The following is a 72,089-nucleotide window of genomic DNA, read 5'->3' as shown; positions in this document are numbered from 1 at the left end:
CAAGTTGTAGAAACATCTCAGGGATGATCAATGGAAACAGGATGCACCTGAGCTCAATTTCGAGTCTCATAGCAAAGGGTCTGAATACTTATGTAAATAAGGTATTTTTGTTTTTTATTTTTAATACATTTGCAAAAATGTCTAAAAACCTGTTTTCACTTTGTTATTATGGGCTATTGTGTTTAGATTGATGAGGGGGACAAATTACTTAATCAATCTTAGAATAAGCCTGTAACATAATAAAATGTGGAAAAAGTCAAGGGGTCTGAATCCTTTCCGAATGCACTGTATGCTCCCTACACCCGTATTATCAAACAACAGATGCGTTGTACCCTAAAAGCATGGAATGAGATATTCCAAATTTCCAATTCAAATGGATCCATCAAGTTACCTAATGTTCTTAATATGCCATTCCTAATAACCACAACTGTAACAGTCAAACCTCATTCGTGACTTGTTTGATATACAGGCAGTAACAGGATGTTGTTGTTGTTACCTACCTGTCTCTTAGTGTGCTCACTGATCTCCCCAGGCATGTCGTGAGCACTCTTGACCAGCGTCCTGGCGATGTGGTAGTAGTACACAGAGATGATCCACAGGGGAATCAGGAAGTACACCAGGAATATGAGGACAGAGTGGATCTTGGGATGCATCTCGTTGGAGAGGGGATAGGGCACACAGGCGGTGAAGGTCACGTTCTTGTCCTGGATGTGTACTACCTGGGAGAAGATGGCCTCGGGCACCGCCAGCAGGACAGAGATCACCCAGATGGACACGGCTTTCAGACACGTCCAGAACACAGCACTGGATGTCTGGATGTCCATAGGATTCACTATGGCTTTGTACCTGAAACCACAACAACACAAGACCAAAAATGGAATGCTGCTTCATCAAAGGCTACAGCAAAACTCCAGGATCAGGACAGACCTGACACTCAGAGGCAGTGATAGACAGATATGATTGAACCTGTGATCATTAATTATTTGATGGTTCGCTGCAACTCACACACTGATAATAGATTCACAAAACCTTTTTCAGACTCTCCAAACCTTTTTCAACCTCAGTGAAGCATTATTGTAGATAGAACAAATTAACGTTAATGGAAAGCCTTTACTGACATTTTCATATTAATAACGAAATTAGATTCAAAGCAGTCTTTTCCATGCAAATGGGATTAAATGGCCAGCTGTCCTTACTGTTCTAATTTCCTTGTCTAAAATCAAATGTCAATTATGTGATTATATTTAATTAATCTAATTAACGTTAGGAGGCTTTGACAAAGACAAGGCATTTCTGAGTCCATGAGTACCGAATAGAAGCTTTATGGAGTGTTAGAGGGGATATTTTACATACACATGAAAGATCTATGGAGTGCATGATGATTGCACTAGCTAACGAATGAATGTCCTGACCGTAACACACCCACAATAATGATATCCTTGAATTGAGATCAAGGGTTCCAAAAATTGCCAGTAAATTCAATTATAAAGATTTAACTGAAACAACAATGTGTTTCTGCAGCGCTGCCAAAGTGCATCTTAATATTGATATAAACCTAAATGTTTACAAGCTGATCAATAGACTTTGGCCTGATCTCCCGTGTAAATCAACACTCAGTGTTATGTGTAGAGGATAGCAGAAGTTCTGCTAAGTCAAACAATGGGGAAAAATATAGGAAAGGCGGGTGCAACAGAGGATGTTCGCTCCATTGGGCATAAAGAGATTTGTTGTTCCAATGATAGAAGATTTTCCACATCCTGACTGTTTTCTAACGATATTTCTGCTGTTGAAATGTTTGGTCTGGAGGAGAATCTCAATTGGCAGTTGGAGGTTTGTACACTGCCCTTGACTGTGCTGTTCCAGCAGCCTCCGATGCCCTCTGCCCGTGTAGAAATCCCCCATAGTCATAGACCACGCTGCCTCAGGCAGCAACAGACAAGCACAGAAAATGGACACATTGATACCGCACCAGAGAGAAACAAGGATGGGTTTATTGTCTGAATTGACATGAACAAACCACTGTAATCCCACTTTATTGTGTTATCATGCTTGGGAGCACTGCCCAGGTGAGTGCTAATAAGATAAAATGATTTAAAGCCCTCACATCGAGTAAGCATACAAATATTTTCATTGCTCTTCACCACAAAATGACATGCTGAATTGGACTAGGGAAACCATGGAGAGAACAACTGTAGACTGCAATCTCACCATATGGCCCCTAGTGACAGGGATGGCCAAAAGTCATGGTCATCTCCAGTGACGATTGACATAGCCAAACTTTTCCGCCAACTGATAGAGCTAAATATTACGTTCTGTGTCATAGAAAGGGTCATTACAAAGCACTGTACCATTTTTGGACTGCTATAATGGCATGCACAATGGGTATTATTTATATCAGAGAATCCCATGGACTTTAATATGATAATAAAACATTTATACTTTCATATTGATGTCCAGACCAGAGTCAGACCAGGTATTTTCATATAGAATGGTAACTTGAGAAGGTCACTGTCTCCAAGCATCAGTGGTCTTGGTGAGGGTATGTGGGGGGGAGGAAATGGTCTGCTAGGTCAAGTGAAGGTCCCAAACAAAGATTCAGGCATGGTTGCCCTTTTAATCATACACACTGAGACAGTAAATTATGCACTGTGCAGATTATTCTGTATGACTCCTCCTGAATGCCTGATGATAACTGAATACAACTGAACTGGGCTTGCCACCCTCATTCTTTATGGAATACAACATGAAGAGCTTATTTTCAAAACACTATATAAACACTACCAGTCAAAGGTTTTAAAACACCTACACATGCAAGGGTTTTTCTTTATTTTTACTATTTTCTACATTGACGACATCAAAACTATGAAATTACACATATGGAATCATGTAGTAACCCAAAAAAAGTGTTCAACAAATCAAAATACTGTATATTTTATATTTGAGATTCTTCAAATAGTCACCCTTTGCCTTGATGAAAGCTTTGCACACTCTTGGCATTCTCTCAACCAGCTTCACCTGGAATGCTTTTCCAACAGTCTTGAAGGAGTTCCCATATATGCTGAGCACTTGTTGGCTGCTTTTCCTTCACTCTGCAGTCCGACTCATCCCAAACCATCTCAATTTGTTTGACGTCAGGGGATTGTGGAGGCCAGGTCATCTGATGCAGCACTCCATCAAACTCCTTCTTGGTAAAATAGCCCATACACATCGTGGAGGTGTGTTGGGTCATTGTCCTATTGAAAACAAATTATAGTCCCACTAAGCCCAAACCAGATGGGATGGCATATCGCTGCAGAATGCTGTGGTAGCCATACTGGTTAAGTGTGCCTTGAATTCTAAATAAATCACAAAAAGTGTCACCAGCAAAACACACCATAACACCTCCTCCTCCATGCATTACGGTGGGAAATACACATGCGGAGATCATCCGTTCACCCACACCGCATCTCACAAAGACCCGGCGGTTGGAACCAAAAATCTCCAATTTGGACTCCAGACCACAGGACAAATGTCCACCGCCTAATGTCCATTGCTCGTGTTTCTTGGACCAAGCAAGTCTCTTCTTATTATTGGTGTCCTTTAGTAGTGGTTTCTTTGCAGCAATTCGACCATGAAGGCCTGATTCACACAGTCTCCTCTGAACAGTTGATGTTGAGGTGTGTCTGTTACTTGAACTCTGTGAAGCATTTATTTGGACTGCAATTTCTGAGGCTGGTAACTCTAATGAACGTATCCTCTGCAGCAGAGGTAACTCTGGGTCTTCCATTCCTGTGGCAGGCCTCATGAGAGCCAGTTTCATCATAGCGTTTGATGGTTTTTGCGACTGCTCTTGAAGAAACTTAAAAAGTTCTTGAAATGTTCCATATTGACCGATCTTTATGTCTTAAAGTAATGATGGACTGTCGTTTCTCTTTGCTTATTTGAGCTGTTCTTGCCATAATATGGACTTGGTATTAGGGCTATCTTTTGTATACCCCCTCTACCTTGTCACAACACAACTGATTAGCTCAAATGCATTAAGAAGGAAAGAAATTTCACAAATTAACTTTTAAGAAGGCACACATGTTAATTGAAATGCATTCCAGGTGACTACCTCATGAAGCTGGTTGAGAGAATTCCAAGAATGTGCAAAGCTGTCATCAAGTCAAAGGGTGGCTATTTGAAGAATGTCAAATATAAAATAGATTTTGATTTGTTTAACACTTTTTTGGTTACTACATGATTAGATATGTGTTATTTCATAGTTTTGATGTATCACTCTTATTCTACAATGTAGAAAATAGTTTAAAAAAAAAAAAACTTGAATGAGTAGGTGTTCTAAAACTTTTAACCGGTAGTGTACATTTTCTGAAATGTTTAAAGAACTTCTGAAAGAGATTTGTGTGTTTTTCATATATATAAAATATAAAAAATCATAAATACAGTAATATGAGATATGTATGTAAAACATTAACATTTGACATTTTAGTAATTTAGCAGACACAGAATGACTTAGAGTTAGTGCATTCATCTTAAGATAGCTAGTTGAGACAACCACATATCACAGATACATATTCAGCATATTAACATTCCATTCCAGCTAAAATATAGCGTTTGTTAGAAGAAAAAAAAAACATTTTAATACACACCTAAAATCTATAAAGTAATATTTTGCACACACATGAAGGTACTCATAAGCAATCATTTCTGTTGAAAAAACACAACAGTGAAAAATGTGTGGATATAGTGTTTTGGAAATAAACTCAAAATACTCTTATTCTTGTGATTTGACAAATGTACAGTGCCATTTTTTTCTAATCTCAGCATTCATGCTGCTACTTCCAGGGAAGATAAATTGCCATTCTAACCGTGTCTCTCCAGAATAAAACAATATAACCCAAATCAGGCTTATTGAAGTCAATACAACCAGCAGGTGTACACTATTTGATTCCTTTTAAACATTTCTGAGGCCACACTTGATTTGTCAATCAAAATATCCACAGATTTGTCAGTGACATTTACACAGCATTGAATTATGATAAAACTTGTGTTGTCAATAAAAATAATCATAACAATTGATGAATCATCATGAATTACATAAGTTAATTATTCTTAACATTTGCAATTAGGTATACATAAAAATAATATTGGCAATAAGAATACTTCCCATTCATCTACTCTTGATCTTACCTGTCAGCGCTGAGAGCCGTGAGAGTGAACACTGAGACTCCGACTGAGGTGAGTTGAATGACCGGTATTAGTTTACAAGCCACAACACCGAAGATCCACTCCTCAAAGAAGTATCTGAACGCGTCCACTGGAACACAAGTCACCAAAAGCAAAAGATCCCCAGCTGCCAAACTCGAAATAAATATGTTGGGGACGCTCCTCATTGCACTGTTGGTGATAAAAATCTTAACCAAGGTAATGTTCCCCAACAACCCAATCGTTATGATCAGAATATACACAGTCGGTATGACACATCGTATAATAAAATCAATAGTTTCCCTTCCATCAGGTATCCAATCATCAGTAAAGTTATAAAAGACAGAATGTCCAGTAAAAGATAAGTTATCTAAAATGTCGTCCATTGCTACTCGGGGATTTGTACAATGATCACTTTGCTGAAATGGCACGGAAGATGTTGACCATCTGCCAAAGCAGGTCTGAGGCGCGGGAGCTGTCCCTCCAACAAAGTGCTGAAACGGCCGGGGTGCTAAAACGCATGACTGAAGCCACACTGACTGGCGCGCAAAAGAAGGAGGCACTTTTCAACACGCATACAGCACCGATGACGGAATATAATTCACACCAGTTTTGCATATGATGTGTACCATTGTCAAGGCTACTTACATACTATTTCATAGTGGTAATTTGATTGACTATAAACGGAATAAACTAATAGGCTATACTGGATTTCATTAAACAAGCACCAAATACCCATTTCACGTTCAGGATCAGAAAGCTGTGCTTGTAAACATTTGTGAAGTAGGATGAGCTGTTCTTTGAGTCTACTAAGGAAAATCCAATGTCATTTTTCGAAACGCAAACTGAGCGGGATTTTGATCTCCTGCACAGGTATTTCATTGTCAGCCAGCCCTTATCTGTAGGAGCTGTATGATGTCGTTATTTGAGTCACCAGCCACCAGGGGAAGTGAGTGGAGGTAGGGAGAAATCAAATAAATACGTAATCAGGAAAGCAGTGAGAGTGGGAAAGTTACACAGACCAGAAGAGGCTATTGGGGCGAGTGACATAAATCAGAACATAAACGAACCTGTTGCCCACACAGCCGTTAAATAAAAGCCCGAAAGAAAGGCGAATGTCAATGCTGAATGTCAATTTGAAGTGATAAGACAGAGATAGATAGAGAGAGAGAGAGAGAGAGAGAGAGAGAGAGAGAGAGAGAGAGAGAGAGAGAGAGAGAGAGAGAGAGAGAGAGAGAGAGGCACATTGAGTATTTCCAAGTTAATACAATCGAAAAATCTCATTTGTAATTATGAAATATTCACAGTACTTTGCCATGACTGATTAATATGAATGAAGTCATTCAATGCTAGCTCTATCTATCCGTCACTGTCCATCTACGCAGAGCAGTCTACAGTGCCAATGGAAATGGGTATGGCTGTGAGTTGCATTTTAAAGTGTTTTTAATGACATGGCAAGGACTAGAAATCCCGTAGGTGTAATCCTATCACAGAAAAACCTGCCTTAAATGCCAATGTGCCATTGAGAATGTCCATAATCAATGTGGTCTAGGCTACTGTTATTCTCAGTTTGTGCGTACAACCGATTCAAATTCAAACCACTCATCTAGTTAATGTAGTTGTAGGCTATTCTAGTTATAGCATATGTGCTTGGTCCTTATGTTTGAATTTACTAAAAACGAGTCTATTATGAAATCGTATCGTTTTATTATCCCATATGATAAACTCCATAGCGCGCTTGTTTAGGGTATATCCCTCCGGTAGGCTGTGTGGCTTTACGCTGACGGAAGAGGACAGCGACAGCTAAGCGCTTGCGTCGTCGTGTGGACCACTTGCCCTCTGACTGGATGTTTGCGAGACAGTGTTAGCTTTATTTAGGTAATTAGTGCCTCTGTCCGTTGTGCTCTCTATTAACTGCCTCACTGATGCTTTGTTTTTTGGTTTGTTGTTTGATCTCTGACACAAGAACACCTTAAGTTAAAAAAACGCATCCATCATGGTACTCTTCCAGCAGGTATCTCCCAGGGAGCGCAAGAGTGGCATGAGTTTAGGACCCAAGCTCTGATTGAGAGGGGGAATGAACAGCACTCCGCCTGGATTATGGTTGGTGTGTGGACTTTATTTTATTACCTGATTTGTTTATTATGTCGTTTTTTGTCTGCTGTGTCTTTGCTCTAGCTCGCCGAGGCTGGGACAATTTGGTGAATGATCTTCCAGAAGTACTTACAGTGCAGGGTGTGTACCGCGATGTTGCAACAGGGAGAAATTGCGTAAAGTTATTTTCATAACTTTTCCGTGTGCCTCAAGTCAGATAAAATATGTCACAGTATTCTGAGTTAATATATTTCAAGATGATAAAAATGATATAACATTAGCTTAAATATTTCGTTTTTGACTCTTATTTTGTCAGAAGTTGTTTACTAGGTCCTAAATCACTTCTTTACAATTGTCATTTCAAATGTCATCCATGAAATTATGTGGAAATTGACATTACAATTCTTTAGATGTAGTGCTAAAACTAACTTTCGAACACCATTTTCATCTCAAATTGTTCATTTGGAAGCTCAAAATAACGTGCCCTCAGGTGCCACTATTGTATTGTACTATTTTGTTTTCTCTCCCCCATTGTGTTTTACAAAAGTTTTTTCGCTGACTTAGTTCAATGGGGATTATGAGCCGACCACATGCCCCGTGCCTTTGTTTTCCCTTTCCTGTTGTGTTTTTTTTCTACTGAGTGAGTAAATTGATGAAGGCACCGCGGATAAAAGACAAATATGCATTGACAAGGGCTTTCAGCGGCAAAAGGTCATTAGGAGCTTCAGAATTATAGTGGGCTTTGCCTGATGCCAGCATATTGGCAATGAGGGCCACGGTTTACAATATAATTTAACTGGGAGAATAGCAGCAAAGTCATGTCTTTAAACTACATTAAGAACTTTTACGAAGGATGTGTAAGTATGGTGATACCAAGAATATATAGAATATTGGACGATGGTCGTGGTCACTTTGAGCCCAGTGAGTTCTCTGAATTATTTATCTCTCTGACTGTAGCATAATAAAGTGGATAGACTTGTATTTGTTGCAGAATTAAATAAGAGTGTAAATATAGTAAATGTCCTACTCTCTGAATATATGTGTGTTGTTGAAATATAACCCTATTACTGCCATTCTCCATGCATTACTGAGTTATAAGCATGTTTGTAGTTGTTCCATTTAAATCTGATAATATTTGGTCCATCTGCTATTGTCAATGAGGATGCATTCCAAACGTTTCATCTGTTCATTACTCCCTTTCCAAGCTGTTTTGATAGTTTGTGTAATTCATTAAATTACAATCATACTCATGCTTCCTCAATCAGTTTTCACACATTCATTTTTTAATATATTTTTTTACAAACAAATGCTGTTTTAAAGCCTTTTTCTGTGTTTGTGTGTTGTTTGTGTTTTAGCTCAGGCCTCCGACGGTGATAGGCCAGTTCCACACCCTGTTCTTTGGCTCTGTTCGGATGTTCTTTCTGGGCGTCTTGGGCTTTGCAGTCTATGGCAATGAAGCTCTCCATTTCAGCTGCGATCCAGACAGGAGGGAGTTAAACCTATACTGTTACAACCAATTTAGGCCTATAACACCTCAGGTAAGAGTGCTTCCTGCATTAAATGATTTCACATGAGAAAGTCCATCTCTTCCAACTATTCAGAAACCTTTTATAATCTGTCAGAATCAGCAAACAGTGCTCATTTGAGAGCTAATCCCATAAATGGTACTGGTAAAGAATCAGAGATCACCCATTTGCACACTATGCCATGGTGATATGGGAACAAAGGATTTTCGTGCACTTTTCACATCATCCAGTCAAATGACAAAACATCTTATTCCTGTCATGAAAAGACAGACTCGAAGATGTGCTTTTATTCAATGTGAATAACAAAGTAATGAACAGACAGGACTCAAAGATTAGCTGTTATTGAATGTGAACTTGTGAATAGGTTGTTTTACCACTCATCTGACCATAACCATAATGTTCTTCTGCTTGCAGGTATTCTGGGCATTGCAGCTGGTAACTGTTTTAGTCCCTGGAGCTGTATTTCATCTCTATGCTGCCTGTAAAAACATTGACCAGGAGGAAATCCTTCAGAGACCTATATACACTGTCTTCTACATAATCTCTGTCCTACTAAGAATTATTCTGGAAGTCATCGCTTTTTGGCTACAGAGCCATCTCTTTGGTTTCCAGGTTCACCCACTCTACATGTGTGATGCCAGTGCCCTAGAAAAGACGTTCAACATCACCAAATGCATGGTGCCGGAACACTTTGAAAAGACCATATTTTTAAGTGCAATGTACACTTTCACTGTGATCACGTTGCTGCTGTGTGTTGCTGAGATATTTGAGATACTCTGTAGGAGATTAGGTTATTTGACCAATCAATGACCTGTGTGTTATTTGCTACAGAGTTCTAGGTCATATTTAAAATTTCTGTTTGTCTTATCCAGGTCTGACATGGACACAAAGGCCGAAAACGACATACCTCTGCTTTTTTTGTTGGGAGTTGACAAGCAAAGACACTTCTTTCCATAATCCCATTGTTAAAATCAAGTAACACAGATTTAAATCTACTTTTGTCAGTAGGCTAAGGATATAGTTGTTTCGTATGCAGCTTTCAATCATTGGCCCAAGTAAGAAAGAAACCTGTTATGAAAGATTATAGTACTTGTACCCAGTGAAAAGTATTATAGCATTGTTGTAGTCTTCTTAGGGGCCTATAGACATATAATGTTGTCTAATTGTCCAGTTTAACATATGGCCAATGTCATGTCATCAAGGTTAACATCTTAATACCCTATGACACAAGCTAAAAATGGATTCATTTTAAGGCATTGAACTAGGCCTACAGATGAAAAAAGGCAGGCAAAAATGTATCCTAATGAAGCTTAGATTTGATTATAATAGTTGGTCTTTAATATGTTCAGGTCATAATAAATTATTAAAGGGATACTTTGGGATTTTGACAATGAGGCTCTTTATGTAGATCCCCAGAGCCAGATGAACTTGTAGATACCATTTTTATGTCTCTGTATCCAGTATGAAGAAAGTTAGAGGTAGTTTTGCGAGCCATTGCTAACTAGCGTCAGCTCAGTAACTGGAAGTCTATGGGTTTCTACTAGCATGCTAGCAGACTTCCAGTCATTGCACTAACACTAGTTAGCACTGACTCACAAAACTACCCTAACCTCTGTCATACTGGCCTCAAAGACATACAAATTGTATCCACGAGTTCATTGGATTCTGGGGAAGTGGATAAAGGTCCTAATTGTCAAAATCCTGAAGTATTCCATTAATAGAAAATGTGTATTCATTGAAGAACTGGAGTATATAAAGGTGCTCAAGTTAGTTTGAATTTGAAAGATTTTGGAACATCTCCTTTGACGATTACTAAATTAAGGTTTTGAAATACTGTAAATAGGAATGATATCATTAACAGTTAAAAAAAATGGGTTTCCATTCTCCCAGATTTATCATGCAGTTCTACAAACCATTGTAGGTTTAAGTGTAATTGCTGATAAGTGCGCTGGTCACAGTGTGTATGGATAACCCATATTTGACTGATTTAAGACCCTTTTCATAGCATGTAGTGTAATGCTTTTGATTTAACCCTGTGTTGTAGCTGTACTGAAAATGATTACCTCTTTTGTTTTGTATCTGTATGTTATTATCAGGCATCCATCCAACTTTTGTTATTATTTTCAGCTAAATGTATCATCTCAGGTACAATATGGCACACTGCTTTCTGGTATTTGTGACAGATGGATGGTTTTAATGTTTGCCTCTTACATTTTGTACAATAAGCTGAGGTAACTGTTAAAAGAAGCAATGACATTCATTTGGTTGTCAGTAAATCTGAGGAGTATTTTTGGGAAGTGGGATCAATGTGGGAGTGGGAGCAAGCTAATTCCGATATACACTCAGTCTGAAATTCTGCGGATTGTATGCTTAAAAAAGATGTTAACTTGATTTGAGCTAATTTCAGGTTCATCTTTATTAATCAGAAACTCCAGGTTTCAATAAAACTATGAATATCTAGCTGACAAAGTAATTAATCCTACATCATGAAATACACCACAAGGACATATTATTTGTTTTGTATGTTTTTGATTTAATTAATGTTTAGTTGCATTGTTTAGTTTTCTTAGGGTAATTGAAATGCATTTAATTACATCTAGTTTGTCTGTTTTGACTTTCCGATATGTACTTCATAAAAATGCATACAACTTTTCACATTTGTTTAATAAAAGGGGCACATTTTATGACCCTCTTATGTTCAGACAATATTGTTCTGCAATGTGCTGTTTCTGAAAAATCTGTCTGTGCTGCTTTTTAGGTAAAGCTCGAACACTTTCTTACGTCTCAAAAGTATCAGTGAGATGATAGATTTTTTTATTTTATTAGAGGTGCTGCTACTTTTTTGTACTGAAAAACTGTATTGACAAAGCAATCCTACAATAAGAGGTATGCTGTGTAACCGATGTGAAATGGCTAGCTAGTTAGAGGTGGTGCGCGTTAATAGTGTTTCAATCGGTGACGTCACTCGCTCTGAGACCTGAAGTAGTTGTTCCCCTTACCCTGCAAGGGCCACGGCTTTTGTGGCGCGATGGGTAACGATGCTTCGAGGGTGGCTGTTGTTGATGTGTGCAGAGGGTCCCTGGTTTGAGCCCAGGTAGGGGCGAGCAGAGGGACGGAAGCTATACTGTTACATTGGTGCCGTGACCCGGATCACTGGTTGCTGCGGAAAAGGAGGAGGTCAAAAGGGGGGTGAGTGTAACCGATGTGAAATGGCTCGCTAGTTAGCGGTGGTGTGCGCTAATAGTGTTTCAATTGGTGACGTCACTCGCTCTGAGACCTGAAGTAGTTGTTCCCCTTGCTCTGCAAGGGCCGTGGCTTTTGTGGCACGATGCTTTGAGGGTGGCTGTTGTTGATGTGTGCAGAGGGTCCCTGGTTCGAGCCCAGGTAGGGGTGAGGAGAGGGACGGAAGCTATACTGTTACAGCTGCATGCCCTGTTTCAGTTTTTTTCTATACCCTATGTTCATGATAGCCCCATGCATTTGCTTGGGGAAAAGTTGTCCTAATGTAGTAGGCATAGAACGACGCTTGAGCAGAGGTCCCACTTTGAATATTAAGGGGAACGAAAGTTAGGTTGAAGATAATGTATCCCTGAAAAACAGATGTTAGCGTTTTCCTTTTCCCAGATCCTTGATGACAATTTACTACAGATATGCAAGAATTCTCGTTGAATCCGCTTCCATTCATATCGTAATAAGATTGTTGGCTCCTCACAACCCGTAAGATCACCATGGAACGCATTGCAATAGGCTCACACAGTAATCAAAATGTTGTCAATGTCAATATGATGCCGTTTTGCTTTGACAGTCCTCCTTTCCTGCAGATGGCGCTAAACGTATTGAACAAGAAAGCGGAAGAATTCTGCGCAAGGAGGAGCATTGTTGTTGAGACCCAGCTATTTAGCAAGCCACATTTCCATTAATGTTTGACTAATCTGCCATAGTTAGCTAGTGTATTTACATTATTAGAGATGGCGCTCCCACCACAGCTAAAAGCCATTCAACACTATCTAAGAACCGCACAGGAACATGAGAAGAGGGATCCTGTCGTGGCTTACTACTGTGAGTTTGTACTTGCTAGCCAACTCGGATAGCTTGCCATTGTTGTCCGTTTATGTTCAGCTGTCAACTCCATTAAGGGGACATGAACCGGCAAATCGCTAGTTAGCTAACTGTTCTGTGAATATAACGTGTGAGGTCGATAGCTAGCCAGCCATGTCATTTATCTAACTATAGCTAGTTAACGTTAGTTATGGAATCATAACAACAATAACACCAGATGTACAGTAGCTAACGTCAGATGCTAACGAATGACCGCTTGCTAGCTACAACTTCGACACAATTTTTTTTTTGTTGCTGCCAGTCTTACTAATGTTAGTGGTTACTTAACAAATGTTTACTTCTTAACTTTGCTGACTTCTCAGTCGACTTTATCAAAAGTAGTCTAGGTTCATAGTATTCATAACTAACTAATTGTTAGCTAGCTAGTGTATTGCAAACAGTACTATAAGAGTACTCTATCTAACTATGTCACATTCTGTGAAAAAGGCTATGCCAGTTAACTATATGGTAAGCTTTGTGGTATGGCATGACTCATTTGTAAAAATAAAGGTGAAAAAATGTTGTAAGGCGTTGCCAGCTGCCTATGGTAGGGACACAGTTCATGTGACCAGTGTCTGGCCCCAGAGCCTGGCTTGATATCTAGCTTGCCAGACAGGAAAATAAAAAATAGGTATATTTTCTCAAGTCTAGAAACGTCTACAAATGACTTACTTTACTTGACCCTTTCTTAGCAAGCACATTTTATTCAGTGCCACTACATGGTCTATGACTAGGCTATGTTGTTATCAAGCACAGCCTAATTGCTTTCTGGTGGATTGTGGCTAGCTAACGTTAGCTAGCTAGTTATTTTACACAAAGGACGTTTTCTTTCAAAATAGTGTGACCGACAGGGAACTGTACTGTCTCTGGGTCATCTGGGTAATTTAAGACTTTGTTAGCCTATTGAGCTTAAGCCTTGTTTTTAGCCTACTGAGCTTAAGCCTTGTTTTAGGCTAGCTCTGGGAGCTGACAGGAGTCCTAAACTCTCTGACAAAATCATGAAAACATTACAGTTTAGTGAACTACTAGGCTGCAGTACCTCTGCAGTGTCTAACACATAAGGCTAGCTGCCATCCAATGAAATGTTATCACAAGAATCCTTTTGTGATAGGGTCAATCTTTCCTGCCATTCTCATTGATTGTATTTGGTTATTCTACAATGTGCTTTGGAGACTTCTGTAAAATAAGGCTTAAGAATTGTTAGACTCTTAGATGGAATGTTTCAAAACAAGTGTTTGAAAAACATTTTTATTCATGTACTGTAAGGTTGAGAAAAAAGTTTTTATTAAAGATTATAAACTGGGTGCTGATGCTGATTGGCAGACAGCTGTGGTATATCAGCCCATATACCACGGATATGACAAAACATACATTTTTATTGCTCTAATTACATTGGTAACCCGTTTATAATAGCAATAAGGCATCTCAGGGGTTTGTGGTATATGGCCAGTATACCACGGCTAAAGGCCGGACAAGTAGGCGAGCAAAGGATTATGGTCAGTGTAGTTAATTACCATGTTTTCTGCACTAAGTTGTCGAATATTGGCTTGTTGGAAACAACAACTCCCTACTACATCATACAGTTCGGGTTTGATCTGATTTTTCTCTAGAGAAACTGCTCAATGTGCATTGAGCAACAGAAACAAATGAAATGGAATTCAAATAATTGAAACAACAGGTCAAATGGTTGTTTAAAAACCGTAAAATAACAAATGTTGGTTAATTGCTTAGCACTACTAAGCTACAACATATGTGAATATGAAACCAATGGGAGTTTGTGTTTTTAGATAATTGAGGTTAGTTTTTAAAATTTTTACACAATATTTTAAAAAATTCCAGAAATTATAAAATAGTTTGACAACCCTGTTTGTAAGCTTTTAAATTATATAATTCTCAATCGTTTATCTTTTCCAGTGACGAAGACATGGATCAACTCTGAGCACCTTTTATCTCTTGAATGTTTTGGCATTGAGGTCCAAAAAGTCACCTTCTGAGCACTTCTACAATGGGCAAATATGTATAGAAGGTTTCATTCAAATCAAAACAGCTGTTGTCAAAAGTGATTGAATTTAAATATATTTACCATGGCTCATTACAAGATACTGACGACTGACAATGGCTGCTTTTGGCTGAATGGGATGTGCAGAACATGCTGTGAGGTGGATTAGCCAAATATGCTGAGGAACATGTTTTTCCAGTTTGGCATCACTGCGCAGTTTCACTGCCCGCCTGGATCTTTTATTTTAATTGCAATGGTGGGTGTGTTGGTAGAATTGAAAGGACATGAGTAGAGAAATTAGTGTCCTTTGGATGAAGTCTGTTCTGTTTTTGTGTGCCTTATTGGATAAGCCCTATTGATATTTTTCTTGTGTATATAATTATAGCTGGGGATTGTCAGTTGATGGGCTTAGACAGAAAGTCTGGTAGCTTTGGTGTTTCTTGAGTTCTCCAATTGTGTCTGATTTTATTTAGGCTGGTTTGGGGTTTGGACTGAAGCAGAGATGGTTGAAGGTTTTTCAGCGCAAGTTCCTTGTTTCACGGCCCATGAGCATCAGAGTGGACCAGTAATTCAACATGCCACTGGAGGTCAGCATCGACATATCTCTGAATGACTCAACCCCATTGTCTTTGGAAGAAGGTTGTAGAGCTGATGGCCATAGGGACGCTTTTCTCTCAAACTGATTTTGCCTTTGTTTTGAAGGTTATGGTTAAGAGAACCTTCATTGCTCTAAATCTAATTGTCAAGAATCAAAACGATGTAGTACCTCTACTTGATTGCAGAGTATCCTATATCCCAGGCTATTCTAGCTTCAAAGGTCCAATATAAATCAGACTCGCAAGAGGAAAATGGCTACCATTATTTGAATCAGACTGAATAGGATCAACTTGACTAGTCTACCTAATGTAATGAGGATTTTCTCACAGTTATTAGCCTAACATTTTGATGGTCTGGATGAACCCATCTGAATAGCAAATGAGCTTCCTCTTTTGTCAAGCATTCAGCACATGACAATGGTTAGAGGACTCAAGACCTATAGGTTAGTGTATTGATTTAGCGGATTAGTGGAAGCAGGCATTACAAAAGAGTGGTGCAACAATCATTATTTTTCTTTATCGGCGAGCCATTATATTACATTGACCAAAATACGCCAAGCCTATTTGTGCAATGTTCAATCTAGGCTATAGCTTACTTGATCCATTCCATACAACTAGGGAAATTCATGGTTTAAACAAAAGCACTGATTTGTTTCCCTATAATTACCCACCATTATTGAACCCAAGCACCCCCAGGCCAAACAATGACTACAAACAAACTTCCACTTAATGGATTGCATTTTCCCTAATATGAATGTCCAAGCTAGCAGCAGGATACCACAGTGATTTAATATCCCGCCTCAGCAGCACATAGTAACCCTAACCAACACAGAGGCTTTCATTTCAAATAGAACATTGTGTTCTCCTGCTGCTTTGTATTGTATAAAACGTGGCCAACTTGAAGCACAGAAGTAAAAATTGCTGAACCTCCGGTTCGACTGCAGCACCATGGGCCTGTATTCTGCCTCCTAGTGTAGGCCCCTGCGTCCTGGCATTGTGCTATAGTATTAACCTATGGAAAAGGCTCTCTTTGAGTTGTTTTCCCTCCCGCTTCCGGGACTTGATCTAGTCTTCCGATTGAGCTGCAGCTATAGTACATAATAACATCCTTGTAGTGAGGAGAGCTGAGTGCGCGGGCTAGCATCCCAGAATACACAATTCTGTTCTCATTGCAAATGTCAGTGAAGACTTGGTCACTCCCAAACTGAGGACTCAGCTCACACTCTTTTTATGACTAATGTCAAGCTTGCGTTGGGATGCATGCCAGGACAGGCATGTATTCCTCCCATTTATTTCCATTTGACAAGGATTTTAGTCAAATTCTACCATATCTGAAACCCGAAAGATTGACTGAAAGTTATAGGCCGATTTGTTACTTCAACATACATTAACAGGGATGTCATGGATTAGGCCTACGTAGTGGAGGTTCAACTAACACACTGTCTATTTCTGTGGAAGAACATCTGCAGGGGGAAAAGTTGACTCACTTTTTCTTAACATTCAGTGTATTAAATGAACGACACTAATCCCTGTGAATCAAGCTACATTGGACAGAGTCAACCATCCCCTTTAGCTGTATTCCACATTTCTGAAATTAAAGTAAATACAATTTTATTCGTCACGCGCTTCGTAAACAACAGGTATAGACTATTTTTTTAAAGTATTTTTTATTTATTTCACCTTTATTTAACCAGGTAGGCAAGTTGAGAACAAGTTCTCATTTACAATTGCGACCTGGCCAAGATAAAGCAAAGCAGTTCGACACATACAACAACACAGAGTTACACATGGAGTAAAACAAACATACAGTCAATAATACAGTAGAAAAATAAGTCTATATGCAATGTGAGCAAATGAGGTGAGATAAGGGAGATAAATACAATATAGCAAGTAAAACACTAGAATGGTAGATTTGCAGTGGAAGAATGTGCAAAGTAGAGATATAAATAATGGGGAGCAAAATAAATAAATACAGTAGGGGGAGAGGTAGATGTTTGGGCTAAATTATAGATGGGCTATGTACAGGTGCAGTAATCTGTGAGCTGCTCTGACAGCTGGTGCTTAAACAACAGGTATAGACTAACAGTGGAATGCTTACTTACTGGTCCTTCCCAACAATACAGAGAGAAAGAAAATAGAGAAATAATAGAAAAGTAAAATAAATAATAATAAATAGAAAATATGTAACATTAACTTTGCTATATACACAGGGTACTGAGTAGATGTGCAGGGGTAAGAGGTAATTGAGGTAGATATGTACATATAACTAGGAATAAAGTGACTGATATTTAACCGTAGCAGCAGCAGCGTATGTGATGAGTCAAAGTTAGTGCAAAAAGGGTCAATGCAGATAGTCCAGGTAGCAATTTGGCTACCTATTTAACTTTCTATCAGGAATGGCTTGGGGGTAGAAGCTGTTCAGGGTCCTGTTGGCTCTAGACATGGTGCATCGGCACCGCCGCCGTTCGGTAGCAGAGAGAACAGTCCATGACTTGGGTGGCTGGAGTCCTCAAATTTTTGGGACCTTCCTCTGACCTTCCTGTGATATAGGTCCTGGATGGCAGGGAGCTCGGCCCCAGTGATGTACTGGGCTGCACACACTACCATCTGTGGAGCCTTGCAGAGGAATGAATGCTGCTGACTGTCTCTTTTTGTGTCATTGGACACTGTAGTTTGTCATTCTCCTACATCTCTGTCTGGGGGAGAGAATACTGTAACCCCCCTGGCCATCCATGAAGTTCCCTTACTCACCAACCCCCTTCCACACTCACACACAAAGTTCTGCCCATGGCAAAATCATTTCCCCCTCTGAAGTACAGTGGATTATGGATTTTATTCTCATGGCCTTGCGTCTGTCGTGAATGGTCTCAGTGTTGCATTGTTTCAGAAGAGGAGAATTGGATGTTAAGCTGTATGGGCGTAATTGCTTGACAAAGGATGACATTGTGAGTGCCCATTGTGATGTGCAGTGACCATCATCATATCTGAGCAAAATTATCCCCATTGCTTTCGTTATGGCTAACTGTTTAGGAAATATCAACAGGTGGCCTTTGGCATAGTTTTAATTTTCTCCCCAATTTCGTGGTATCCAATTAGTAGTTACAGTCTTGTCCCATCGCTGCAACTCCCGTACGGACTCGGGAGAGGCGTAGATCGAGGGCCATGCTTCGTCTGAAACACGACCCTGTCAAGCCGCACTGCTTCTTGACACACTGCTCGCTTAACCCGGAAGCCAGCCGCACCAATGTGTTGGAGGAAACACCGTACAACTGGCGACCGACGTCAGTATGCAGGCGCCCGGCCCGCCACAAGGAGTCCCTAGAGCATAATGGAACAGCAACATCCCAGCCAGACAAACCCTCCCCTAACCTGGCCGACGCTGGGCCAATTGTCCACCGCCTCATGGGTCTCCCAGTCATGGCCGGCTGCGACATAGCTCGGGATCGAACCCGGGTCTGTAGTGACGCCTCAAGTACTGTGATGCAGTGCCTTACACAGCTGTACCTTGGCTCAAACTTTTGAAAAGTGTTTTCTAAAATGTTATATTCTTCTGATTTCTGACATGCTTTGTTTTGAAATATGATAAATGGTGAAGCCATTTTAAAAGCCATGTAATTCTCTTCTCAAAAGCTAATGGTGAGCACAATGAATATTGTGCCTCTATCTAAGCTGAACCTACTAGAATCAAGTCTAAACTGCTTCAGCCAACCAAAAGTAGTGACTGTATTCTGTTTTCCTTATGTCTTGTAAATTGGTCACCTTAACGTGTCTTTCCGGGGTTTTATGTTCAGTTGTAATTTGAATTGAGTCAGTGTTATTGTAGGAGAGATGGAGATAACCATGTAACAGGCCCACTATTGGTTTCAAGCCCCAGGCTTTTTCTTGTTCATTTTTAATGCAGTAGCATTCAACCTGCCATACACTAGGATGGCATCCCAGGTGTTGAAAACAACAACAAAAATCGAATTTTGCTCACTATATGAGGCCGTACAACAATATCTGTGCCTTGAATGCAGAATTTAGCCTAGCTAGATATCTTAAGGCCATGTTGTTACAATTATAACTGACTCACTGACACATGCCTATCACACATGGAATTTGGTAACAGTTCTTGTCCAGATCCATCTGTAAACATTGAAATTTACAATTAAACATTGACTTTTGCCCACTCATAGGCTTCATACTTAGAGCAGCCCTCTATCAAAGACACAGACCCCTTCATTAAAATGAACGATCAGTGTTTTTGCCATACTTCGAGAACTCCCAGCTGGGTATATTTGCTTTTTATTTTCCGCTGGGAAGTAGTAATTGCCAGTCCACCCTGTTTTACAATGTAATGACTGTGAAATTAGAGTTAGATGAGTGATTTAAAACTCAACCTTTGTCATAACATGCACTGTATGATACCCTATCCCACCTTGGAAATGTGACTAAATTTGCTGATTTAGTATAACTTTATTTTTTTTATTACTAAAATGCCCTATTGATGTGCTGCTGACTTGGAAGCTGATGTTGGCTTGCCTACTTTCTCAGTTCACAGGCAGGTCTATGGAAACCTGTTGCATTCAAGGCAAAGAGGGCTGCCCAGGCAGTTGTCAAAACTTATAGGTCAGAATGACAAGTGCATCACTGGTCTCTCTGAAGATCTCAATAAAATACAGTACTTTGCATTGTCCTCTTGATAACAATTAGGCCAAATTTGCTGAAATGTTGTGCTTGCTCATGGTTTGGTGTAGCCTATTCTATGAAGACAGCTTGCTGTCGAAATGTTGGTGAATAAATTATTGCATCGGCGCTACTAGGGATGGACATGAGTAATCGAGTACTGAACGGACGTCAAAGCTCTGTCTTTAACCAGAGATAACAAATAATAATAATCAAATACTGTAAAACTATTTGGTGGAATGTGCTTTGTGGCTGCCTGAACGGGCCATTGGAAATTGTTTTGAAGACAACGTTGATTTGCTTTGACTCTAGTGTTCCATTTGTGCATTTGCTGGGCACAACAAAAAATAATCCAAGCCATGCATCACACAGTTCCGTGTCTCATTCCCTCAATTGCGTTCTGACTGCTCCATACATACACGTGCTGAGTGCGCACACAAGCTCCCGTTAGGCCTACATTTTAATTTTTTTAATTTTTTTATTTCACCTTTATTTAACCAGGTAGGCAAATTGAGAACACGTTCTCATTTACAATTGCGACCTGGCCAAGATAAAGCAAAGCAGTTCGATACATACAACAACACATAGTTACACATGGAGTAGAACAAACATACAGTCAATAATACAGTGAAAAAATAAGTCTATATACAGTGTGAGCAAGTGAGGTGAGATAAGGGAGGTGAAGGCAAACAAAATATATATAAAAATAAATAAAAATATAAAAAGGCCATGGTGGCGAAGTAAATACAATATAGCAAGTAAAAAAAACACTGGAATGGTTGGTTTGCAGTGGAAGAAAGTGCAAAGTAGAGATAGAAATAATGGGGTGCAAAGGAGCAAAAATAAATAAATGAATACAGTAGGTAAAGAGGTAGTTGTTTGGGCTAAATTATAGATAGGCTATGTACAGGTGCAGTAATCTATGAGCTGCTCTGACAGCTGGTGCTTAAAGCTAGTGAGGGAGATAAGTGTTTCCAATTTCAGAGATTTTTGTAGTTCGTTCCAGTCATTGGCAGCAGAGAACTGGAATGAGAGGCGGCCAAAGGAAGAATTGGTTTTGGGGGTGACCAGAGAGATATACCTGCTGGAGCGCGTGCTACAGGTAGGTGCTGCTATGGTGACCAGCGAGCTGAGATAAGGGGGGACTTTACCTAGCAGGGTCTTGTAGATGACCTGGAGCCAGTGGGTTTGGCGACGAGTATGAAGCGAGGGCCAGCCAACGAGAGTGTACAGGTCGCAGTGGTGGGTAGTGTAAGGGGCTTTGGTGACAAAACGGATGGCACTGTGATAGACTGCATCCAATTTATTGAGTAGGGTATTGGAGGCTATTTTGTAAATGACATCACCGAAGTCGAGGATTGGTAGGATGGTCAGTTTTACAAGGGTATGTTTGGCAGCATGAGTGAAGGATGCTTTGTTGCGGAATAGGAAGCCAATTCTAGATTTAACTTTGGATTGGAGATGTTTGATGTGAGTCTGGAAGGAGAGTTTACAGTCTAACCAGACACCTAGGTATTTGTAGTTGTCCACATGTTCTAAGTCAAAGCCGTCTAGAGTAGTGATGTTGGACAGGCGGGCAGGTGCAGGCAGCGATCGGTTGAAGAGCATGCATTTAGTTTTACTTGTATTTAAGAGCAATTGGAGGCCACGGAAGGAGAGTTGTATGGCATTGAAGCTCGCCTGGAGGGTTGTTAACACAGTGTCAAAAGAAGGGCCAGAAGTATACAGAATAGTGTCGTCTGCGTAGAGGTGGATCAGAGACTCACCAGCAGCAAGAGCGACATCATTGATGTATACAGATAAGAGAGTCGGTCCAAGAATTGAACCCTGTGGCACCCCCATAGACTGCCAGAGGCCCGGACAACAGACCCTCCGATTTGACACACTGATCTCGATCAGAGAAGTAGTTGGTGAACCAGGCGAGGCAATCATTAGAGAAACCAAGGCTGTCGAGTCTGCCGATGAGGATGTGGTGATTGACAGAGTCAAAAGCCTTGGCCAGGTCAATGAATACGGCTGCACAGTATTGTTTCCTATCGATGGCGGTTAAGATATCGTTTATGACCTTGAGCGTGGCTGAGGTGCACCCATGACCAGCTCTGAAACCAGATTGCATAGCGGAGAAGGTATGGTGGGATTCGAAATGGTCGGTAATCTGTTTGTTAACTTGGCTTTCGAAGACCTTAGAAAGGCAGGGTAGGATAGATATGGGTCTGTAGCTGTTTGGGTTAAGAGTGTCCCCCCCTTTGAAGAGGGGGATAACCGCAGCTGCTTTCCAATCTTTGGGAATCTCAGACGACACGAAAGAGAGGTTGAAAAGGCTAGTAATAGGGGTGGCAACAATTTCAGCAGATAGTTTTAGAAAGAAAGGGTCCAGATTATCTAGCCCGGCTGATTTGTAAGGGTCCAGATTTTGCAGCTCTTTCAGAACATCAGCTGACTGTATTTGGGAGAAAGAGAAATGGGGAAGGCTTGGGCGAGTTGCTGTGGGGGGTGCAGTGCTGTTGACCGGGGTAGGGGTAGCCAGGTGGAAAGCATGACCAGCCGTAGAAAAATGCTTATTGAAATTCTCAATTATAGTGGATTTGTCGGTGGTGACAGTGTTTCCTATCTTCAGTGCAGTTGGAAGCTGGGAGGAGGTGTTCTTATTCTCCATGGACTTTACAGTGTCCCAGAACTTTTTTGAGTTTGTGTTGCAGGAAGCAAATTTCTGCTTGAAAAAGCTAGCCTTGGCTTTTCTAACTGCCTGTGTATATTGGTTCCTAGCTTCCCTGAAAAGTTGCATATCACGGGGGCTCTTCGATGCTAATGCAGAACGCCATAGGATGTTTTTCTGTTGGTTAAGGGCAGTCAGGTCAGGAGAGAACCAAGGGCTATATCTGTTCCTGGTTCTAAATTTCTTGAATGGGGCATGCTTATTCAAGATGGTGAGGAAGGCATTTAAAAAAAATATCCAGGCATCCTCTACTGACGGGATAAGATCAATATCCTTCCAGGATACCTCGGCCAGGTCGATTAGAAAGGCCTGCTCGCTGAAGTGTTTCAGGGAGCGTTTGACAGTGATGAGTGGAGGTCGTTTGACCGCTGACCCATTACGGATGCAGGCAATGAGGCAGTGATCGCTGAGATCTTGGTTGAAAACAGCAGAGGTGTATTTGGAGGGCAAGTTGGTTAGGATGATATCTATGAGGGTACCCGTGTTTACGGAATTGGGGTGGTACCTGGTAGGTTCATTGATAATTTGTGTGAGATTGAGGGCATCAAGCTTAGATTGTAGGATGGCTGGGGTGTTAAGCATGTTCCAATTTAGGTCGCCTAGCAGCACGAGCTCTGAAGATAGATGGGGGCAATCAGTTCACATATGGTGTCCAGAGCACAGCTGGGGCACAACATAAATAAATGCCTATAAAAACGTATCTAACTGATGGGATACACAAGCTACATTCCTTGCCAAATGACGACAATTTTATCACACATTCAAAATGGACTGGATGACTGAAGTAGGAAAACATGTATTCCAAAAACGAGCTGCAGTTTTGGAATAATATTCCCATCTATTTTCCGTTTAGGCTACATTGCGAACTGCTAGTGCCATTTTAGAATTGGTTAGCCTAGGCTATAACCCCCTAAACATAGACAGGTTCCACACTGAAAATACGCACCAAATAATAGTTTGATAAAGACAGAGCATGTTTTCACCAGAATCATTAAGCATAGGGCTACTCACCACACAGATGTATAGGCCGTAATTCATCCCCATGCAGTGTTCAATGTGGAGTTGTTCATCCATTCCGAAAATTCAAAACAACTGGCAGAATAAACTAATATCTGCATAGCGAAAAGACAGATTTTGTAACCCTGAAAAAGTATTTTAACTCGCCAAATTGAGCCCCGTTTAAAAAATTAAAAAACTGTTTTAGATGCGAGATGCGCCTCACTTTGCAGTTGCAACTTTTTTTCATTTGGAAAAATAATCAGTTATTACTTTTTTTTACTATAAAATAGGTGTCTTGATTGTGATAAGGGCTGGGGAAATGAGAGCGTCTTGTCTGCTAAATGAACAATATAAGGCTATGCCATTGCATAGCCATAGGCTTCTACAAGCAGTCGCCACTGCTGAGGTTACTGCCTATTTGAAGATTGTGTTTCACGATATAGTTGATATTACGGTTTCATTAAATTAAATGGCACATGCTTTTTTATTGAATGAATATATATGGGTCAATTTAGCAATTAGGATTTATTATCTCTAATGGTTATGATAAATGAGGTATTGTCGCAACATTTGGCATAGGCCTATAGATAAATGCACACATTTCTTTACAGTGCGGGCCTTATGTTCTAAAAAATATTTGAGTATTCTGGAGGAAATAAAATCATGCGAGTACTTGAACAGTCAGAAAATGTCAAATGCCCCTCCCTACTAGTGTATAGCTTTTCCTGTTCTTTTAAAGCACTCTTTGAAGAATGGCAAACAATTATGCCATGTTTTTTGGCTAGACAGGCTCTACGCTACAAGCTGATCTAGTGGCTCATCTTTTAATTTCCTAAGGGACAGCAGCATCCTTCATGCTGTTAGCATTTAAATCGCCAACGTGTGGAAGGTATGATCTTAATTTTAGAGGTGGACACCTACTTGGGTGCTGGTCCGGAAAAGATTTCACCTGCCTGTCTTACTTTGTGTAGCTAATGACTTTGAACTCACTGGATCGATGATTGTTGTTCTGTCCCGGTTGGAGACAGCTCATTATTAAGGCTCTGACTGCAGTCCTTCAGAGGCTCACACTTCAGGCTGTAGACTACACGTTCAAAGCATCAGTGTGTTGCTTTTTTGTTCTGCCTCTTCACGGCATTGCTCTTATTGTGGCTTCTTCCAGGTAGTGTTTTGTGTTATGTCTATAGCCTAGTCAGTCCAGGGGTCGGCACCAGGTGGCCCACGGGCCACAACTCGCCCAAGTGCTTATACATTTTTGGCCCCCTAAAGGTTTTTTGTCAAAATAAAAAATATAGATCTGGGGGGGATAAAATGATTATTTTCCAATCCAATCTCATTAGGGCTTACTTGTGGTCAATTTCAAGTGTAAAAAAAAATATAGAATTACGTTTCGGCCCCCCAACCATCCACTCCACTTCACCCACGGCTGAATCTAGTTGCCTAGTCATATAATTTCCCACATCTTCATTCATCTATCACGTCAAAAGAAGGTCTGTCAATTAGGTATGGCGCTTTAGAGTTCTTTGTTGGTTGGAAACTGCAGCACTCGAAACAGCTGTAAACCCAGAGTTGTTGGATTTGGCCTCTCAAACATTGAGTGTGTGTCAAAGTTGCACACAGGGAAGACTTTAAGGCTCATGGGGACAGTCCTTCACCAGATGTCTGGGTGTGCACATGTTTTCAATCTCTGAAAACTGAGAGAAGAGCGCCTGAGCCTGGATGCATAAACTCAAAGGATGCAAGGATCTGTCAACATGGAGGAGAGGGTGGATGGACAGCTTGTGTTGAAAACATGAGCCAAGATTCCCTCTTGGCTGCTATGTGCTGAGTGAAACAATGCTAAGGATATAATAACAATGCTAATATTTACACAGCCTCTTTCACGGACTTGCACTGTTGGGAGGTTGAATCATTTCACTCAAAGTGAGCGTCATAACTCAGAGAAGAACGTGAAAACAATCTTGCAACCTTTCGGTTACTAGTCCAACGCTCTAACCACTAGGCTACCTGCCGCCCCAACATGCTGGTTCAAATGGACACTTTGGGTGATTTAGGGTAGCCTACTTTAATTTGAAAGACCTCACCCTGAACCCCAAAAATGTTTGACCATGTAACAGAACTATGTACCCAGTCCACATTTGATTTTACCATAAGAATTGCTGTTCGGGGATAATAAAGAGACTTTACTCTAACTTTTTGTTTGAACACAGTGTACAAAACATTAGGAACACCTGCTCTTTCCATGATATAGACTGAACAGGTGAATCCAGGTAAAGCTATGATCCCATATTGATGTCACTTGTTAAATCCACTTTAATCAGTGTAGATTAAGGGGGGTGGCAGGTTAAATCCTTGAGACAATTGAGACATGGATTGTGTATGTGTTCCATTTTCAGAGGGTGAATGGGCAAGACAAAATATTTTAGTGCCTTTTAAACGGGGTATGGTAGTAGGTGGCAGGCGCACAGGTTTGTGTGTGTCAAGAACTGCAACGCTGCTGAGTTTTTCACACTCAACAGTTTCCTGTGTGTATCAAGAATTGTCCAACACTCAAAGGACATACAACTTGACACAACTGTGTGAAGCATTGGAGTAAATATAGACCAGCATCCCTGTGGAACGCTTTCGACACCTTGTAGTCCATGCCCCGACGAATTGAGGCTGTTCTGAGGGCACTAAGTGTATTTCTGGGAAACATGAAGTGTCATCATCACCCCTGACCCATTGCTCTGAGATAAAATAGTGATACCCTTTTCCTTCTCTTTCAGGTCGGCTTTATGCCATGCAGACGGGAATGAAACTGGACAGCAAAACCCCAGAATGTCGGAAGTTTCTTGTGCAACTGATGGATCAGTTAGAAACGGTGAGATACTTAGTCAGCTACACTAAAGGTTGGATACAGCCTTTGGAACGTGTAAACAAGTTTGCACACAATGACACATTTATCTACTATTTCCTAATTGTCTTCACATCATGATTTGTTGATTATTGGGTAAGATATCATAATGTAGTTATCATAATGTACTACTTTATATTCCTTGCTAATTCTATCTATTTCCTCTATTCTGTACCAATATCCACTAAATGAAGCTTATCACGTCGTGAATGTCTGAGGGCAGTTTAGTAATGAATATCTTCAAAGCCATTGGCCGTTAAGTGCACTTTAGGAGTCTTGACATTTGACTATTTTCAAAGCTAGTCAGGAACAGGCCTTTCAGTGGATTCAGTTTCCCTTCAGAAGTGGATTTTGGCACTGCCTCTCAAAAGGACATTAACAACAAAGTGGCAGCCTCCCTTGATTGAGTTCTGCGAACATGATTGAAATGTCTGCACCTCATCATTTTCAATTATAAGAGTGAAATACTCTTTGATTCCAAACATCTGTAATGTAATTGCTAAATATAGGAGGAATTTTTTGATTTACGTTGTCAAATTTCTCAAAAGTTTTGTTTTGAGGGTCTAGCAGTTATTCTTTAGCTTGTCCATCAGATATTCATATCTCTAATTGATAATAATGTAGCCCCTAGATTCGATTAGGTCTACTTTTAAAGTTTTCCAAGGAGAAATTGGAATCTTTGAGATAGTTGCATCACACATTTAGTCAAAGCTTCGGTAAGACTGCAATCTGAACCACCATTAGTTACGGAATGCATGCCTTTTGAATAATGGATTCCTTCAGAAATGTACTTCCGAAATTTCTTGAGTGGAATTGCGAGACATGCAATAACATCTGCTTTGAGTTTTAAGCTCTGTGTTTAATGTAAGACCTGATCGGCATATACAGTGTGTTAGGAAAGTATTCAGACCCCTTGACTTTTTCTACATCTTGTTACGTTACAGCCTTATTCTAAAGTGGATTAAATCGTTTTCCCCCCATCATAAATCTACACACAATACCCCATAATGACAAAGCAAAAACTATGTGTTAAAAACTGAAATATCACATTTACACAAGTATTCAGACCCTTGACTCAGTACTTTGTTGAAACACCTTTGGCAGCGATTACAGCCTCAAGTCTTCTTGGGTATGACGCTACAAGTTTGGCACTCCTGTATTTAGGGAGTTTCTCTCATTCTTCTCTGTAGATGCTCTCAAGCTGTGTCAGGTTGGATGGGGAGCGTTGCTGCACAGCTATTTTCAGTTCTCTCCAGAGATGTTAGATCGGGTTCAAGTCCGGGCTCTGGCTGTGCCTCAAGAACATTCAGAGACTTGTCCAGAAGCCACTCCTGCATTTCCTTGGCTGTGTGCTTAGGGTCGTTGTCCTGTTGGAAGGTGAACCTTCGCCCCCAGTCTGAGTTCCTGAGCGCTCTGGAGCAGGTTTTCATCAAGGATCTTTCTACTTTGTTCCGTTCATCTTGTCATCATCCTGGCTAGTCTCCCAGTCCCTGCAGCTGAAAAACATCCCCACAGCATGATGCTGCCACCACAATGCTTCACTGTAAGGATGGTGCCAGGTTTCCTCCAGACCTGACACTTGGCATTCATCAGATCAGAGAGTCTTGTTTCTCATGGTATGAGAGTCCTTCAGGTGCCTTTTGGCAAACTCCAAGCGGCTGTCATGTGCCTTTTACTGAGGAGTGGCTTCCGTCTGGCAACTCTACCGTAAAGAGATGGTTCTCCTTCTGGAAGGTTCTCCCATCTCCACAGAGGAACTCTGGAGCTCTGTCAGAGTGACCATCGGGTTCTTGGTCACCTCCCTGACCAAGACCCTTCTCCCCTGATTGCTCAGTTTGGCCTAGCAGCCAGCTCTAGGAAGAGTTTTGGTGGTTCCAAACTTCTTCCACTTAAGAATGATGGAGGCCACTGTGTTCTTGGGGACCTTCAATGCTGCAGAAATCTTTAGGTACCCTTCCCCAGATCTGTGCCTCGACACAATTCTGTCTCGGAGCTCTCGGACAATTTCTTCGACCTCATGGCTTAGTTTTTGCCCTGACATGCACTGTCAACTGTGGGACCTTTATATAGACTGGTGTGCACCTTTCCAAATCAGGTCCAATCAAGTTGTAGAAACATTTCAAGGATGATTAACGGAAACAGGATGCACCTGAGCTCAATTTCGAGTCTCATAGCAAAGGATCTGAATACTTATGAAAATAAGGTATTTCTGTTTTTATTTTTTAATACATTTGCAAACAAATCTGAACCTGTTTTTGCTTTGTCATTATGGGGTAATGTGTGTAGATTAATGAGACATTTGTTATTTAATACATTTTAGAATAAGGCTGTAACGTGGAAAAAGTCAAGGGGTCTGAATTCTTTCAAAATGCGCTGTATTGTCCTTGAGATTTTCTTAAGGTTTTAATGCAACATGGGTGTTCTCTCTCACACTGTAGCCAACTCTTGACACTTCACATTTGCACATCCTTCGGTAAGGAATGTTTGTTAGATGTCATTGAAAAGAAGCAACTTTAATAACCAATACATTCTTTTGTGATAGAGAACAGTTATATCATATTATGAAAACATTGTCATTTCTTAACTATCCTATCTGTTAATTGTTTCCTTTGAGAAAATGTAAGAGCACTGTATTCTCATCAAGAGTTCAAAAGACTGGGTTTATGGTCTTCCTCTGAAAGAGGAGCGGGAAACAACCTCTGGATGCTGTTTACTCAGGGATTTTTATAGAGCTAGTGTCTCAGCCAGCGAAGAGCCCATACCTGGTGGGTGCATCCAGTTTTAAAGGGCTTGAAAAAGGTGGTGAAGAAACTTCTATGAAATACAGCTTTGACCTACTGTCCAAGATTATGTCAATGTGGACTCGGGACAGATTGTTAAACTTCTTTTGTTTTATGTCTTGTATGATATTTCTGGAAGTTAATGTGAAATCATTGTTTTATTTTTCCTCCCTAATCATGGGAACATGAATGAGACTTTCATTCCATTCCAGAAGAGAAAGCACAGTATGAAATTGAAGATGGTGCCGAAGAACATGGCTGAAGATTTACATTCTCCCAACCAATTGTGCAATTTTTTTTTTTGTTTTGTGTAACTTATTTTTTAAATTATTGTGTACATAATGTTGCTGCTACCGTCTCGTATGACCGAAAAAAACTTCTGGACATCAGAAAAGCGATTACTCATTGTGGACTGTAAGAAACTTTTTCCTTTAACGAGTCCTACAAGAAGGATATCCTGCTTTCACTGGAACAGGCACAGATCCACGCCTTTTGCGTGAAAAGACACCTGAAAAGGGGAAGCAGATCAGGGATCCTTCTGAGAATCTGTAGGCGAGCGAGTAAACTCCCATTGCCATCCGTTCTTCTTGCTAACCTGCAATCATTGGAAAATAACATTTGATTACCTACTATTAAGATTATCCTACCAACGGGACATTTAAAAACTGTAGCATCTTTTTTTTCACCGAGACGTGGCTGAACGAAGAAACGGACAATATAGAGCTAGCAGGATTTTCCATGCACCGGCAGAACAGAGACGCTACCTCTGGTAAGACACGGGGTGGGGGTGTGTGTCTTTTTGTCAATAACAGCTGGTGCGCGATGTCTAATATTAAAGAAGTCTCAAGGTATTGCTCGCCTGAGGTAGAGTACCTTATGGTAAGCTGTAGACCACACTGTCTACCAAGAGTTCTCATCTGTATTATTCGTAGCCGTCTATTTACCATCACAAAGCGAAGCTGTCACTAAGTCCGCTCTCAACCAACTCTCTATAAGGCCATAAGCAAAGAAGAAAATGCTCACCCAGAAGCAGCGCTCTTAGTGGCCGGGGACTTTAATGCAGGCAAACTTAAATCAGTTTTACCAAATTTTTACCAGCATGTCACATGTGCAACCAGGGGGGAAAAAATCCTAGACCACCTTTACTCCACACACAGAGATGCATTGAAAGCTCTACCCCACCCTCCATTTGGCAAATCTGACCACAATTCTATCCTCCTGATTCCTGCTTACAAGCAAAAACTAAAGCAGGAAGTACCAGTGACTCGCTCAATACGGAGGTGGTCAGATAACGCGGATGCTACACTACAGGACTGTTTTGCTAGCACAGACTGGAATATGTTCCGGGATTCATCTAATGGCATTGAGGAATACATCACCTCAGTCATCGGCTTCATCAATAAGTGCATCGACGACGACGTCCCCACAGTGACTGTACGTACATATCCCAACCAGAAGCCATAAATTACAGGCAACATCCGCATCGAGCTAGAGTTTTCGCTTTCAAGGAGCGGGAGACAAATCCGGACGCTTATAAGAAATCCCGCTATGCCCTCAGACGAACCATCAAACAAGCAAAGCGTCAATACAGGATTAAGATTGAATCCTACTACACCGGCTCTGACACTTGTCGAATGTGGCAGGGCTTGCAAACTATTACGAACTACAAAGGGAAACCCAGACGCGAGCTGCCCAGTGACGCGAGCCTACCAGACGAGTTAAATGCCTTTTTATGCTCGCTTCGAGGCAAGCAACACTGAAGCATGCACAAGAGCACCAGCTGTTCTGGATGACTGTGATAACTCTCTCGGTAGCCGATGTGAACAAAACCTTTTAAACAGGTCAACATTCACAAAGCCTGCTGGGCCAGACGGATTACCAGGACGTGTACTCAAAGCATGCGCGGACCAACTGTCAAGTGTCTTCACTGATATTTTCAACCTCTCCCTGACCCAGTCTGTAATACCTACATGTTTCAAGCAGACCACCACCAGGGAAGCGAAGGTAACCTGCCTAAATTATTACCGCACCATGTCACTCACGTCGGGAGCCATGAAGTGCTTTGAAAGGCTGGTCATGGCTCACATCAACAGCATCCTCCTGGAAACCCTAGACCCACTCTAATTCGCATACTGCCCCAAAAGATCCACAGATGACGCAGTCTCAATTGCACTCCACACCGCCCTGTCTCATCTGGACAAAAGGAACACCTATGTGAGAATGCTGTTCATCGACTACAGCTCAGCATTCAACACCATACTGCCCACGAAGCTCATCACTAAGCTAAGGACTCTGGGACTAAACACCTCCCTCTGCAACTGGATCCTGGACTTCCTGATGGGCTGCCCCCAGGTGGTAAGAGTAGGCAACAACACATCTGCCACGCTGATCCTTAACACTGCGGTCCCTCAGAGGTGTGTACTTACTCCCCTCCTGTACTCCCTGTTCACCCACGACTGCGTAGCCAAACACGACTCCAACACCATCATTAAGTTTGCTGATGACACAACAGTGGTAGGCCTGATCATCGACAACGATGAGACAGCCTATAGGAAGGAGGTCAGAGAACTGGCAGTGTGGTGCCAGGACAACAACTTCTCCCTCAATGTGAGCAAGACAAAGGAGCTGATCGTGGACTACAGGACAAGGCGGGCCAAACAGGCCCCCATTAACATCGACGGGGCTGTAGTGGAGCAGGTTGAGAGTTTCAAGTTCCTTGGTGTCCACATCACCAACGAACTATCATGGGCCAAACATACCAAGACAGTCGTGAAGAGGGCACGACAAAACCTTTTCCCCCTCAGGAGACTGAAAAGATTTGGCATGGGTCCCCAGATCCTCAACTTTCTACAGCTGCACCATCGAGAGCATCCTGACCGGTTCGCATCACTGCCTGGTATGGCGTCTGCTCGGCATCTGACCGTAAGGCGCTAGAGGGTAGTCCGTACAGCCAGTACATCACTGGAGCCAAGCTTCCTGCCATCCAGGACCTATATAATAGGCGGTGTCAGAGGAAAGCCCATTAAATTGTCACAGACTCCAGTCACCCAAGTTATAGACTGTTTTCTCTGCTACTGCACTGCAAGCGATAGCAGAGCAAGTCTAGGACCAAAAGGCTCCTTAATAGCTTCTACCCCCAAGCCATTAGACTGCTGAACAATTAATAAAAATCGCCATCGGACAATTTACATTGACACTCCCCCTCTTGTACACTGCTGCTACTCGCTGTTTGTTTGTTACCTATGCATAGTCACTTCACCCCCACCTACATTTACAGATTACCTCAACTAGCCTGTACCCCTGCACACTAACTCGGTACCGGTGCCCTCTGTATATAGCCTCGTTATTGTTATTTTTTATTTTAACCTACTTGGTAAATATTTTCTTCTTCTTGAACTGCACTGTTGGTTAAGGGCTTGTATGTAAGCATTTCACGGTAAAGTCTACACTTGTTGTATTCGGCGCATGTTGCAAATAAAGTTTGATTTGAAGAAACAAATCTTACATCGCACCATGTGGTTCTTTATCATTTCACCTCATGACAGTTTAATATCCACTAAGCTACACATTTTTAGGGAAACAAACAACCAATTATTATTATTTTGTGCAGAGGATGGATAATTAAGCCAATCTGTCTTTTTTGGTCTGGTATTGAAGATGAACTAAAGCATGCCCACAGCCGGGCCCTCAGCATATTGTCCAGCACACTTGGCTCGTTTTCTCCATTGTTAAATTAGCGTTCGGGGGGGGGGGGGGATTAGGGAGCGAAGGTGTGGTGGAAGAGATGGTCTGTATTTAGGCTATACACTGACGGGCCTCTGTTTCATGGAAACGCCAGTTGTTTTTCTTTTCCTGATTGCCGCTTTGGCCGTCTTTAACATTGCATTGTCAGTCACTTCAATGCACTAGCTGTTTGTTTTTGTTGTCCTACAGTGCCTATACAGACCTGATGAGTGTCAGTAGACCTAGTTCTCGTCTGTTAGGTTTGCTTTACCCCAAGGGTAAGAAACACATTTGTCACTCATTCTCTTTTGCAATGACAGCAAAACCATCAAAGAAGATGCAGCCTTTCATGGTAATATTGTCCTGACGTATTGAAAATGACTTTTGTGTTTGCTAAGCTGTTCTAGTACAACAGGGACTTCTAGAGAACCCCAGAGTAGTTTTAGTGGTGTTTTGTGATCCAAGCTGAATCCTTTGATTCAATTAGAAACGGCTGGCTAGACTTAATAGAAAGTCGGCACACTTCTAAGTTATGTTTTTAAAGTCCTTTGCTAACACAAGTAATGTACTGTGCTGCGTGTTACCTCGTTTAAAAAACAAAATTAAGCATAGGTTGAGATTTCATTTAAACATGAACAGTAAGTCCATTCAGGAGAGCAGAGGGCACCTGTTGAAATGTAATCAGTATTATTTGCTTTACTGATTTTATAAGGAAACCTCTCTAGCAGACTAACATCTCAGAGAGAGGTTGGCTCTGTGACAGTGAGTGGGCTTTGCGGCTGCATTTTTGGCCGCTGGCCACAACAAACCATTAAGACACAATATGGGCACAGCAATAATTTAATTTGTCAGCTGCATGCAGTGGTTGACCATACACAGACAATGAAGTTTTGACAAAGCAAACAAGTCACAGTTATACAAATAACAATTGTGTAAGTGAGTTTTCTAGTGTCTGTGTTACTGGTATTGTCATAGATGATTAATTGCCATGTAAGAGCGGTGTGATAAAGTAAACTGCCAGTTCTTTGCAACTGGCTTTGATGTTTCTGGTTAAATATCCTTTTGGTGAGTGGTGCTCAGCACAAGATTTATTGTCCAGCACTGTTGAAATGAAAGCGGTAAAATCCACCCTTGGTTGTTGTCCATGTAACGATCTGTGGGTGCATCTCCAGAGACACTCCACTCCACCATACTAGACTCTATTGAAGTGGAATCAGTGTCTGCGCTCTGCTGCATCCCAGGAATTAATTATTCACGCCATGGAAAGCCTCGCCTCACACGTTTCATGCACAGTACAGTACACAGGCTCCCTCTATGTATAGACTACGTCTGTGCTGTTCAGGAACCTAGGAGGAACGTTTTGTGTCAGATGAAAGATTGATAAGCTGAAAAGTCAAAGTGAATGTGCATTTTGAAACCTACTCTGTATTGATTGATTGCCCTTTGTAAAATGTTTGCCACTTACAGCCTGTGGTTTTTCAGGTTGAATGTGCCTACCTGCAGAACATCATTTACTTTTGTGTGATTTGATGCTGTTGTGTGTTTTTCAGATGAAGAAGGAGCTGACTGACAATGACTCAATCTCCCAGGAAGTTGTCGGCAATGCCCACATCGAAAACTATGCCTTAAAAATGTTCCTCTACGCTGACAACGAGGATCGATCTGGACGATTCCACAAGTAAGGCTACTTCTTCACTCACTGTCTTACTACCTGCTTAGCATGGGAAGAAGTCTTACTGTACTGTAGCTGCAGACAGCTCCCTGCCTCGTGAATCTCAGCATGGCAGTGGACTGTTTCCAATTTTCTGATTCCAATACGTAAGCCCTCATGATTACCATTTATTTTCACTGAACCTTGACACAAAATAATTACACTGTTGCTTTTGCACATGAAGGGTCCCTTCCAGAGTCTAAAATTAGCAACAAAGCCCTGTCTGTGTGAATAGATTGCCACAGGGGTAAGATGATTCCTATTGGCCATGCAGGTGTAGTGTTACAGGTCTGGCTGCCATAATGAGTGCGTCGTGGGCTCTGACATCAGCAGCAGGCTGGACAGTAGAGCAGAGTTTTCCAGGAACTGTGGGTGCCAGGTCAGGCCAGGCCAGCCAGGGTCTCCAGTACTGTAGGCAGGGACAGGATGCTGTCTCCTGTGTGCTGATTCCAGGCCCCAGATACAGCGCCAGACAGTCCTGAAAATGGGAGAGAAATAACATTTGCGTTTTGCAGCTAGTAGTTAAAGGCTTCATCCATTTTGCATATGTCTGTGTGCCCATTCATCTTGTGCAATGTAGCAATTGGGATGAAAAATGTTTTCTGCCTATATTTTAAGATGGCATGTTTTCACTAATCCGCTAATTTGTTTCTAAGCAATGAGCAATGTTTCATTGAAGCCCCATTGAACTCGCTACCCAACTGATGAGTGGAAGTCAAGTCAACAGTTCTGATGATTCACATTCTTCTCCCAACAAGTAAAACCTTGATATTTTGGGGATTCCATTGAGTATAAAGGGGTAATCATATAAGCATTGGACTTTTATCCAGCTATTATGTTGTTGGCCGGTTATGGTCTTTGTATGTTCAAAAGCTTAAATCGAGTCAGTGCCAAAGTGTTGACAAATCTAAATTGGTTTGGTTTCAACTTCTAAATTGATCAGGAGGCTTTAAATCCATCCGTTCCAGTGAAAGATTTATCCTTCAATTTAAAAAAAGATAGTGCATTAAAGTAGGGTCAGATAAAATATATCATAGCTGGAAGCGTGGAAGTCATTCACTGAGGTCTTGTGAGGCTCTCTGTCCAGAGCATTTGACATAATGCATGTAAATAGCCTGAGGCAGGCCCAATTTCTGTCCAATATGCTGACCTCTGCAGAGCCAGCCAGATAAAAGCCATGAAAGCACACACTGTTGTGTTGAGAATGCAGGCTAGAATGTGCTGTAAATGAACCTTCATGCTGTTTCATCCCTTTGTTTTCACATTTGCCTCCCCTTGCCCGCGACCCACCCCCTGCGTCACAAGAATCCAAATGCCAATGACGTTCATCAGATGTGTACAAGTGAGAAGTGGGCGGAGTTGGACTTCCAAATCTTTCAGTAATAGGCCTAGATCTCTTTTTGTCAACGTAGGCTAGTTGTCTTACTTCCAGCAATGTATTGTTATTCAAGATGCATTTTGTTTTCCTCTTCGTCTTACCATCTTGTTTCCACAACACGACAGTGAGACGTGCTACAAACCCACAAAAATATTGCTCAACCTTCAGTAAGGTCTGCTGAAGTAGCGGTCCGCCATGAATCGCCTCCCAGTGAACACCATCATAGTTAACCTCAGGTTCAGGTGAAGCGGTGTGGAAGGATTTACTGTGATCAACCCAGACATCAGGATGGTTTCCACGGTGCTCTGCAGTACTAGTATTTTGCAGACCATTAAATAGGAATGGATGAAGTGTGGTCAGCCTTTGATTAATGCTGGCCGCAGACGGAGAGGGAGTGGCTGCTCTGCACTGTGTGTTGAGGAAAGGTCGCCGTATGGTTTCTGGCTCACAAAATTATTTTTCTTAGGAGATTGAAAACATTAAATATACCCAGTGTTTAATAATTGATATTTGAACATGGAATGTACTTGAGGCCAATCTAGAGAGAGTTATATAGTATACCTATAGTATGTATTGATGACGTAATTTCTGTTTGTCTGGTAAAACTGGTGCCAGCAATATGTAGACAAATACGTACAACCACATTTGAAGAAATGTGAAAATACAAATAAAACACGCTTGTCTTCAAGTCGGGATAACGAGAAGTAGGCTATATTAATATTCCACTTCGGCACAAAAAAAGCTTTGATTTACAAGAAATTTGATCTACATAAACAAGCTATAAATGTTACGTTCTGTCATGTGTGGAGGTGCAGAGTTGAATGTTTATGGGAACTAATCCTGAATAGGAAACTTCCTTCAGCTTTTCAATACATTGGTCTACTTTCCACTCTGCTCTGCTCCACGACAAGCCTTACATTGACATGGCACACCTCTGCGCTGGAAGCCCCCAGAAAGCAAGCCCCTATGTTTCTGTGTTTTTACGGCCTTGTGTTTTATGCTTCCTGGAACCAGCTGTGGGATTTTATGACATTTTTCTTCCTGTCCTGTGATCTACACTGAATTCCCACAAGTGGTATCGCCTCTGAACTCTGACTCCAGACCCACAGTCCTCTCTTTTAGTGTCATGACTCGTGTCATAGTTTGATATTTACAGACCTGTTTGGTTCCTTGGATCCAATTATCATTCAAATTCATAAGAGACAAATACACATACACTACATGTCCAAAAGTCACCTGGCTCGCAGTCCACGTTCCAATTCATCCCAAAGGTGTTCGATGGGGTTGAGGTTAGGGCTCTGTGCAGGCCAGTCAAGTTCTTCTACACCGATCTCGACAAACCATTTCTGTATGGACCTTGCTTTGTGCACAGGGGCATTGTCATGCTGAAACAGCCAAAGGCCTTCCCCAAACTGTTGCCACAAAGTTGGAAGCACAGAATCGTCTAGAATGCTGTAGCATTAAGATTTCCCTTCACTGAAACTAAGGGGCCTAGCCCGAACCATGAAAAACAGCCCCAGACCATTATTCCTCCACCAACCTTTACAGTTGGTACTGTGCATTCAGGCAGGTGTAGCGTCCTCCTGGCATCCACCAAACCCAGATTCGTCCGTCGGACTGCCTGATGGTGAAGTGATTCATCACTCCAGAGAACGCATTTCCACCAATGGCGGCGAGCTTTACACCACTCCAGCCGATGCTTGGCATTGCACATGGTGATCTTAGGCTTGTGTGTGGCTGCTCGGCCATGGAAACCCATTTCATGAAGCTCCCGACGAACAGTTCTTGTGCCGACGTTGCTTCCATAGGCAGTTTGGAACTCAGTAGTGAGTGTTGCAGCCGAGGACGGATGATTTTTACGTGCTTCAGCACTCGGTGGTCCCATTCTATGAGCTTGTGTGGCCTGCAACTTCTCAGCTGAACCGTTGTTGCACCTAGACGTTTCCACTTTACAATAACAGCACTTACAGTTGACCGGGGCAGCTCTAGCAGGGGAGAAATTTGAAGAAAAGGTGGCATCCTATGATGATGCCACGTTGAAAGTCACTTCAGTAAGGCCATTCTACTGCCAACGTTTGTCTTAATAATAATAATATTTATTTATTTATTTGTATTGTCCATGGAGATTGCATGACTATATGCTTGATTTTATACACCTGTCAGCAACCGGTATGACTGAAAAAAACTGAATCCACTGATTTGAAGGGGTGTCCACATACTTTTGTGTATATATAGTGTATTTGATAATTATAGAATTATCCATGTTCTGTGACGCAGCCTAATCCGTTCTTGTAGAAGACATTTGTCACAGTTGGCAGGTTTAAAACACTTGGGTCTAATGACTTCAGTATGCCTTAATTAACTTTTTTTTTTTGTCTCTCTTTGTAGGAATATGATTAAGTCCTTCTATACATCTAGCCTTTTGTTAGATGTCCTGTCAGTTTTCGGCGAGTTATCGGAGGAGGTAAGTAAAAAATAAAAAAAATAAAAGCATTTTTGACATGTTTTTCACCTGGGATTCAAACCTGTGAGCTTTCAGTTACTGGCCCAACGTTCCTAATCACTAGGCTACCTGCAGCGCATACTATATTGAATACCCTTATCCTACTGTATAGGGCCTAGAAACTACTGTAACTACATCTTCCTTTTTATTTCAGCATATCAATTAATATGTGTGAAGTAATATGAACTGACTAGCCACAATTCCATCTGTCCATCAGTCTATGGCTGCTCTCAAAGACATAGAAAATCCAAGAGAAGGGAAAATATGAGGAATTTCTATTTGATCTACTCATTCCAGTCGTGAGATTACTGACTGGAAAACAGTGTGTTCCTGGAAACAGCTTGTAACATATAGAGCCTCTCCAGTCTAGAACTGTAGACAACTAGACATTACTAGACAGGGTGTTTCTCAGAATGCATACTACAGTGCTCCACACTCTCATGTTCCGAGTGCATTCTCCGACCACGTTCTTTTGACTACGTCCCTCTGAGGACGAGAGTGTGGAGAATGCACACAACAATACATTTGAGAAGCACTAGCACTCCCCCTACTGTGTCTGTATTACCTCAAGCCCCCTCATTCACAGGAACTTCTTTCAGCCAGCACAATGGCAACAATGGACGAAACAAGATATACACAAAGCAAACGCTTTACTTCATAAATATCAGCTAGATTTGTGAATTTTAATAATCTAGCTATCCAGCTAGTTAAACAGGCAAAAATTACCTAAAACTAATGTTATGCAAGGTAGATGTACCTTTTTCGTGTGTAGCTACCAATTCTTCATGGCTAGCCAGTTAGCTCCAACTGTCTTCCAGCCAGGACAACAATGGCAATAGAGACGAAACAAGACACACACACACACACACACACACACACACAAAGCAACTGTTTTATTTCATAACTATCAGCTAGCTATATGTGAATCCTAATAATGTAGCAAACCAGATAGTTTAACAGGCAAAAGTGACTGAAAATTTATATTATACAAGATATCAATTCTTTGTGGATAGCTAGCTAACAATTCTTCATGGCTAGCTAACAGTACTAGTAGCTAGCCAGTTAGCCCTATTGCCTTATTTTGGACTTGCTATCTACGGTATGTTGGCAGGTAAACATACCAAAATTAACACAGCATGTATTTATTAACATATCAAGATGAAATATTGTGGTCAGGCAACATGAGATGTGAATAGGCAACATTTAATTCCTTAGTAGGTGTGTATTTTCTCTCACTTCAGCTCAAATAATGGCTGCCATTGATTTCATTTTTTACGTGGTCGAGTCATATTTGTTTGCTTAGTTTCTATTGAAGCTTGCATCGATGCATGCTTCAAAATATGTACAAACGGAGTATGCATTTGTGAAGTGCCCTCCCGTGCTCTGTTTCGAATACTTTGATTTGGATTCTGACCCTCCGTGCTCCAATTTGCGTGCTCGGAGCACGGCAGTATGCATTTTGAGAAACACCCATAGACCCCATCTCAGCAGCTACAACTGTGGGCTTATTAAAGCTTCTCTCTCCATGGCTACAGATGGCTTTTCTACTGAGGGAAGTGGCCTGTGGCAGACAACAGACAATGTTTCATTGAGTGGCTTGTCTCTCCCTAAGGGCCAGGCATTTTCCTGCTGCAGATAGCTCATTGGAGAGGCTGCTTTACAACTCAGTTTTTTTTCTCTGTAACACTAACCCAGACAATGGAGTCTCACAGTTCCCTGCTCGCTGATTGCTGTATATACTTTTTTTATACAAAGCACGTCACGATGCATTGTGGGAGATTGGATTTCTTACAGAAAAAAAGGACATTTCATCACTAGAGAGTGGAGGACCCAAACTTTTAGAAAATGGTGATTGAGGGAGTATGTTGAGACTATTAAGTGTGAGCTCTAATCATAGCTACCATCAGTCCTAAACTTCCCCTCAGGGCTAGCATGTTGTTATCTCCAGGGATAATTTAGATTAGAACTATGATTGTGTGTGTTAGTTGCTTCAGAAAGAAATGTCTTCATTGTATTAATTTTGCTAAGTCATTTTGAAAGAAACCACCTGGATGTACTGGTTTGGAAGAACCCTTGTGGCTGAAGTGAATGTGTAGTTTAGGACATTGAAGTTTTGTTTTCTCCAAAGGAAGCTCCTCAATGAATTTCCATTTAATTAATCAACAGATAAGATTAACAGGCGGAGAACTTTTAAATTAGGTGCATAGAACTTCTAATGAATTTGGTGACCTGGGTGTTAGACCACAGTTATTGCTTCACCCACTCCCCTTCCATCCCTTTACCGTAAGCCTAAGGAAAATAAATATAGTCCTACCTTAAGCCTTTCATCCAGTCTCCATTGTTTAACTAATTGCTTTTAATTCCACATCTCTTATCTTGAATATGTCTGTGTTTTATTTACCCCCTCTCCTCCCTGCCTCCCTTGTTCCTTTCCCTTTTTCAGAACATCCAGCACAGGAAGTATGCGAGATGGAAGGCCACTTACATCCACAACTGTCTGAAGAGCGGTGAAACCCCACAGGCTGGCCCTGATGGCTATGAGGAGGAAACGTATGGTAAGGACTGATATTATATCAGCACTGCCACCCAAACAGACAGTGTCTCCCGTTAAGAAAATACCTCTTCTCCTGGCCTTTCCTTCAGGAGCCTTTAGACCCGCTTTCCTCCGTCTGGGTGACGTGGTACTTCAGTTAGTAAAGGTTAGCCGTCATTGTGCGCCTTATAGTGGCTTGCAAAAGTATTCACCCCCCTTGGCATTTTTCCTGTTTTGTTGACTTACTTCCTGGAATTAAAATAGATTTTTGGGGGGGGTTGTATCATTTGATTTACACAACATGCCTACCACTTTGAAGATACAAAATACTTTTTATTGTGAAACAAACAAGAAATAAGACAAAAAAACTGAACTTGAGCGTGCATAACTATTCACCACCCCCCCCCCCCCCCCCCCCCCCCCCCCCTTTTGCAGCAATTACAGTGGCAAGTCTCTTGGGGTATGTCTCTATAAGCTTGGCACATCTACCCTCTGGGATTTTTTCCATTCTTCAAAGCATAACTGCTCCAGCTCCTTCAAGTTGGATGGGTTCCGTTGCTGTACACCAATCTTTAAGTCATACCACAGATTCTGAATTGGATTGCGTTCTGGGCTTTGACTAGGCCATTCCAAGACATTTACATCTTTACCCTTAAACCACTCGAGTATTGCTTTAGCAGTATGCTTAGGGTCATTGTCCTGCTGAAAGGTGAACCTCCGTCCCAGTCTCAAATCCCAGGAAGACTGAAACAGGTTTCCCTCAAGAATTTCCCTGCAGCATTCCTTCAACTCTGACCAGTTTCCCAGTCCCTGCTGATGGGAAAAACATCCCCACAGCATGATGCTGACACCACCATGCTTTGCTGTGGGGATGGTCTTCTCGGGGTGATGAGAGGTGTTGGGTTTGCGCCAGACATAGCGTTTTCTTGATGGCCAAAAATAGCATTAATACAACAAAACTAATTCAAAACACACTCCTTTAGTTTACACCAAAGTTAAAGCCTATTAGCCATGTTGTCAGTCATAGCCTACTTTCTGGTGTAGTTCATCTCTTTTGTTAGGGAAGAGCAACGTCCCTCCCCTCCCGCCTGTTGTGAATCTGGGCCTCCCTCTGTAAGTGGTGACATCATGCAGGGTTATTCCCACTGAGGTGTAACATTGCCAAGAGAAAGCTGATATTATACTCTCTCCTCTCTCTCGTATTGCGTCTAACTCAGTCCACACGCATCATAATCTTATCACTGCATCTTCCTGTTTTTCACGTCTGCCAAACACCTCAGGAAGAGGGTGGCCCGCTGCTACTCGTCAAATGAAAATATGAAAACATGCTGCGGGGTGAAAATGGAAAATAAAATTGGATGTGTTTCAATGATAAACAGTGACTGTAATTTAGGTGGTCATTTTGTAATTTCGACTTTGCTTTTGAGTCTTGAGTTGGTTGATTTGGTTTTACTGTATTTTGATATGGGATAGACTTTCAGAGTTTTTGTATTAAATTAGGTTGTTTTGAGAAGCATTTTTTTCTTCATTTTATTGCTTGTACTCTTACAACCAGTAATATTATTTTCTTATGTTAACACCTTTTATTTGACCTGTTTTAAAGTGGTTAAATGCGGAAGACACATTTCAGTTGAAGGCATTCAGTTATACAACTGACTAGGTATCCTAATGAAACATGTGGGAATAAATCTTGCTTTGTTTAGAGGCCACAGTAACTGTATTGTCTCTGATACATATTTCCTTAACTTTCCACTTCCGAGGAGGAGATGATTAGCAATGGGAAAGGGATGGAGGAAAACACTCTTGTTGAATTGATGGAAAGCCAATAGGAAGCAACTTTGTTGATGAGCATATTTTCCCAGAGCTTCAACCATGGTGCTGAACCCTGGTACTGACATGTTCCGATGGAAGAGAGAGCGCGCCATGCTTCCATCTGGGTAGAACAAACAAGTGCAAGCTTCATGCCATGTTGCCCACCAGTCTAGTCGGAGAAGGCACGTTTGTTTTGTAGCCATGCCACCAAAAGATGGAAACTAGTACAGACGGATTCATTAACATTTCATAAGAAATATGGTCACATCTCAAATAACAAAGGTGTTAAGGGCAAAGTCTGGAAAGGGGTGACATTTCGGGAGAGTTTCTCTCCAATTTAACTTCAAAAGCTGCAAATACTCAACATTCAACATTCTCACGCTGTCATAGGCAAAGGTATCAATAATGTATTGAAGTTTCTTTTCTAGTCCATCATTGGATGGCTCTTTCAGAACACTCAGTACCTCTGGAGTCCCCAATGCCATTTTTGAGAGTGACTTTTGGCCAAGCAGAGGACTGTCATCAGCTCTGATAAGAATCAGCACATATGTTTCGAGGCTACTTTGTTTGAATCTTATAATTGGGTTCGTAAATGTATAATTTATGAGAGTCCTTTGGATATTAGGAGAGTTTCAGTGGAGTGGATCAATGGTCTGTGATTTCAGAACTGAATTTAGATGTGTCAGCAGTGCATTTCTTTTCAAACTTTGGGACTGTCTGTCCTATGCACATGGCAGCAGGCGACTCAAATGTGAAACAACATTCCGAGCCTATCCACACCCAGGGGAGACATTTTATGGTTTTATCTCAGGGCAATCAAGTTCCCGCCCTGTAAGTAAGCAGGATACAAAGCTGCTTAGTGTGTGAGGCTGTGCAGGCCAGGCAGGGGGCGGCTGTGCTGTGCAGGGCTGGCTGGCCTGTGACAGACTGGAGCAAAGCAGGGGGAGTTAGGGGAGAGTGTCTGCAGGGAAACGATCCAGTTCCTGTTTCACAGCTCCATAGGGAGAGCTATCTCAGAGACCTGTTCTGGGACCAGCCCTCCCCTCCCCATCTGGGCCCTTGCGCACTCCTTCATATTATCCCTCAATACTCTGGTTCTCCCTATAGACTTGCCTTTCGTATCATGACAAATGCAGACGTACTGACATAAGCCAAGACGGTTTATTTGAGTTATCCCACCCATATTATTTAACTTAGAGTCTGGGAGTAAATGGGACAATAGGCTAGAAAAACACATATTGGCAGAGAAACTGGTTTTAAGACTGACACAGATGCATATAGTTGTGGGCGGAAAAATAAATTGGCACCCTTGCACTTTTCTTTGCTTAGAATTCCGTGGCATTATTTTATAGTATGAAGAATGCGACTCTAATGACGAGTTTTTTAAAGTCGCGTGAAAGGCATACACTCTTTGTTTTTTTTGTGCAGGCTGAACACACTTCATCAGTCTCTCATTCACAAATTGACAAGCACTTGATAATGCCTTGAATTTATGGGCTGCATACACTTTGTGTGGCCGTAATGCCCCCTAAAAAAATCCATTCCCTTTGCAGCGAGTGGCCGTTGTGCCCTTGGGCTGAATATAATAATTATAATCACCTTCTCCCAGCTGCGTGCCAAAGCACCTCTCGCATAGCACTCCATCACGTGATCGGGTCTTTCTCACAGGCAACAAGTGAAGACCGACACATCTGGGACACAACTGCGCGTGTCCTTTTCCGAGGCGCATATTGAAGATATTGGAATAACTGTCCACATTTACTTTTCGTCAGCCTTCAAGATGAGTTGGCCTAACGAACAGCAAAAGCACTAGCCTCTGTCAATCTACTATCCCCCATAGTACAACAGTTGACCTATTCTGTGCGAGAAATAAATATTCCAAACATAGTCTGGGACAGTTGTGGGATGTGATAGATCCCACATTAGTACAACCACTAGCATCTGACTGAACAGATGATAATGTTTGGCTGAAAATGTTGATAAACTATTAGGCTATTTCTTCACATTGTAAGTGCAGCAATGCGAACACGGCAGTAGGCTATACGCGTGAATGTTCCATTTGCTGAAAAACACCTCTCAAAAGTGACCACAAATGCGATTATGAATGTAATGCTTTTATTATAAAGGTGAAAATGATCTTTCCCAAACTTGAAACTTGTGTACTGCGTATGTACAGTTGAAGTCGGAAGTTTACATACACTTATGTTGGAGTCATTAATACTTGTTTTTCAACCACTCCACAAATTTCTTGTTAACAAACTATAGTTTTGGCAAGTCGGTTAGGACATCTACTTTGTGCATGACACACAAGTAATTTAAATAACTTTAACTAAGTAACTCAGCGCATCTTTGCTAGACATCATGGGAAAATCAAAAGAAATCAGCCAAGACCTCAGAAAAAAATTGTAGATCTCCACAAGTCTAGTTCATCCTTGGGAGCAATTTCCAAATGCCTGAAGGTACCATGTTCATCTGTACAAACAATAGTACACCAGTATAAACACCATGGGACCACACAGCCGTCATTCCGCTCCGGAAGGAGACGAGTTCTGTCTCCTAGAGATGAATGTACTTTGGTGTGAAAAGTGCAAATCAATCCCAGAACAACAGCAAAGGACATTGTGAAGATGCTGGAGCAAACGGGTACAAAAGTATCTATATCCACAGTAAAACGAGTCCTATATTGACATAACCTGGAAGGCCGCTCAGCAAGGAAGAAGCCACTGCTCCAAAACCGCCATTAAAAAGCCAGACTAAGGTTTGCAACTGGTCATGGGGACAAAGATCGTACTTTTTGGAGAAATGTCCTCTGGTCTGATGAAACAAAAATAGAACTGTTTGGCCATAATGACCATTGTTATATTTGGAGGTAAAAGGGGGAGACTTGCAAGCCGAAGAACACCATCCCAAATGTGAAGCACTGGGGTGGCAGCATCATGTTGTGTGGGTGCTTTGCTGCAGGAGGGACAGGTGCACTTCACAAAATAGATGGCTTCATGAGGGAAAAAATTGTGTATATATTGAAGCAACATCTCAGACATCAGTCAGGAAGTTAAAGCTTGGTCGCAAATGGGTCTTCCAAATGGACAATGACCCCAAGCATACTTCCAACGTTGTGGCAAAATGGCTTAAGGACAGCAAAGTCAAGGTATTGGAGTGGCAATCACAAAGCCCTGACCTCAAGCCTATAGATAATTTGTGGGCAGAACTGAAAAGGCGTGTGCGAGCAAGGAGGCCTACAAACAGACTCAGTTACACCAGTCCTGTCAGGAGGAATGGGCCAAAATTTACCCAACTTATTGTGGGAAGCTTGAGGAAGGCTACCCAAAACGTTTGACCCATGTTAAACAATTTAAAGGCAATGCTACCAAATACTAATTGAGTGTATGTAAACTTCTGACCCACTGGGAATGCGATGAAAGAAATAAAAGCTGAAATAAATCCTTCTCTCTACTATTATTCTGACATTTCACATTCTTAAAATAAAGTGGTGATCCTAACTGACCTAAGACAGGGAATTTTTACTAGGATTTAATGTCAGGAATTGTGAAAAACTGAGTTTAACCTGATGAGGATAGAGGGCGCTATTTACACTTTGGGGGAAAAACGTGCCCAATTTAAACGGCCTCGTACTCTATTCTTGCTCGTACAATATGCATATTATTATTACTATCGGATAGAAAACACTCTCTAGTTTCTAAAACCATTTGAATTTTGTCTGTGAGTAAAACAGAACTCATTTGGCAGCACACTTTCTGACCAGGAAGTGGAAAGTCTGAAAATTATGCTCTGTTCAAGAGCCTGCCTATAAATGGGAAGCCGTCGTTATAGGCGAATACTATCTCCGGCTTTGATTTTATTTGATACATGTCACAATATCATCGTAAAGTATGTTTTTTCAATATATTTTTAATAGTTTATTGAAATTTTTTCGGGACGTTAGGCGTGTTGCGTTGTCTGTGTTTGTTGACGATGGGGAGCTTTGCGCCACTTGGCCAGTGTGCTTGCTAAATCAAGAGGGAAAAACGATGTTCTAAATCCAAACAACGACTGTTCTGGACAAAGGACCCCTTGTCCAACATTCTGATGGAAGATCACCAAAAGTAGGACCCATTTTGTGATGCTATTTCATATATGTGTCGAACTGTGTACTAGTAGTTTTGCGCCCAGGTTTTGGCCACTCTCCTCGCTATAACATAAGCCTTATGTCGTAATGAAGATATTTTTAGAATTCTAACACTGCGATTGCATTAATAACTAGTGTTACTATCATTTCCTATACAACATGTATTTTTTTGTAATGTTTATGAATAGCGATTTGGTCAGAATAGGTGAGAGTCTAATAGAAATATCCGCACATTCTGGGAAAAAGAAGCTACATTAGCATAATGGATAACCACTGATTTCAGCTCTAAATATGCACATTTTCGAACAAAACATAAGTGTATGTATAACCTGATGTTATAGGACTGTCATCTGAGGAAGGTTTATGAAGGTTAATGAAAATTGATATCTTTTGCTGGTTTATTCGCTAACGCTAACGTGCCTATTGCTATCGCTAACGTGCCTTGATGAATGAATGCGGTTGTGTGTAGGCTATTGTAGTAAGCTAATATAATGCTATATTGTGTTTTTGCTGTAAAACACTTAAAAAATCTGAAATATTGGCTGGATTCACAAGATGCTTGTCTTTCATTTCTGTACACGATGCATTTTTCAGAAATGTTTTATGAGTATTTAGGTATTCCACGTTGGTCTCTATAATTACTCTGGCTGCTTCGGTGCTATTTTTGACGGTAGCTGTGATGGTAGCTGCAATGTAAAACTGATTTATACCTCAAATATGCACATTTTTCGAACAAAACATAGATTTATTGTGTAACATGTTATAAGACTGTCATCTGATGAAGTTGTTTCTTGGTTAGTTTGGTTGGTTCTTGGTTAGTTAGGTTGGCTTTGTGCATGCTACCTGTGCTGTGAAAAATGTCTGTCCTTCTTTGTATTTGGTGGTGAGCTAACATAAATATACGTGCTGTTTTCGCTGTAAAACATTTAAAAAATCGGACATGTTGACTGGATTCACAAGATGTGTATCTTTCATTTGCTGTATTGGACTTGTTAATGTGTGAAAGTTAAATATTTCTAAAAAATATATTTTGAATTTCGCGCTCTGCCTTTTCAGTGGAATGTGGGAGGAGTTCCGCTAGCGGAACGCTGAGGCTAGACAGGTTAAATGTATTTGGCTAAGGTGTATGTAAACTTCCGACTTCAACTCTATGCCAGTTAGGCTCTACACCTGTTGTAAATCCCCTGCATGGGGCTTTACAAGACCACCCCTGTCTATGTGTAGGACATCATGAAATCAGCTGATTATCAAGGTCTTTTGGAGTGCAATGTTCAATCCAGTGTCCAAAAACTGTGTCTGTGTAGAAGGTAGTGGATCTTCCAGAAGGACACCAAACCCAAACACACATAAAAAGCACCCTGGAATAGTTCAAGAAGAAACGCTGGACTGTTCTGGAGTGTCCAGCGAAGAGTCCAGACCTGAATCACATCCAAAATCTATGGCGAGAGCTGAGATTAGCAGTTGGTGGAGGGCACCCCTCAAACATTGAAGAATTAGAGCAGACTGTTTCTAAAGAGTGGGACAAATTGCCAGTAGAAGGGTGCAGCAAGCTCATTGATGGCTACAATAAACATTTTTTGGCAGTTATCTTGGCCAAAAGCTGTGCAACCACGTACTAGCTCCAGGGTGCCAATAATTTTTCCCATGTACATTTTTCTACCTTTTTAAATGAAATTGGTTCTGCAATGTTGAAAATCCAATAACAAGGTGTGGGGAACAAAAGTTTTTCAATTTCAACTTATTTTAGAAGAAACAGAATTATTTAAGAAAAGTGCCAGCTTGCCGATATGTTTTGCTGCAACTTTATATGAAAATGTGTTATCGTCTGTTTTTCATTCATCTCACACTTCCTACAGTATGTCCTAAGTGGTGTCAAATATAGCACATAGAATGTTTGATTTTTAATCTCTGAAAATACACTACATGACCATAAGTATGTATGTATGTGGACTGCTAGTCGAACATCTCATTCCAAAATCATGGGCGTTAATATGGAGTTGGACCCCCCTTTGCTGCTATAATGCCCTCATCTCTTCTGGGAAAGCATTCCACTAGTTTTTGGAGCATTGCTGCAGGGACTTGCTTCCATTCAGCCATGAGCATTAGTGAAGTCAGGCACTGATGTAGGGCGATTAGGCCTGCTCGCTGTCGGTGTTCTAAATCATCCCAAAGGTGTTTGATGGGGTAGAGGTCAGGGCTGTCTGCAGGCCAGTCAAGTTCTTCCACACTGATCTCGACAAACCATTTCTGTATGGACCTCGCTTTGTGCATGGGAGCTTTGTCATGCTGAAACAGGAAAGGGACTTCCCCAAACAGTTGCCACAAAGCACAGAATCGTCTAGAATATTGTTGAAAGCTGTAGCGTTAAGATTACAGGAACTAAGGGGCCTAGCCCAAACCATGAAAAACAGCCCAGTACCATTATTCCTCCTCCACCAAACTTTACAGTTGGCACTATGCATTGGGGCAGGTAGCGTTCTCCTGGCATCCACCAAACCCAGATTCGTCCGTTGGACTGACACAAATGTGAAGCGTGATTCATCCCTCCAGAGAAAGTGTTTCCACTGCTCCACTGAGTCCAATGGTGGAGAGCTTTGCACCACTCCAGCCGACGCTTGGCATTGCGCATGGTTATCCTAGGCTTGTGTGTGGCTGCTCAGCCATGGTTACCGATTTCATGAAACTCCAGACGAACAGTTATTGTGCTGACGTTGCTTCCATAGGCAGTTTGGAACACGGTAGTGTTACAGTCGGTTCCGTTCTGTGAGCTTGGGTGGTCTACCACTTTGCGTATGAGCCGTTCTTGCTCATATACGTTTCCACTTCACAGTAACAACACTTACAGTTGAATGGGGCAGCTCTAGCAGGGCAGAAATATGACACTGACTTGTTTGAAAGGTGGCATCCTATGACAGTGTCATGTTGAAAGTCACTGAGCTCTTCAGTAAGGCCATTCTGCTGCCAATGCTGTGTGCCTCGATTTTATACACCTTTCAGCAATGGGTGTGGCTGAAATAGACGAATCCACAAATTTGAAGGGGTGTCCACATACTTTTGTGTGTGTATATATAGTGTATGGATGTAATATAATATTTTCTTTAAATTAAATGTGGTCACTCCAAAATATGTTTTGAACATATTACTTTTAATGAGTCTAAAGAATAGGTGCCTTACCCATTTTAAATGGAATTTCCTTCTTTTTTTATTTTTCTTCAGTACTGGATTTAAGCTTTTTCTTCTGGGAATTGGCTCACTGTGCTATATAAACATATGGTGCATATCGTAGCTCAAAGACAGAGTAGATCACTTTTTCCAATTCAAGCTGATTTAAATTCAGTACACACAACACTTATTCAAATCATGTTTTTGTCTGAATAGACTTTTAAAGTAAAATATGTTTAGTCTGCTATACATCACTAATCAAGTACTTGTATTTTAATCTTAGGCTTCATCTTTGCATAACAAAACTTAGGCTAATGCTTTGTTTTTCCACAACTTACTGTTCCTATGTACTGTATGTACATCGTTCCATTTGAGCAGTATGTCGGCACTTGGCACATTGCCTCGAAGTGGCCATTTAATTCATCTCAGCCAATCCGTGCCAAGAAGCTGTCGCAGTGTGTTGGAAGCTCAGATCCACTTCCATAGCTGTAGGGTTTCCTGTAACATTCCTTTGCATCAGTGGTTGCATGAAGGAAAAGAGTGGCTCCTTGGTGACTCATTCCTCATGTTGCATGAGGAGAGGATGGCTGGTCTGGGACCTGGTGCTGCACGGTCTGGGACCTGGTGCTGCACGGTCTGGGACCTGGTGCTGCACGGTCTGGGACCTGGTGCTGCACGGTCTGGGACCTGGTGCTGCACGGTCTGGGACCTGGTGCTGCACATAGTTTAAACTTAAAGCATACCGACGGTCTGACTCCTCAATGAAAAATGAACTAAACTAAACCGATTTTAGATTAAGGCATATTGCGAGTTGAAGCATTAGAAGTAAAATCCACATGATTGAAAGATAATGTGGGTGATGTTTGGAAGGGAATTACTAAGATAATGTGTAGCAGTCTGATGGGCTTTGACTAAAAGTGTTTCGAGCCTGACAGAATTGTAACACGTACTTAGACATTTGCATTTGTGTCATTTACCAGATACTCTTATCCAGAGTGATTTACACTTAGTGCATTCATCTTAAGATAGGTTGAACATCCACAAATCACAGTCATAGTAAGTAAATGTTTCCTTAATAAAGTTGCAATCAGCAAAGTCTGAGCTAGTAAGGGGGGTGGAAAGTAAAGTGCGAGTGCTTAGTTCACAATTCTTGCATTTTATTTATTTTTTTGCTCTTGGATTATTTAAGATACTCTTTGAAGAGGTTGGGCTTCAGATGTTTTCAGAAGATGGGCAGGAACTCTGATGACCTAGCTTGAATTGTTATAGTTCCTAGCCATATTGAGTCAGCCTCTGATATTGTTGCCACAGCACGGCAATGATGTAACTCAGTGGGTAGTCTACCAGCATGTTCATATGCGGAAAATAGATTTTATTGCAAAGATTTATAGATGTATACCTCATGTAGCTAACACTCAGTCTTGCATAAGTTCTGGCTCATCAGATGTCTGACGTGGTATGGGGTCGGTGTATTGTCATCTTGAAAAAATGTTAGGGTAAATCTACAATATGAGTTCCCTGACAAAAGTCTGAGGGACTACAAACTACACTTTTTGTCTTCCTGTCTCCCAAGATGAGGAGTATGGTGCTGAGGGTGGAGGGGGACCGTCGTACCAGTCCTCCCAACCTGCTCAGCCCCAGTCTCCACCCCATTCCCAGCCCGGCTTTGGGGATCCAGACCAGGGGCCAGGGTCCATGGGGGGTCCCCCCTACCCTCAGGGTCCGGGGTCCATGGGGGGTCCCCCCTACCCCCCCACCAACTACAACAACATCCACATCCCTCCTGGAGCCCACTGTCCAGCTAACACACCTGCAGGTAGAGTATGGGACCTCTACACACCACCCTATCACTCAGCAGAGCCTCAGGAAATGATGCAATACCATCAGAATCTATAGGACCCATATGGACTCTTGATCAATTCCTCTCTGCAGTCTTGCTATGTCATTACAATCCTGATCAGCAACCAACAGCTTAATTTGACTAATTCTTCATCTGACCATTTGGGAAAGTTTTCACAAACCTGATGTATAATAGACTAGTGTTCTTGAGTTGAAGTTAAGACAAATTGTATCCACTGGCATAACTTGAGTACAGCTTAGCTCAAGCCCGTGGGATAAACTTTGCCATTATACCGTTTTTGTATATTTTGGCATGGTCGACAAGCATAGAAAAAGGGCCTAACCATTTTCCTTTGCAGCTCTTTGTGAGCGGAGGGACAGTATTGTGTATATGAACCCTAATGACTGCTTTCTTTGTGGCTGACTTGGGTGTTGTCACATATCACCCAGAAAACAGTTACCTCACACAAAGCAGCCAACACTGTCATTTATAACAGCCCCACCAGATAATGATCAACTAGATATGTTTGTTTATTCATTCTCTAGTGGTTATTATTAATATGTCACAGGCTCATTAAAGTAGTTGTTGATGTAATATGGACAGTCAAGATGTATTCCTTATTGACTCAGGCTTGGCAGGCTGTGGTACCAGAGGTCAGTCTGTCTGCCCTCTCTCTCTCCACCTTTTAAAGATCAAAGCCAAAGCAAAGCCAGGGGTGAGGGCAGGGGGTCAGTGAGAGCAGGGTCCACTCTGAGGCTCAGATAGGGTGCTTTTCCCTGGATGCCCAGGGCCTGCCTGTGTCCTCTGTGCCTGGGAGCCAGTAGGCTAATCACAGATGACACAGGCAGGCCCTGGGCCTCAGGGGGAAAGCATTCTATCAGAGCCTCAGTGACCCATCTCCACCCAGTGACCCCTGAGTTTCTATGGTGCTAATTGAATCAGGGGCGGCACACTGCAGACTCCAGGACCTGCAAAACAAACACATGAAAATAGCTGCACAGATTTCCCCTGTGGCCTCCCTTGTTTTTTTGTACCTATGTATCTGGAACCTCTCAATGCAGGTTTTTGGGGGGGTCTATAAATTGAGGCGCAAAATTTACATTGCTCCAGATTCCATCAAATCTGACCTTGTTTTCATTATAGTTTATCAGTAAATCGTCCATTTGGCTCGAGTCAGAAACTATTTTGGAATTTGAATGTAATGAGGCCTGAGCAGCTCTAACAGCGTTCAAACCACTTCTCTTCTTTATACATCATAAAGTCATATCACAGCGTTAGCCAACACATTTCTTGGTTGTGGCGTAGCAGAAGTTGAAAGTGCCCTGTATGGTTTTTCCTGGACTCTAGAGGATCTGGGTGGACTAGAGAGAGGTGGACTAGAATAACTCTGCCCTGTTCCCCTGTGTTGTTTACAGGAGAGCCCATTAAACCAGTGCCTGTTCCCCGAAGCATTCCGGTGGTCGACCCCTCACTGCTGAGTGCCACTCAGGAAGGTAAGGACAGGGACGGCATAGTACCCCCTTCCCTTCCCCAAGCACCCTGGGGCTCACCACACCCACACCCCAAAACCACCATGCCACACCTGCTGTCCCACAGACCTCTGTGGAAAACCCTGACTGCTGAGTTTTTACAACATGAAGCCCCTGCAGCTCATCTGAAGTGGCCGGGATGAGATGGTTCCCCTCTTGGCTGTGAGGAGACGAAGGGGGGGTGATGGAAGGAGAGGGAGACTGGCAGGTCTCCTCATAAAACTGTTTATGGAAAACAGACTGTGACCTCTCGGTTTCCAGCACTGGTGGGAAAAATATGACCACAGACAAACCCAAATAATCAGTCTGTGGCTGATGAAAAGAAAATGACTACATGAACAATTGCAGTGTCATAGCAATGCGGCTTTAATAAATCGTAATGAATAGAGAGCAGAATACACAGCATTGGGTTGGCATGAGAGGTGATAATTACATGGCTTACTCAGCAAAGTCCAGTTTAATAGTGTTGTAGGACGTATGTATGGGGGAACATTACCAAAAACACTGAGCCAAATGAAACATTTTCTCTGCTTGAAGTGTATAGAATAAAAGTGTCCAGTATAATATAATTTACAAAAAGCAGATCACCCATAATCTGGATGGATCTAATCCTATTTAAGTGGTGAGTTAGAGTTTCTGTAGATTCAAGTTCTAAGCTAGGACTCTAACCTTTCAAAGCCAAGCAAAATAAGAGTATAGGGTCTGGCTCCAGCAGATACCTTCTCACGCCACAGACGCTGTTAGTCATACGAGATGAGACCAAATTCTCGAATAGTGCCAGATAGGATGATGCGTTATCTCGACCAACAGCACGGGTGGTGAAATTACATTTAGATTTAGAAGCTAGTGTGTACTAGCTAGCTAGCACGTAATACTTAGCTGCACAAGCAACAGTGGTTATCGTAACGCCCTGGACCAGATTTAGTGCGCTGCCTGGTATGTACGTAGCACACTGACACCCTGGTACGAAGCTACTGACTCACGCGATACACGAGACCAACAAATGTCTACAGGTTGTGCCCGCACATACCATTTGAGACGCAAAAATACAATTTGAGATGCATGCGCTTTGAGGTTCCCAGACCATGCGGCGTCAGTACGCATTATCTGAACCTGGATGCTTCTCAAATAAGACTTTCTAAGTACTGTATTTTGACATTCTCTTTCTCTATTTGAGACAGCGTTAGGCGACGTTGAGAGTACAGTCTTTGACCAGACCATTTATTCTGCCCCCAAATATTAAGTACAGTAACCACCCCTCAGAGCTGTGCAAATCTTTTCTCAGATGGAACCCGCGTTTTCGTGGTGGTATATTCTGAAGGTCAAAGGTTATAAAATGAACAAAATGCCCACCAGCATCTGCCATGACTTAATGCAAGTGTTCAGAATCTACCAACCTCAGCCTTACCCTATAATTTAAATGGCTGGTGGTAAATAGGAGCTTCTTGTGGCAAGCCACAAATACATTGCTTGCCATGCTACTAATGCATGAGTACATTCTGCCTGTAATGTCTCCTTTTTAAAAAATGGGGCAGTCACTGGTAGACAATGCTAGATTCTGGAAATTTTGTCCATGACCATATTTTAGTGTATCAATCACTGGTTGAGGAGTGAAAAGGTAAGCGACTATCATGAATCATGTTAAATTATTTTCGTACAGATTTTGTTATCCTCTATTTTTAAACAGCTGCAAAACCTCATGTTTTTGTTCAATGTCCACACTAATAAATGGGCATTAACATTAATTTGAATATACAGTTGAAGTCGGAAGTTTACATACACCTTAGCCAAATACATTTAAACTCTGTTTTTCACAATTTCTGACATTTAATCCCAGTAAAAATTCCCTGTTTTAGGTCAGTTAGGATCACCACTTTATTTTAAGAATGTAAAATGTCAGAATAATAGTAGAGGAATGATTTATTTCAGCTTTTATTTCTTTCATCACATTCCCAGTGGGTCAGAAGTTTACATACACTCAATTAGTATTTGGTAGCATTGCCTGTAAATTGTTTAACTTGGGTCAAACGTTTCAGGTAGCCTTCCACAAGTTTCCCACAATAAGTTGGATGAATTTTGGCCCATTCCTCCTGACAGAGCTGGTGTAATTGAATCAGGTTTGTAGGCCTCCTTGCTCGCACATGCTTTTTCAGTTCTGCCCACACATTTTCTATAGGATTGAGGTCAGGGCTTTGTGATGGCCACTCCAATACCTTGACTTTGTTGTCCTTAAGCCATTTTGCCACAACTTTGGAAGTATGCTTGGGGTCATTGTACATTTGGAAGACCCATTTGCGACCAAGCTTTATCTTCCTGACTGATGTCTTGAGACGTTGCTTCAATATACAGTCGGGCAAAAAAGTATTTAGTCAGCCACCAATTGTGCAAGTTCTCCCACTTAAAAAGATGAGAGAGGCCTGTAATTTTCATCATAGGTACACTTCAACTATGACAGACAAAATGAGAGAAAAAAATCCAGAAAATCACATTGTAGGATTTGTAATGAATTTATTAGCAAATTATGGTGGAAAATAAGTATTTGGTCAATAACAAAAGTTTATCTCAATACTTTGTTATATACCCTTTGTTGGCAATGACAGAGGTCAAATGTTTTCTGTAAGTCTTCACAAGGTTTTCACACACTGTTGCTGGTATTTTGGCCCATTCCTCCATGCAGATCTCCTCTAGAGCAGTGATGTTTTGGGGCTGTTGCTGGGCAACACGGACTTTCAACTCCCTCCAAAGATTTTCTATGGGGTTGAGATCTGGAGATTGGCTAGGCCACTCCAGGACCTTGAAATGCTTCTTACGAAGCCACTCCTTCGTTGCCCGGGCGGTGTGTTTGGGATCATTGTCATGCTGAAAGACCCAGCCACGTTTCATCTTCAATGCCCTTGCTGATGGCAGGCTTTGTTACTTTGGTCCCAGCTCTCTGCAGGTCATTCACTAGGTGTGGTTCTGGGATTTTTGCTCACCGTTCTTGTGATCATTTTGATCCCACGGGGTGAGATGTTGCGTGGAGCCCCAGATCGAGGGAGATTATCAGTGGTCTTGTATGTCTTCCATTTCCTAATAATTGCTCCCACAGTTGATTTCTTCAAACCAAGCTGCTTACCTATTGCAGATTCAGTCTTCCCAGCCTGGTGCAGGTCTACAATTTTGTTTCTGGTGTCCTTTGACAGCTCTTTGGTCTTGGCCATAGTGGAGTTTGGAGTGTGACTGTTTGAGGTTGTGTACAGGTGTCTTTTATACTGATAACAAGTTCAAACAGGTGCCATTAATACAGGTAACGAGTGGAGGACAGAGGAGCCTCTTAAAGAAGAAGTTACAGGTCTGTGAGAGCCAGAAATCTTGCTTGTTTGTAGGTGACCAAATACTTATTTTCCACCATAATTTGCAAATAAATTCATTAAAAATCCTACAATGTGATTTTCTGGGGGGGGTTTTCTCATTTTGTCTGTCATAGTTGAAGTGTACCTATGATGAAAATTACAGGCTTCTCATCTTTTTAAGTGGGAGAACTTGCACAATTGGTGGCTGACTAAATACTTTTTTGCCCCACTGTATCCACATCATTTTCCTTTCTCATGATGTGATCTATTTTGTGAAGTGCACCAGTCCCTCCTGCAGCAAAGCACCCCCACAACATGAAGCTGCCACCCCAGTGCTTCACGGTTGGGATGATGTTCTTTGGCTTGCAAGCCTCCCCCCTTTTCCTCCAAATATAATGATGGTCATTATGGCCAAACAGTTCTATTTTTGTTTCATCAGACCAGAGGACATTTCTCCAAAAAGTACGATCTTTGTCCCCATGTGCAGTTGCAAACCGTAGTCTGGCTTTTTTATGGCGGTTTTGGAGCAGTGGCTTCTTCCTTGCTGAGCAGCCTTTCAGGTTATGTCGGTATAGGACTCGTTTTACTGTTGATATAGATACTTTTGTACCTGTTTCCTCCAGCATCTTCACAAGGTAATTTGCTGTTGTTCTGGGATTGATTTGCACTTTTCGCACCAAAGTACATTTATCTCTAGGAGACAGAACACGTCTCCTTCCTGAGCGGTGTGACGGCTGCGTGGTCCCATGGTGTTCGTACTATTGTTTGTACAGATGAACGTGGTACCTTCAGGGGTTTGAAAATTGCTCCCAAGGATGAACCAGACTTGTTGAGGTCTACCATTTTTTTCTGAGGTCTTGGCTGATTTCTTTTGATTTTCCCATGATGTCAAGCAAAGAGGCACTGAGTTTGAAGGTAGGCCTTGAAATACATCCACAGGTACACCTCGAATTGACTCAAATTATGTCAATTAACCTATCAGAAGCCTCTAAAGCCATGACATCATTTTCTGGAATTTTCCAAGCTGTTTAAAGGCACAGTCAACGTAGTGTATGTAAACTTCTGACCCACTGGAATTGTGATACAGTGAATTATAAGTGAAATAATCTGTCTGTAAACAATTGTTGGAAAAATGACTTGTCATGGACAAAGTAGATGTCCTAACCGACTTGCCAAAACTATAGTTTGTTAACAAGAAATTTGTTGAGTGTTTGAAAAACGAGTTTTAATGACTCCAACCTAACTTCTGATTTCAACTGTACACAAAAAACATTCATTTTGAATTACACCATTCAATTTTTGTTAAGTTCATGTTACCACAAATGTTTTTTAAACCTTTTTGAATTCGGAGGATATTATAAAGGCTTAGCGTATGTGTTTAGACCAGAGTATGTGAACGGAGTTGAGCTCATCGCTCACGGAGCTGTGCTCCATGTTCTTTCCAACAGCTCCACTAAAAAAATCTTCCTCGCTCACAGGAAGAAAAAAAATGCCGCTCCATTAATTAAAATCACCATTTAACTAAGATCCATCTGTTTTGGTGACTATCTTGACCAACCATTTGATTTTGAAGTATTGAAACCAAACCATGTGATTTGAATTAAAAGTATTTTAATAAACAACATGAAAAGGTGACTGTAAGCATCGCGCATCATTTCAAATGTACTCCACACACAGAGATGCGTACAAAGCTCTCCCTCCATTTGATAAATCCGACCACAACTCTATCCTCCTGATTCCTGCTTACAAGCAAAAATTAAAGCAGGAACCACCAGTGACTCGGTCTATAAAAAAGTGGTCCGGTGAAGCAGATGCTAAACTACAGGACTGTTTTGCTATCACAGACTGGAACATGTTCCGGGATTCTTCCGATGGCATTGAGGAGTACACCACATCAGTCACTGGCTTTATCAATAAGTGCATCGAGGACGTCGTCCCCACAGTGACTGTACGTACATACCCCAACCAGAAGCCATGGATTACAGGCAACATTCGCACTGAGCTAAAGGGTAGAGCAGTCGCTTTCAAGGTATGGGACTCTAACCCGGAAGCTTATAAGAAATCCTGCTATGCCCTGCGACGAACCATCAAACAGGCAAAGCGTTAATACAGGACTAAGATTGAATCATACTACACCGGCTCCGACACTCATGTTATGTGGCAGGGCTTGCAAACTATTACGGACTACAAAGGAAAGCACAGCCGCGAGCTGCCCAGTGACACGAGCCTACCAGACGAGCTAAATCACTTCTATGCTCACTTCGAGGCAAGCAACACTGAGGCATGCATGAGAGCATCAGCTGTTCTGGACGACTGTGTGATCACGCTCTCCGTAGCCGACGTGAGTAAGACCTTTAAACAGGTCAACATTCACAAGGCTGCGGGTCCAGATGGATTACCAGGATGTGTGCTCCGGGAATGTGCTGACCAACTGGCAGGTGTCTTCACTGACATTTTCAACATGTCCCTGATTGAGTCTGTAATACCAACATGTTTCAAGCAGACCACCATAGTCCCTGTGCCCAAGAACACGAAGGCAACCTGCCTAAATGACGACAGACCTGTAGCACTCACGTATGTAGCCATGAAGTGCTTTGAAAGGCTGGAAAAGGCTCACATCAACACCATTATCCCAGAAACCCTAGACCCACTCCAATTTGCATACCGCCCAAACAGATCCACAGATGATGCAATCTCTATTGCACTACACACTGCCCTTTCCCACCTGGACGACAGGAACACCTATGTTAGAATGCTATTCATTGACTACAGCTCAGCCTTCAACACCATAGTACCCTCAAAGCTCATCACTAAGCTAAGGATCCTGGGACTAAACACCCCCAGGGCCGCCCCCAGGTGGTGAGGGTAGGTAGCAACACATCTGCCACGCTGATCCTCAACACTAGAGCCCCCCAGGGGTGAGTGCTCAGTCCCCTGCTGTACTCCCTGTTCACCCATGACTGCATGGCCAGGCACAACTCCAACACCATCATTAAGTTTGCAGACGACACAACAGTGGTAGGCCTGATCATCGACAATGACGAGACAGGCTATAGGGAGGAGGTCAGAGACCTGGCCGGGTGGTGCCAGAATAACAACCTATCCCTCAACGTAACCAAGACTAAGGAGATGATTGTGGACTACAGGAAATGGAGGACCGAGCACGCCCCCATTCTCATCGACGGAGGTGTATTGGAGCAGGTTGAGAGCTTCAAGTTCCTTGGTGTTCACATCACCAACAAACTAGAATGGTCCAAACACACCACACAGTTGTGAAGAGGGCACGACAAAGCCTATTCCCCCTCAGGAAACTGAAATGATTTGGCATGGGTCCTGAGATCCTCAAAAGGTTCTACAGCTGCAACATTGAGAGCATCCTGACTGGTTGCATCCCTGCCTGGTACGGCAACTGCTCTGGCTCCGACCGCAAGGCATTACGGAGGGTAGTGCGTACGGCCCAGTAATTCACTGGGGCTAAGCTGCCTGCCATCCAGGACCTCGACACCAGGTGAGGAGGAAGGCCCTAAAAATTGTCAAAGGCCCCAGCCACCCCAGTCATAGACTGTTCTCTCTACTACCGCATGGCAAGTGGTACCGGAGTGCCAAGTCTAGGACAAAAACGCTTCTCAACAGTTTTTTTCCCTCACTTTAACTATACATTCATGTACATACTACCTCAATTGGCCCGACCAACCAGTGCTCCTCGCACATTGGCTAACCGGGCTATCTGCATTGTGTCCCGCCACCCACCACCCGCCAACCCCTCTTTTACGCTACTGCTACTCTGTTCATCATATATGCATAGTCACTTTAACCAAATCTACATGTACATACTACCTCAATCAGCCCGACTAACCGGTGTCTGTATGTAGCCTCGTTACTTTTATAGCCTCGCTACTGTTATTTTCACTGTCCTTTTATTGTTGTTGTTATTTCTTTACCTACCTATTATTCACCTAATACCTTTTTTGCACTATTGGTTAGAGCCTGTAAGTAAGTATTTCACTGTTAGCGACTTCTTCTCCGAGCCCCTCTGAAATATATATATATACAACAAGGTCTACACTTGTTGTATTCGGCACACGTGACAAATAAACATTGATTTGATATGCTACATGTCATATTAAACAGTATCAAAACACTAAAAAGGACATGAAGGAGCTGTTCTTGGCATAATATGGACTTGGTCTTTTACCAAATAGGGATATCTTCTGTATACCCCCCCCCCCCCCCCCCCCTGTCACAAATTCATTAAGAAGGAAAAATTCCACAAATTAACTTTTAAGAAGGCACTCTTGTTAATTGAAATGCATTCCAGGTGACTACCTCATGAAGCTGGTTAAGAGAATGCCAAGCGTGTACAAAGCTGTCATCAAGTCAAAGGGTAGCTATTTGAAAAATCTCAAATATAAAATATATTTAGATTTGTTTAATGCTTTTTTGGTTACTTCATGATTCCTTATGTGTTATTTCATACTTTTGATGTCTTCACTATTATTCAACAATGTAGAAAATAGTAAAAATAAAGAAAAACCCTTGAATGAGTAGGTGTTCTAAAACTTTTGACCGGTAGTGTACTTAGCCTTACTAGGCTCATAGCATCTAATGCCTTTGGATTCACTTTTAGAAACACCTGTTTGACCAGAGTCTGTGGCTTCAGACTCATGCGATGGTGCCTGGAGAGCAGATCAGCAGAGGAGAATATCCTCTCCACGCTTGCAGAGCCACTGGGGATGCTAAACACCCTTCGGGCCACTCTTGCCAGGCTGGGCAGGGATGCGGATTTATATTTTTACTTTTCTATAGGTAGGCCTAAAGGTTTTTAGGCAAAATAACCCTATCAAAACAGAAAGCTCCTTAAAATAGGTATTATGTCAGGCCTATTGGGTCAAAATCAATGATAGAACGAAAATGAACAAAACCTTTTAAGAGATCTGATTTGTATGTTTATAAATACTTTGCTACAATGACTCACTTAGCTAGCTACCCACCTCGTTAATTTATGTTATGTGCACGTACTACACCATCATCCTTTCAGGATACGTGTCTTTTAAGATTCCACAATGACTCTTTAGTTGTGGACACTACATCACCGCACTCCCTCTCATGCTCTTGGTCCTCATCTTTGTAAGTCACCTTGATTTTGCACCTGTGTATTTTAACAGTTTCTTTCTGAAAATATTTTGCGAACTCCTGACAGTAGCTAAAGCAAGGGGCTATAGCAGCACACAAGTATCCTACAAATGCATGCTGGGCTAGAAATGCCCTAAGCTGGTGAAGTGAGCAGTACTGGAGTTAAATTGGAGCGGGCGAGAAGGCCGACACTCCAGCCTTTGGGAAACGTGCTCCGCACTCCAGTCAAATTGGGCACGCTCCGCTCACATACTCTGGTCTTGACCGACATGGTTCTTTAAGAGTTCTAAATAGCGTCTTCTATTGAAAAATAGTCATGGGACGTATGGCCAGCGTCTCAAATTCTGGTGATATTGAATAGGGAGGTTGGATTTGGAATATGTTTTGAGTTAAAGGATAAATCAGAGAGCTGTGTCAGGCTGGTGTTAACTCACAGTTGATGACCTAATACGGTGGGTCAGTGAGAGAGTAACGGGTGGCGTGTGTTACTCAGACACACAATGTATCTTAATTAAGTGATCACATAGAATGTATCTTTCATTTTCAATAATTACTCGTCTCAAAGGAACACCTAATTCTCTGTCTCGGCAGGTGACGTACGCCTCACGCCAGAGGACTACACCAGGGCTCAGAAGTACTGCAAGTACGCTGGCAGCTCCCTGCAGTATGAAGACGTGGGCACGGCGGTGCAAAATCTGCAGAAGGCCCTCAACTTACTGACCACTGGAAAAGAATGAGACTCATTGCCCCCTGGTGTATTGCTGATCTGGTCCAGAAGAACTGAGAGACCATTAGCCTCTAGTCTACAGCATGCGTCTGAAGAGAGCAATTCTGTCCCAAGCCTTCAACATCACTGTAAACAACAATGACATCTGTGTCTCCATATTGGACTCCTGTTGTGGAGCTTCCAAGATGGCTGTCCATGACTAGAGTGAAGCGCTCAATAAAGACTTCCTGAGCCTGTATATTAAAACAGTGCATCCTTCCTCTATTAGCACAGTATACACCTTATTAGTTTACACTAGCAACTAACTGACTGTTTTGATAACACTTCTGTGTAACACACATCCCCTCTGTATGCATGTATGTTTTGGGGACATGCTCAGAGTTTGCAGTTCATAATCCTTTAAGACTACACAGTTTCTCTCGTTAATCTTAATTTATAGACCAATGCTTCAAAAGATTATTATCAGGGGACATTATTGATCTGCCCTTTACTGTGTTTTCAAATCAGTATCTATTTATCTCCTTTTCTTGGGTGAAAGACTGTCCTTTCTGCATCAACACAATTTAAATAAATGTTTTAAAGTGATTGATTAATGCTTGGTGCTCTGTTTGTACTGATGCTGTCTGCTTTAGTACACAGAGCTGTACAAACAAAACTGTCAAAGCAAAAGGAAGACTTGTTCATGTTTACTTTGTGTGATGGCTTCTTGGGGAGGGAGCAGTCAGAGAGGGGACATTTGGGGCCAGTTTCCCCAGACGTAGATTAAGCCTAGTCCTGTACTAAAAAACAATTTTAATGGAGAGTCTTCATTGTGCATGTTTTTTATTCTAGGACTAAGCTTTATCTGTGTCCAGGAAACCGCCTCATAGAGAACTAATTCCAAGGGTACGGTAATGTCACTTTAGTTGAAAGTGTTTCCCTTACTTTAACACTAAACTTGTAATTTTGTATGTTGTCAACTTTGACTGAGCAGTAGATCAGTCCATCCTCAAATATGCAAAAGTTCCTTAGTGAGTTTTCTGTGTTTGTGATTTCTTTATTTTTCATTTAAACTCCCTTGTTTCTTTAAACATTTTGTAGTCAATGTGTACTTAATGTAAATGAAGGACTCATTTGACCATTATTAAAACAAATCAATTGAAGTGTTTAGGTCATTGTTCATTATTTGATACATTTCCATAAGATTGTTGAACTAAGAAATAATTAAGCATGCCAGTGCTCCACCATAGAGACAGCAACAGTCCCAGTTGATGGGTTTTTTTAAATAAAAAATCCAGAACGCGCGATTGCTGTCTCCACTTCAAATGTATGCTGAACAAAAATATAGACGAAACATGAAACAATTTCAAAAATGTTACTGAGTTACAGTTCATACAAGGAAATCAGTCAATTGAAATAAATTCATTAGGCCCTAATCTATGGATTTCACATGAATGCAGGGGCACAGCCATGGGTGGGCCTGGGAGGGCATAGGTCCACCCAATTGGGAGCCAGTCCCAGCCAACCCGAATGAGTTTTTCCCCCACAAAAGGGCTTTATTACAGACAGAAATACTCCTGTTTCATCAGCTGTCCGGGTGGCTGGTCACCGACGTTCCAGCAGGTGAAGAAGCCGTTTGTGAAGGTCCTGGGCTGGCGTGGTTACACGTCACTTTTAGAGTGACCTTTTATTGTCACCCAGCACAAGGTGCACCTGTGTAATGATCATGCTGTTTAATCGGCTTCTTGATATGCCGCACCTGTCAGATGGATGGATTGTCTTGGCAAAGGACAAATGTTCTCTAACAGGGATGAAAACAAATGTGTGCACAAAATTTGAGAGAAATAAGCTTTTTGTGCATATGGAAAATGTCTGGGATCTTTTATTTCAGCTAATGAAACATGAGACCAACACTTTACATATTGCATTTATATTTTTGTTCAGTATATTTAACTAATTTGCTCTGTTTATGTAGCTAAGCTCTGAAGATGACCTTCTCCAAGTCATTATCCCCTAATGTTTCTTACTGCTCCTTGGATAATGGTAAATTAACTGTAATTTATAGCCATCAGCCATTATTAAAATGTGCTGAAACTCTAAGAGCAGATAATTGAATGGACCTCATAGTGGAATATTCACTCTGCAGGCACATTAAAAGAAACGCTTGAATGTGCAATTTGAGGAAATGAGACGAAAGGTGTGAACAATAACTTAGAATATTTATAAATTCACCAGGAAGTCATTTCATGAGGCATAGAAAGTAAACCTGTAATGAACTACATGATTGCTGACTGACATTTTTGAGTCGTGCATTTCCAAAATACCACATATTTACTGTTTAACCCCACTTATGTTTAGTAAATTAATCCGGTTTCTGTGTTCCACTCCATTTGAGTGTCCCAAGCCCTTTACTTATTAAGGAAATAATCAGTTAGTCGTCTGGGGTCAAGTTTTGTTTTGCTCAACCTGTTCAAGGTGATTATCATGTTCAAGGTGATTATCATGCCTAGTTTCTTGATGTCATCACGCTCATTGTCTTATCTTCATTGCCTGCCTATTGCCTTAAGAGTTATAGAAAGGGTGTTGAACTGTCACCACCAGCATGTATTTTCCTGACTCCCTTTCTCCTTGCTGATGGGCATGGTGTTGATGCAAATGAAAATCAGGTGGATTCCTTGCACATATCTATTCTAGCTGTAAGGTCATTGGGGGAGAAAAGTCACTCGTCAGTTGAAATAGGTAATTCTCTCACAGTGACCGTGAATAACAGTACAATGTCATGTCACACTTGGCAGTTTGTCCTCTAAGTTCTTGCATTAAATATTGAAAGTATACCCCCTCTTACACACACGATGTAAACACTGTCTTTTCATGAGATCAATACTGGCCCTACTGAGCTCACATATGACAGTACTGTGGAACGTCAGCTGGGTTTGATCATCTCTTTCAGTCATGATTCATTGTTATGTACTGGTAGGAGAACAGCCACTTCTTTGGCTTTTGTGAAAGTTTAAAGCCTCTCCTCTCCGCCATATAAAACAGCTGTGCTGTCCCAAGCTATACAAGAAACTCACAACTGGAAACCATACTTTAAAATTAGTTTATTACTTTTTCATCACCCCATAAAAGAGTCAATGTGGATAAAGTGCTTCCCATTAGTTTCATTCAAATATCTCTCATACCCATTCATCTTTATTGACCTCCCAACCCAATTAAGGAGCTGATGGAACTACAGTGACTTTATTGTAGTTCTATATACAATAGAAGACATGTAATTTTGTCTTTTAGCTGTGGATAAACCTCATCTACATAAAAGTGATGGCTGTGGAGACCAAAAAGCTGAAAAAGTGGATATGGCATGCATGCAAATTCAGATATCCAACCCTGTTGAGAGTTATTACAAAGCAAGATTATCTGAACTGACATTTGAAGCAAATGATGGATCAAAAAGCCAACAAATCAAAGTGTTTATTGTACAGACTGCAGTCTAAAATGTAACTTGTTTCAGTCTTGTCCTCCCTCATTTCAATTTCACAGTAGTTTCCAATAACAATAATGTGTTTATTTCATTGTGGCATACACAAGCTATAGGCCTTGTCAGCCAGACTTGTGCTGTAGCTGCCGAGTGGCGCAGTGGTCTAAGGCACTGCATCTCAGTGCAAGAGGTGTCACTACAGTCCTAGGCTCAAATTCAGGCTGAATCACATCTGGCTGTGATTGGGAGTCCCATAGGGTGGCGCACAATTGGCCAAGCATTGTCCGGGTTTGGCCTGGGTAGACTGTCATTGTAAATAAGAATATGTTCTTAACTGACTTGCCTAGTTAAATAAAAAACTAAAATAATTCTTTAAAAAAAAGCACAGACAGAACACAAAAAAATGTCATGGGACTGATACAGTCGTACAAAAAGTACCCAATTGTCATACTTGAGTAAAGGTAAAGATACCTTAATAGAAAATGACTCAGGTAAACGTGAAAGTCACCCAGTAAAATACTACTTGAGTAAAAGTCTAAAAGTATTTGGTTTTAAATATACTTAAGTATCAAAAGTGTAAATCATTTCAAATTCCTTATATTAAGCAAGCCAGACGGCACCATTTTCTTGTTTTTGAAAGTTATGGATAATTAGGGACACACTCCAACACTCAGACATCATTTACAAATGAAGCATGTGTGTTTAGTGAGTACCTAGATCAGACTCATGATGATAAGGGATGTTCTCTTGATACAATTTCCCTGTCCTGCTAAGCATTCAAAATGTAACGAATAATTAAAAAGTACATTATTATCTTAAGGAATGTAGTGAATTAAAAGTAAAAGTTGTAAAAAATATAAAAAGTAAAGTACAGATACCAAAAAAAACTACTTAAGTATTACTTTAAAGTATTTTTTACTTAAGTACTTTACACCACTGGACTAATAACTGTAAATGTAAATGTAATTTGTCAATTTTCAGTGTGATGGAGAAGCAACGTAGAATTCTAGGTGATTTTGAGCGCATTTTCTTAAATGTTCTTAACCCTCGGGACTTGGTTTGGGGTGGGGCGCCAGAGTGAGAGAGAACGTCCTCCAGCTGTGTGCTAGGACACGCTCCTTGAATGTTAAAACTACTTTGCTGCTGTTTCAAGCATCTTGCGTGACAGGGGAACAGGGTCAACAGTCGATTTGAGGTTTCGACTTTGGGATAAGCGCGTGTTTTGCGTTTATACACTGAATTAAGTTTTGAAACGTCGGCGTGGCACGAATTTGAAGAAGTTGCCAAAAGTTTTCAAAAACTGAAAACTCCAGTCGGATCGACAGCGGAGTAGATAATATGATCCTTCAATGAGACCAGCTCCCTCTCCAATAAGAGGATGTAAGTTATAAATGTTTTTGTTGTTGTTGCTCATGGCGTTATTGTCAGACGCTTTAATTTTCCATTGCCTTGGAGATAATTGACCTGAGTGTGACCAGAGAATTAATGAATGTCACATTGTTGTCAGCTTAAGTGTTTATTTACAACATTAGCCGATTGACTTTGAGAATGGTCCTACAGTTTATTAATTAATCTTCTATAGCAGTATATCAGACATGCTAAATTATTACATGCTAAATGTATGTATGATATGACACAAAGTAAACTCAACTACTTTTGAGGTAGGCCTAGTGAAAATAGTCTACATTATAGCTGAGGAACTCTAAACTCTCTTATCTCAAATCGAACGGAGTTGAGCGTTCCTCAGCTACCTACATTACAGAGAACAGTTTTTTAAAAGTGATTTTCCCCCTAGCTCAATTATTGAAGACACTACTGAACACTCCATTTAGTGAAATGCTTGTTATTCCATCTCTTTGGCTGCTGTGTTGGTGTGGGGTAGCCTATACCACATTTTTTAAGTATCATTAAGCACTTTTAAACAATATTTTGTGTCTTCATGAAGACTATGCCATGACATGTATTATCTTCTGAAGTGCAGTCAGCATGTGAGAAATAGTTATTGAAAGAGTGGTCTTATTATGTGCTTACTTACTTGTGTTACACAACCTAGAACACATTCATCCAAAAATGGAATGATTACAGACTAAATGTACAGCTTCCAGTCAGTTCCACCAGGTCCTAAATGTGGAACTTCTGACTGGACAGAACATTTTAGGAGATGTGAGATGAAGTCATAGAGAATATGTTGAAAGGAAGATGAATAGTCTGTACCTGTCCAGGTGACTGACATTAGACACACCACTAAATTGGGGGATTTAATGATAAATGAAAGATCTGATGGCCCTCATATTCTGAGACCAGCAGCTCAGTGATGACACTATACCATGATAAGGTTGAGAAAGACAGGCCTTTACATATCATCAAGAATGTGTCTGAAGATGGTTCATGACTCCAACCATCTTAACAACTGGATAGTTCTCTACAATGATTAATCAGTCTTTATCATTTTTGTAATCCTAGTTTGAATATTGATAATGGCATATTAATTTACAACTGGCCATTTGTTAGTATGGCATCAATGGGTTTGATGGATATGCAGTACAGTCCATCCATCCTCTCTACCAGATGAATCAAAGTCTTTATGTGGTCTCCAAGGGACGCGGAGAACTGACCTCTCAGCTTGTTTTGCGTTCATATTAACATATTTTGAGAGAAACAACTCAACAAAGACCACATTTTCTCTAATGTCAGAAATTGCATGAATATATGAATATGAATGTATGTAATAAGTGCGCAATTAATTGAGTTTGTTCGCTCAGCCCTAATGCTATAAATGATGTATAAAGATTTAATTAACTTCCTTATGCAAAACAAGTTCTACATTGTGAAATACTGCTGTCTACTATACTGTTTAGGCTACTGGCAAATTAAAAGAAGCAATTGTTAGAAATGTAAAGTTTCAATGTAGACGTACTTTTAATCTGTCTGTCTGCATATTTCAAGACAAGGCATATGGGGGTGTAGTGACAGTCAATGGGCTGGACGATTCTCAAACAAATAATGCAGGCACTAGGGATGGGGGTGGGAGCATGTGAGTCTGGGCAGATGAGATGCAGTCATTGTTTGTGCGCGTCTGTAAGTTGTTGTTCGTGTTTGTATCCGATGTGAAAAGAAATATGAAAGTTTATTTTTGAAAGTTTCCGTCGTCTGTAGAACACACAATCATTTCCAATAACCATATTAGTCATCTATTTGAATAGTCCAAGAAACAATAGATGAATTTACAGTTATGAGGAAGTATCTGTGGCTTTTTTGTGTGAAATGTGAATAGAATATATATTGCTGTATTTCCATTATTTATACTGTGTGTGTTTAGCAAGAATAATTACTTTAAGATAATGTTGCGAGTTATTAGGTCGTGGAGTCGCAAACATGTCAGTTCTTCACTACTGAGTGTTGTTTTCTGAATGACCATAGGATAAGATATTCCTTCCTTATCTCCATGAGGACAATGTAAGCTGGACTCAGGTTTCTCTTGATGAGAGCACCTCTCTTGATCTTTGTTTCCTGACAGCCATGATGAACATGATGAGCTAAAATCCTGCTGTTGTCTGAATAAAATATGACCAGTGATCATGACCTTTGTGTGGGTGGCCAATTCATAGCTCCATATCACTTTTCTCAGTGCTCCTTGTGCTTGCGAGGAAGTTGAAGTTGAATTGCGATACTCATCACCTTGTCTAAGTTTGTGAACTTGGGAGGGCACACGGTGAACTAAACAGAACCGGGATCAGACATGCAGACCTATCATTATTCAATGGATGAAGTTTGGTGAATTGAATTATATTATTAAAAAGTTTGCATGGAGGAGAGGGAGAGGGTCTGGTATTCTTCCATACTCTGACACTGTCACTGTGAAGACGCTCCGAGTCATCAGGTTCACATTGTTGTCAGCAAATGACCATCCCTTGAGTACAGTGATTGTTTCTCTTGAGGAATCATTCAATGTGGGATACCTACTACCTTCTGAAAAAATGCAAATTAGAAGGACTGGGAAGCTGTGAAATGTTATTTTGAACCTTCCTCCAGCACCACCCACGGCTCAGGCTCAGGCAACACCTAGAGTAATTGGTATCAATTAGGCCCAGACCAGATGTGGCTATTGGCTAATGAAGGTAGTGTTTGCTGAAGTGGAAAAGCCATCCGTCCAGTTCCCCTCAGTGTAGTGGAAATGAACAGAGGAGGCTAAGAGGCTCTATTCTCTAAGATGGAAGAGGAGAACAGGGCCTCTTGGCAGACTCTCCATCCAGTCCATATAGTTTGGGCCCACAGCAGCACAACCATATGATTTAACTAATAGTAGCTAACCCAGCTCTGTGAAATGACTTGGGTTTGGAGTATACTGCAATTTCCTGACTAATAGGTTTGTTTATGTGTGTGGCCTTGAGTTGATTGGGAGACCACAATTATGTGTTATACAGAAATGTTAGAACAAATGACTATTTTGATTGAGAAGCAGATTCAGATGGGGTCATGATCACGTATGAACTCAGAGGGAAATTACACCTAGAAACCAATGACAAGAGGTTGAAGAGGTTGATTTCGTAGTATCTGTAATAACCCCACATAGATGCATCTGGACGGCAGAGACCCAGCTATAGAAATGTGTTGATATGACTGGATTGACTCTGGCTGCTGTTTTGGTCTTCTCTATTCCCATCACATTGAATTTTTAATTCCGTATTCTTGCTGTAAACCTGTTTTTATATTTTTACTGTTTGATAGTCTTGTAAGTGATTTATCCAATTCACTTGCGTACAGGTTAGATAAGATTACAGGGAACTTATCCTGACTGACTTCCATGTATCTATGATGAACTCCTCCCAGACAAAATTGTATATCAGACAATGTGGATTTTTCATGTCGTAGACAAGGCAATTATCCAAGCCTAGTTATGTCATTAATCAAATGATATTCCTGGAATGTAAAGTCTACAGGCGATGGGGTTGTATATATTTTCCCAGTGATCAAAACGACCACATTGGTTATTATGGAGGCATGACTAATCGCAGTAATTGGTATATTTTCCTTCATTATAATTTACATTTTTATGTTAGATTCAAACAAGGAGCATCTCTTGTAAGTCATTGTATGAACCACACTGATGTAGTCTGTCGGATACTCGCCACTGGTGCTCTCTAACTCTGGAAGTCATTACAACTGACATGAAAGAGTGATTTATCATTATATAACAAAACTGCATTTGCTTCGCTGTGGTCCCTTTTTGTGCTGAAAATATGTTTCCATACCACAAATACATCATTCAAACTTTTAAAGTGGACCCAAATTGCATCAGTATGAATAAATATACTGTATTTGTGTGCTTGTGTGTACTGCATGTGTAAGAATGTACTATAAGACGATACCTAGTATGTCGCCATCTTAACTGTGATTGACAGGGAGTCTTACGTCCGTGGAGGATGGTGGCGATGGAAGTTCCGTAACGTCCTGCCAGTTGCCCTGCTATGGATGTCCCTGCAAAGACAAGGTACAGAGTCTGATTTAACTATTGGCATTGATTGTGTTTTCTTATGTTTAGAACAGTATGAATCATTAAATAAAAAAAGACA

The 72,089-nt window shown here is 41.4% G+C and overlaps 3 protein-coding genes across 3 annotated transcripts in view; 2 read left to right on the top strand and 1 right to left on the bottom strand.

Moving 5' to 3' along the window:
* Window positions 1-5,570, bottom strand: part of nmbr (neuromedin B receptor) — a 15,001-nt gene extending 9,431 nt beyond the window's left edge. The window contains exons 1-2 of the mRNA XM_038968082.1: window positions 5,170-5,570; window positions 501-846 (exon numbers count right to left, since the gene is read on the bottom strand). Coding sequence (XP_038824010.1) covers window positions 501-846; window positions 5,170-5,570 — 747 coding nt within the window. The remainder of the gene's footprint in view (window positions 1-500; window positions 847-5,169) is intronic.
* A 2,526-nt stretch (window positions 5,571-8,096) lies between these two features.
* On the top strand, window positions 8,097-9,614 carry LOC120024351 (gap junction epsilon-1 protein). Its single transcript, XM_038968575.1, has 3 exons — window positions 8,097-8,135; window positions 8,634-8,816; window positions 9,219-9,614. Exons 1-3 carry the CDS (start codon window positions 8,097-8,099, stop codon window positions 9,612-9,614), a joined length of 618 nt encoding a protein of 205 aa, XP_038824503.1.
* A 3,052-nt stretch (window positions 9,615-12,666) lies between these two features.
* LOC120024423 (vacuolar protein sorting-associated protein VTA1 homolog) lies at window positions 12,667-64,211 on the top strand. Its single transcript, XM_038968664.1, has 8 exons — window positions 12,667-12,863; window positions 26,646-26,740; window positions 34,827-34,954; window positions 38,754-38,829; window positions 41,312-41,423; window positions 52,075-52,317; window positions 53,757-53,834; window positions 62,927-64,211. The coding sequence occupies exons 1-8, from the start codon at window positions 12,773-12,775 to the stop codon at window positions 63,070-63,072; spliced, it is 969 nt and encodes a 322-aa protein (XP_038824592.1). The 5' UTR covers window positions 12,667-12,772; the 3' UTR covers window positions 63,073-64,211.
* The last annotated feature ends 7,878 nt before the right edge of the window (window positions 64,212-72,089 follow it).

The sequence above is a fragment of the Salvelinus namaycush genome, chromosome 29, assembly GCF_016432855.1.
Source record: "Salvelinus namaycush isolate Seneca chromosome 29, SaNama_1.0, whole genome shotgun sequence".
Classification (NCBI taxonomy): Eukaryota; Metazoa; Chordata; class Actinopteri; order Salmoniformes; family Salmonidae; genus Salvelinus; species Salvelinus namaycush.
The sequence above is the reverse complement of the archived record's forward strand: the minus strand, read 5'-3'. Positions and strand labels throughout refer to the sequence as shown.

Bases quoted from the DNA above. Each gene is read 5' to 3' on its own strand.
- LOC120024351 (XM_038968575.1), top strand. From the start codon at position 8,097: ATGTCTTTAAACTACATTAAGAACTTTTACGAAGGATGT. The intron at 8,136-8,633 runs GTAAGTATGGTG...TTTGTGTTTTAG, and splicing joins AGAACTTTTACGAAGGATGT to CTCAGGCCTCCGACGGTGAT. The intron at 8,817-9,218 runs GTAAGAGTGCTT...TTCTGCTTGCAG, and splicing joins TTAGGCCTATAACACCTCAG to GTATTCTGGGCATTGCAGCT.
- LOC120024423 (XM_038968664.1), top strand. From the start codon at position 12,773: ATGGCGCTCCCACCACAGCTAAAAGCCATTCAACACTATCTAAGAACC. The intron at 34,955-38,753 runs GTAAGGCTACTT...CTCTCTTTGTAG, and splicing joins CGATCTGGACGATTCCACAA to GAATATGATTAAGTCCTTCT. The intron at 53,835-62,926 runs GTAAGGACAGGG...CTGTCTCGGCAG, and splicing joins GCTGAGTGCCACTCAGGAAG to GTGACGTACGCCTCACGCCA.